The 71,802-nt window shown below is 39.5% G+C and overlaps 2 protein-coding genes and 2 long non-coding RNA genes across 11 annotated transcripts in view; 2 read left to right on the forward strand and 2 right to left on the reverse strand.

The window, feature by feature from the left end:
• Positions 1-9,635: 9,635 nt before the first annotated feature.
• Positions 9,636-13,170, reverse strand: LOC145429990 (uncharacterized). Of its 2 annotated transcripts, XR_013910359.1 has the most exons (3): positions 13,103-13,170; positions 12,680-12,789; positions 9,636-10,192 (listed from the first exon to the last, which is right to left on the reverse strand). It is a non-coding gene; the product is annotated as an uncharacterized LOC145429990 (long non-coding RNA). The 2 variants fall into 2 exon arrangements; XR_013910358.1 differs by lacking the exon at positions 13,103-13,170 and having other exon boundaries at positions 12,680-12,878.
• Positions 13,171-27,013: 13,843 nt separating this feature from the next.
• Positions 27,014-56,932, forward strand: LOC113025604 (lysosome membrane protein 2-like). 2 transcript variants are annotated; one of them, XM_026173518.2, is made up of 13 exons: positions 27,014-27,468; positions 45,882-46,039; positions 47,865-48,012; positions 48,195-48,386; positions 48,534-48,625; positions 49,131-49,250; positions 52,610-52,788; positions 54,698-54,816; positions 54,920-54,993; positions 55,087-55,138; positions 56,021-56,173; positions 56,318-56,359; positions 56,671-56,932. In XM_026173518.2, exons 1-13 carry the CDS (start codon positions 27,346-27,348, stop codon positions 56,779-56,781), a joined length of 1,563 nt encoding a protein of 520 aa, XP_026029303.2. In that variant the 5' UTR covers positions 27,014-27,345; the 3' UTR covers positions 56,782-56,932. The 2 variants fall into 2 exon arrangements, with proteins under 2 accessions (XP_026029303.2, XP_026029304.2); XM_026173519.2 differs by lacking the exon at positions 56,318-56,359.
• On the reverse strand, positions 37,939-39,244 carry LOC145429991 (uncharacterized). The gene is made up of 2 exons (XR_013910361.1): positions 39,189-39,244; positions 37,939-38,517 (listed from the first exon to the last, which is right to left on the reverse strand). It is a non-coding gene; the product is annotated as an uncharacterized LOC145429991 (long non-coding RNA).
• A 5,836-nt stretch (positions 56,933-62,768) lies between the features above and the next one.
• The window catches only part of nup54 (nucleoporin 54), a 10,285-nt gene continuing 1,251 nt past the window's right edge, over positions 62,769-71,802 (forward strand). Inside the window, exons 1-13 of one of the 6 annotated variants that reach the window (XM_080304165.1) lie at positions 62,769-62,932; positions 63,315-63,422; positions 65,231-65,314; positions 65,458-65,622; positions 65,999-66,079; positions 66,842-67,006; positions 67,322-67,539; positions 67,626-67,813; positions 67,907-68,103; positions 68,704-68,758; positions 69,357-69,450; positions 70,707-70,814; positions 71,081-71,200. In XM_080304165.1, the coding sequence (XP_080160291.1) occupies positions 62,890-62,932; positions 63,315-63,422; positions 65,231-65,314; positions 65,458-65,622; positions 65,999-66,079; positions 66,842-67,006; positions 67,322-67,539; positions 67,626-67,813; positions 67,907-68,103; positions 68,704-68,758; positions 69,357-69,450; positions 70,707-70,814; positions 71,081-71,200 (1,626 nt within the window). In that variant the 5' untranslated portion in view covers positions 62,769-62,889. The remainder of the gene's footprint in view (positions 62,933-63,314; positions 63,423-65,230; positions 65,315-65,457; positions 65,623-65,998; positions 66,080-66,841; positions 67,007-67,321; positions 67,540-67,625; positions 67,814-67,906; positions 68,104-68,703; positions 68,759-69,356; positions 69,451-70,706; positions 70,815-71,080; positions 71,201-71,802) is intronic. The other 5 variants (XM_026173523.2, XM_026173524.2, XM_080304166.1 and 2 more) reach the window with 5 other exon arrangements.

A 71,802-nucleotide genomic window follows, 5' to 3' on the forward strand; every position in this document is an offset into this window, starting at 1 on the left:
AAACATAGCCAGCTTTATTTTTTACAATTATTATAGATGTTTTAAGGCTGTAAAACCATTCACTACACACTTTATACACTTTTCTCAGACAAGCATGGACATTTTCACACTTTTCTCTCTTGTTTAAACACCCTCAAAGTTCAAACCTTAGTAGAAAAATAAGTCCAGTATTATAGAATGGTTGTATGCATGTGTTTACAAAAAAGTAAGGAAAAAGTGTAGGAAGCATAAAGCATGTTCCCCAGATGGTATTGATGACATGTATAATCTCACCCTCAGCCCCCAAATGACAGTACAGATTATTAAGAAAACACACATAAAACCATGTTATCTGCTAGTTCAGCCAGTGATATGCCAGAGAATGATGGTCAGTCTTATCTCAGAAACATGTGTCTCTTTTACCTTAAACTGCAAGGACAGCTGCTAATTCCTGCCTCTATTATATAGACTACTTGGATTTGAAGGGGAAAAGGTCTTTCTGGACTACATGACTACAGTTGGTGTCAGCAAAACCAAGACGTTCCTTCAGACTGATGCAAGGCTTAAGAGGATACGGGGACCGCAGAGTGGCTGCTCAGATGAGGTGAAAGAGGTGGTCCTGCTTCTGTTCAGCTACTTTGAAGAGAAGGAGGAGTTTTCATGTAGAAGATACATGTCTGGCAGATGAGGTGCAACTGGAGCAAGTGTCTCTGATATCCACTATTATTGTCCTTAGTAAGTCTTTTTCATAGCTCTCTCTCTTTTTTTAATTGCACTGTTTATAGAATGTCATGTACTGCAGTGCTTATTAATATAACCTGTTAAATAATTGGTTCACAGGACAGTCCTGCTATTCCTTAAGAAGATACATGCTGAGTCTTGATTGGAACCTCGTCAGCACAAACATATCCTCATTCATTTCTGCATTGTGCATCATGTTCGAGAGCTACTACAATTTTGACATCCATTATCTGAGCTGGCTTTCACTCTGGAGGTTCTTCAAAGGTGGGCAAATATGTCTTTCTTATTTCTCAGACCTGAGAATCTCGCGTTACAACAATTGTGATTGAGACTCTGGGATCTGGAGTCTGGCTCTGAGGTGGCTGGAATCCAGGTCTGGCTCTGACTCTTGGCTGGGTTTGGACCCGGATTAAGACTGTTTTTATAAAATAACAGTCTGAATCTGGGTCCAAGCCTGGCTAAGACTCGGGGCCAGACGAAGACTCAGCTGACGTCTGACTATCTATAACCTTTGCGCTGGATTTTTAAAATGCAAGTGTGATTTATCACTGCAAAAAACACTTGTTGTGAAGGGTGCCAATACTTTTGACCATGCAGTGTTCACTTCCCAAAGCATTTTCGTTATATTTTGTCTTGAATTTGGGGAAACCAATTGTTGTTGCAGTTTGGCCATGACTGTGTATGTGTACAGGGAGTGCAGAATTATTAGGCAAATGAGTATTTTGTCCACATCATCCTCTTCATGCATGTTGTCTTACTCCAAGCTGTATAGGCTCGAAAGCCTACTACCAATTAAGCATATTAGGTGATGTGCATCTCTCTAATGAGAAGGGGTGTGGTCTAATGACATCAACACCCTATATCAGGTGTGCATAATTATTAGGCAACGTCCTTTCCTTTGGCAAAATGGGTCAAAAGAAGGACTTGACAGGCTCAGAAAAGTAAAAAATTGTGAGATATCTTGCAGAGGGATGCAGCAGTGTCAAAATTGCAAAGCTTCTGAAGCGTGATCATCGAACAATCAAGCGTTTCATTCAAAATAGTCAACAGGGTCGCAAGAAGCGTGTTGTCACGGTTCTGGGTCAGTTTCGACCCAGTATTTTGAGTTTTGATTGATTAGTTTATTTTTGAATGTTTGTTGTGGTTTTGGGCACTATGAGTATTATTATTATAATGTTTATTACTATTAGAATTCTATGTTTCTGTTTATTCATGTTTAAGGATTTGTTCTCGGTTGTATCTCACGTTTAGTTTAGTTCAGGTTCCATGTGTCATTCTGTCTGTCTCTCAGTGTCAGGTCTGCGTCTTGGTGTAGTGTTCTCATTTCCTGTTTTATTGTGAAGGTCTGCGTCTCATGTGAGTGTGTTCAGTTTTACTTCTGTCTCGTCTTGTTGATTAAGTTTTCTCCTGTTTTTCATGTAGAAAGTTAGGTAAGTGAATTGTCTTTTGTTTGGTTTTCATTTTGTGTAGGACAGCATAGGGACCATTAGGGAGTTTTGTTTGTTATTTTTGGCACTGCTCACTGCTGAAGCAAATAAATGGCTGCTTAGCATTTTAGAAGATACTATTGTTTGGGTTCTTGTTTTGGTGGAGCGGGAGTGGGCCAATTTTTTGTCGCGTTCAAGACACGTCTAGAAAAAGAAAGTAACAGTGTGGAAAAACCAAGGCGCAAAATAACTGCCCATGAACTGAGAAAAGTCAAGCGTGCAGCTGCCAAGATGCCACTTGCCACCAGTTTGGCCATATTTCAGAGCTGCAACATCACTGGAGTGCCCAAAAGCACAAGGTGTGCAATACTCAGAGACATGGCCAAGGTAAGAAAGGCTGAAAGACGACCACCACTGAACAAGACACACAAGCTGAAACGTCAAGACTGGGCCAAGAAATATCTCAAGACTGGTTTTTCTAAGGTTTTATGGACTGATGAAATGAGAGTGAGTCTTGATGGGCCAGATGGATGGGCCCGTGGCTGGATTGGTAAAGGGCAGAGAGCTCCAGTCCGACTCAGACGCCAGCAAGGTGGAGGTGGAGTACTGGTTTGGGCTGGTATCATCAAAGATGAGCTTGTGGGGCCTTTTCGGGTTGAGGATGGAGTCAAGCTCAACTCCCAGTCCTACTGCCAGTTTCTGGAAGACACCTTCTTCAAGCAGTGGTACAGGAAGAAGTCTGCATCCTTCAAGAAAAACATGATTTTCATGCAGGACAATGCTCCATCACACGCGTATATATTTGTTTTTTGTTAAGTTGCCTAATAATTATGCACAGTAATAGTCACCTGCACACACAGATATCCCCCTAAAATAGCTAAAACTAAAAACAAACTAAAAACTACTTCCAAAAACATTCAGCTTTGATATTAATGAGTTTTTTGGGTTCATTGAGAACATGGTTGTTGTTCAATAATAAAATTATTCCTCAAAAACACAACTTGCCTAATAATTCTGCACTCCCTGTATGTATATGCTTGTACTTATTTTTTAACTGATCAATTAAAATGCTTAATATGCTTTTATATGATTTTATTCTACAGGTGTTTCTTCTCCATAAACCCAGAAAAAGGAACCAAAAAAGAAAACAAAAACTTGAAGCATCTTTCCAACAAGAACCCTCGAGTCCTCACCCTGTTTCAGGATCTCTCCGACCACGAGTGGCGTTAAGCCTGAATATTGACTCTTTGTGGACTGGTAGCTTTTACTTTGTTAAATCCACAATGTGTACTTGAAACTTTTTCTGGTCAAGAGTCCGCCACCTGCTTGTTTCATGAAAATGTTCTTGCTTTGAAGGAATGTTCCACAGTTTTGTTTGTTTGTTTGTTTTTCTATAGTGCTGTTACTGCAGTGTTTATAGGTTTGTTTCCCCACAGGTGGTTTCCTGATGTTTTGCTATGGTAACTACACATGTGTTTTCTATGACCAGGGCCATGGTTGTGACAGCAGAGTGCGTGTTGCGCGGGATGATGATTATGGTAATTTTCGCACTGTGGCCCTTTCTCAATATGCGTACTTGTGCGTACTTGCGTTCTCGTGTACTCGTGATACGTCATCAGTCGGAGACCAAGTACTGTTCCAATCCGAAGTACGCATCAAGCTGAGAACGCAAAAAATTCCCGGATGTGTTCTCACTCCGCCCGTTTTATTGAGCATGCATCGGTGGTGACTTGTGTGGACTTGGTACAGCTAAATATCCCAGAATGCATTTCGCAAGACCTCTGTGAAAATGGCAGAGGAGAAGACGCATAATTGTAAGTTAAATACTACTATTGTTGTAATATGCAGTGCATTTTCAATGCATTTTTATGTGAGAATATAGTTATTTAAATTTCAAATATTTAGTAAATTTAACAGCACAGACCCTAATTAAAAATTCCCTATGCTGTTTTCGAAAGGGGCCTTGCCCGCCAAATAGCGAGCACAACATTTTGTTTTGAAATTTCCGCTTTCTCTAAAGGCTCTGATTTAAATCACTTTGGCAATTTTAATAGCCAGTCGTTCACACAAATCTTGTACTATCCTGTATAATGTTTAAAAACCTTAAGTTATTTTTACGTTTGTATCAACAGTAAGTTTTAATAAAGCACCTGATTGTTTTGCTGTCATTTTTCCCTACTTTTATTTGCTTGGATTGTTAATATATTAATGCAATATTTGATATTTTAATCAAGGGACAAGCGAGGAAACACAAGCTGGCGGACGGAAAATGACAGTCTGACAGGAAAGAGAAATTCCTGCAAGACTGGATGGGAGTAAGTACTGACTGCTTTTGCTGCTCCCTGTTTTCTAGGGAAGGATTAGAGGAGCAAATCTTATGATAACCAGCTATCGAAGTGACAGTGCAACATTCTTTTCCCTCAGGGACTTTGTTAGCTCTTCAGGCCTGGCCATAACAGTTAAGCAAGCACAAAAGAAATGGAACAATCTGACTTTGCCATTTGATAATAGAGTAATTGTATCTGTGATAATATAGACATTAATACATATTTTCAGGAGCTTAGGGACCCACCCACAGGCAAGGGAGTAGAGGAAGGTAGCCCAACTGCCGCCACCTGGCAGTGGTACAAAATGATGGATGCTGTGCTCCAGGGGCAGCACTCAATAAGTCCACCCCTGGTAGTTGCAGCAAACCTCACATCCACTGCAGGTGGTGCAGTCAGCACTCCAGCCTCGGCCCCTTCTACCGAAGTGTCGAGGAAGAGCCAGAGGAAGAGGCCCAGGGACAGCCAGGCTGTACTTCAGTTTCTAAAAGACCAGGCGGAAAGAACGGAAGAGAGAGAGAGACAGGCGCTGGCTAGGGAGGAAGAGAGAGAGAGGGCAGCTACTGAAAGGGCAGACCGATCACTGCTGTTTGAAAAACTTGTCGAAAAATTTTAAATAAAGCAATTTAAATCTCAATAATGAAGTGAGGTTTTTGCTGCATGTGTAACAGAGAATCTCTTTAGTCAAAGTAAAACAGTTACAATAACTTTTAACATTGAATTCAACCTATACAACCGTGAGCACACAAGCAAATATACAAAAAAGAACACTAACTATTTACAAGCTGAACAAATAAAGATGTATTTTAACTAATTAACTTAACTAACTAACACTAATTTGAAAAAAAAAATATGATTTGAATTTACTTTTTTTTTTAACCAACAGGAGGCTTTTTCTTTTGGCCTTAGCTGCCTACATATCTGTTTGAGCATGACTACATCTTACAAATGAAACCTTTACCTAGATGTAGTCATGTTCAAACAGATATGCAGGCAGCTGTTCAGGAGCAGACAGTCGTGCAGCAAGCCTGGCTCGGATACAAGCTCCAGAAAGCTCCCTGTCCACGCCTGTGCATTCTGTTTCAGCTTCTGGTCCTGCTTGTGCCGCCTCCTCCTCGTCTCCTTCTTCTTGGCAGACGTAATCTGTTGCCACACAGATGTTGTGGAGGATGCAGCAAGCTCCCACAACTTTGGGAGCAAACAGAGGCCGGATCTCAAGGGCTTGCAAGAAAATGGATCGCCAGCGTGTTTTGAGGATGCCAAAGGTACGCTCTATGATGTTTCTGGCCTTGGCGTGGTGCCGATTGAACCTTTCTTCAACTTGAGCTTTAAAAGAAAGACAGTACACACTTTTATTCAGTGCTTAGTAGACTTTCAATTAGTGTAGGACATGGGTGTCAAACTCTGGCCCGCGGGCCAAATTTGATATTATGATATTATGATATTATACACAGCAAATGCGACCTTTTCTCTAGATTTAGGAGTACATGCATAGAAACACCAGGATATTGATTGTTTTTTTAAAATGTACCGAGTCGAGAAGGCACGCCATCAAGGCACGTCTCCTCTCCCTCATCTAGCATTTCGATTGAATTGTGTGACTGTTGTGTAAGTTGGTTTTATTGATGATGGCTGCAAAATAAATTTCCCAAAAGTGATATTTTCCTCACTAGTCTTTTCTGAAGATGTATTTTTGCATGTTAGGTGTAGGCATAGCAGTAAGAAGTTTGCAGGTTTATGATTTAAACTTACACATTGAAACATGAAAATACAGCATAGTAATAGATTTTATGTATCATATGCAGAGCAGCTCCATTTAAAATGCACATTTCACAGTTGTTTTACCAGTTCAAATTAGTTTTTTGTTTGATATTTCCCTGTTAATTTTACAAATTATGGATCCCCAATAAGCAATTATTACATGTAAAAATACAGGAAATATTCTATGAATATACAACAATTGTTGTGTGAATTTATTTATTTATTTATTTTTGTAGATTTAACAGTTGTGAGTTTCCCAGCTGTGTGGTAACCCCAGCTGCCAGCTTTTTCCTGTAAAAACAGCACTTTAAAGAAGAAAAATAATGTTTTATTTCATGTATTTTGCGTTCATTTCATGCTAACTTGTAGCAACTTGTTTTTTGTTTTGTTTTTTAAAGAGGTGATATAGTATAATCTCCACAACAGTAACTTCCATTATTTTCTTTATTGTGATGGTAATATCAGGGTTAGAAAAGCTTTTCAGTAGGCTTATATCACTGGAAATATTGTGTATTAAATGAAACTATTACTGTTAATTTTAATGAAACACTTTTTTTCCAGTAATTCACATGTTGCATGTTGCAGTTTGGCTAGAAATGTTCTTTGTTCTTAACTATGAAGGATAAAGACCCGCTTTATCCATAATGTGAAAGCTTGTTGACTCTGCCTAAATATAGCAGAACATACTGTGATTTTTCACTCTCAGAGCAAATACACAGAGAATGAAAGGTCCTTTATACAATGCAGATGGATGCAGCTGGACATGAGGTTTAGACAAGATTTATGGGGATCATTTGAAAAATGCCAATTTTTATTAAAATTCAGGGAACTGCTTTATTGCAATATCATCTGCAATATTTCTTAAAGAGAAAGCAGAGCGGGGAAGAGGAATATTCCTCAAAGGAAAATGATTTATTTGCATTCAGCAGCCATTTAATATATGATTATAGTTTGTTGCTAATTTACTACTCAAGAGTGAACATATTTATACAGTGCAAAACCTTTCACCCAATTGTGTAATATCGCATCCGCTCTTGTATTATTGCCTGGGGATGAAAAATACGACTTTCTCCAAGAAGGTGCGTCAGCAGTTAACAGAGAACAGCAATCTGCACGGTTTCTGAATAGTGTTTTCTTCTTATTCATGCAGGTGCTGTGCTGCAGCCTAAACATCTGTGATTAAAGAGAAGCAGGTCAGAACTCTTTGCAGTCGGTACTTCAGAGTGGATATGCTGCCACTGGAGAGACAGAGTGGGAGAAAAAAACATGTTTTGTTTAATAAATGTCTCCCTCTGGGGTTATCTAACCTTGTCATTGAACACCGCACCTACATTCACAATCCAACCACCTGTGTACTAATTAACAACATGCATACATAGCATTGAACCTGAATTCTGTTGTTTTCATGTCAAATAATTGAAACTTAACCTTAGAGCAGCTACACGTCTATTTACCGTACTTGTAATATTGTTATCATGTTACCTTCATTTACCACCTACATTTATTCACATTCACACAGATAAAAATCACTAATCCAAATTTATCAGCTGCATTAGTAGCTAATTACAAATTGCACTTAAGTGATCTCTTGTTGTTATGCAAAATCTCAAACTCAAGCAGGGTTATCTGCGGCACAAAAGTAAAGCTTCAAATAAGGAAAGCCAAAGAGAAATAATGTGAATAAGATCTCTGATTGAGAGTTTGTGCTGCAATCAATGAAAACAAGTCAAAATAAAGAACTTCAAGTTGATGTTGCACTGTACATTCAGGCTATTGCTGCTCCTGGAGAAAGAAACCATGTTTTGTGCAATCTGTACTTTTTGGATTATAATACTCTTTTGCATCCATAACTGAGCTGCTCATCAATGCCATTACAAACCCTAACGAGGCTTTGCAGATTTCCATTTCAGAAAGCATGAAGCACGTGAGCCTGCAGCTGCTGCGGCCATGGATACAGTAATGGAAAGAGGAACCGGCACTTCCAAATTTTGACAGGTGACTCCAACAATAAGAATAAATTATCACCATAGTGCAGTAACCAATGATTCATGTCTTAATGAAACTGGGTCTGAAAAAGACTTTTGCTTTTTCGTATGCTATGAAGGGGCCACAAACATGATTTTAATAAACAGCCTAATCTGCATTACAGGTCAGGCCAGCAGCGAGCAGAGACATGAATTCTGTTCAGTCACCGGGAGGCTTAAATTTTCAAATGTGTGTTATTTCATCCTTCACTGGGTGGAATACTTACAATGAGCTGCCTCAAGGATTTTCTGTGAATTATGGAGATATCTTGGGATATCTGCGGGGTGTTTCCACATATCATGGTTTAATTACCTCAAAAGAAACATTAAGATTGTTGAATTTGTTTGTGAGACAAATTATTGTAAGGTTCAGTAACACAAATCATCAATTTATCTAATTTTTCTGTTGATTTAAATGGAAATATTTATCGGGGAAAAATACAATCCTGAATGCTGAAGTGCCTTATTTTTGTTTTTAATGATCATGTAATAGACACACCTGGGTGCACTGTTGCCAATAGGGCCATTCTGCTAACAGCAGCTCTTTCGATTTGAAAGACTGAATAGTCTGGCTGCACTTTCTTGAGGAATGTTCATCCAATTATCGCCACAGACCCACACACCTCACACAAAGAGGTAAATAACACTCCCACAGAGCAAAATGTTGTAGATTTGAACTACAGTTCAACAGCAGCTCGGGCATCATCATTTTGTCTTTGTTGTGAACAGACGCAGCATAATAGTGACTTTTGTTCAGGGGCTGGCAAAAATTCTGTGAAAACCGGAGCAGATTTTGCAAAGAACGCCTCCCTGTCAGCCACCCTGCAAGTCAAGACGCTGGAGTTTAGATTCAGCTGATGTGATTATGTGACAGAAGAGTAAGTGATGCTGCAGAGCTCTGCCTCCCTCTGTTGGCTAGCCATTTAAAACAAGTTGTGTTGACAATGTGTTGGATTAACTGTGGAGCAAAACTGCTAATGATTTAGTGCTTTGTCCAGGGAGAAAAACTATAAGAGAATGAACTGTTTCTTGTGTGTGTGTGTGTGTGTGTGTGTGTGTGTGTGTGTGTGTGTCCCTTTACATGTGTTCATGCAGAAAATGATCTCTGCAACACCTCTAGGTGTGCAGGCGAGTTTCAAAGCTCTCTGTCAAGCAGCATGCAGGAGATTTCGAATGTTCGGATTTAATTTTGATGAAACGTTTTTTTTCCTAGAAGCATTTCTGCTAATTCAGAATTTTGATTAAAGATTAGGGAAAAATGTAACCGATATATTGTGTTTGTATCCATTGATAGTCACCAGACTTCCAATTAAGCTATAAAACCCTCCTCGGCCGTGCATTCACTTGAGGATGCAAAGAAAGTCACGTTTCACATTCAACAGCTGGCAACCATTTTTATTCAATACATATAGGAAATTGTCTTCTTTTCTTAGCATTCAAGCACAATTACTTACAGATAAGTGTCAGTAATCCAGTTAATATCTAACTAGACTAAATGGAATTACATTTGCACAATGCAGTTTCTTATTGACATGGATCACTAGAGGTGGAGGCTTGACAGCATACCCTGTTGTTTGGCTGTGTTCAGATGGATTTTAACAGTTTATAGCCAATCTACATGCCTAAAAACACCTTAAAAGCACAGTAGGTTTGAATTGCACAACTATGAAATGTACTGTAATTGATTTTTTAAATTTACAAATAATCCACAAACGATGGTTTCTGGTTCACATAGATAGACAGATAGTTCCAACATTAACATGCAGCGATGTGGCTTTTCAGTATTTGTGTTTCAGGTGTTTTTTTTGAAGTACTCCTGTGTGCACAGAGCAAAAATTATCCCACTGTCATTCTGCGGAGATGAAGGGATGACAGCATTTCTGAAAGCGCTGACACCTGCTGACAGATAGATGAGACAACAAGGAAGCGCATCAATCTGAAACAAGAAATGCAGAGAAGGAAGTTCTAATCTGTGCATGTATTTCTTTTCTTTTTTCTTTATTTAGCAGGTTTCAGTTGAGCTTCTTGTTGTTGTTGTTTAGTTATCTCTGATTTGATTATATCCCCACACGCCAATACGTGCATGGGCATAAGCATTTGGACACATGCAGAGAGAGAGGGCAGCGCAGGCCCCTTTAAAGATAGAGTATGCTCAGAGGGCTAAATGTTTTTCACGACCACGTTTGAAGACGAATGATAAGACAAACAGGATACAGAGACTTGGCAATGTGCCAAAGTGAAGATTAGGACCTAATCTTCAGATGGTTGAATGTGAGAGTAGTGGGGGGGGAAAAGCACATCAAAAAAATATATACTTGATTTATTCAATGTGTCTATTTTTTGGAGACAGTTTGAGGAATTCCTTTTCCTGTTTCATCAAGCCAGCGCCTCAGCGCTCCAGAAACAGGGTCTGTAAAGAAAAGGCTAAGCTTTGATCTCAAAGCTTGATCTTTTTTCAAACCAATACGATACCGAGACTTGGATCTGAGTACTTGCCGATACAGAGTACAAAAACCGATACTTCTACCACAAACACACAAGTGCATTGAATTGGAAGACAGATCTTATTTTATTCTCTGCCGATAAAAAATAAAATCTTAATAAAAATGACCACAAACAAACAAACAAACTCCTCGTCAATCCACTGCGCCGTTAAACTGAGGACTGACATCGCGCACACACTGCTTGTCTTTACCTCTTCAGAAAGTTTTAGCACCATTATCTCCCTGATGTATGGCCGGCTGGGAACTTTATATCGCGGCTCGAGTATGCTGAGAAGACGGTGCAATCCTATGTTTTCCACGACCGACAGTGGCTGTCATCCAGAGCAATAAAATGAGTCAGAGCCTCTGTTATTTTAACTGCCCGTGGATTTTTTGTTGCTTTTCCAAAGCCTGAGTTTAAGTTGGCTGTTCTGGTCCACACTGCTGACATTTTGTTTAGCCTAGCTACAGCAGCCTCCAGTTTCTCTTTTTTATCTGGAGCCGCCAGCCTCACTCGCCTAAGTCTGTGCGGTATGTCCCCCTAGTGGCCAATCTAAAAAATTACAACAGAAATGACCAGCCACCCTCTGATAAATGGTAAATGGTAAATGGACTAGTTCTTATATAGCGCTTTTCCACTCTTCTGAGCACTCAAAGCGCTTTACACAACTTGTGCATTCACCCATTCACACCCATTCGCACAAGCACAACTGACATTCACACACATTCATACTCCGATGAATGCATCGGAGAGCAATTTCGGGTTAGTATCTTGCCCAAGGATATTTGGCATGCAGACTAGGGGAAGCCGGGAATCGAACCACCAACCTTCCGATCAGTAGATGACCTGCTCTACCACCTGAGCTACAGCCACCCGTGTAAATGAAATAAGTTGGTATCGGTTCATGGTATCGGTTAACTTTTACGAGTATGAGTACACACACATTTTACAGTATCGACCCCGAAACCAGTATCGGTATCGGTGCATACGTATCAAGTATGTAATTTATTGGTTCTGCTGTTCCTAAAAAGTACCTGTTGTTTAAAAAAAATAGCATTAGTCTATATTTATTAATACTAGTAATAGCTTATAATATATGCATAAGTAATATATATTAAAATTGAACAAAGAACATTTTTGTTTTCCTTGTTACTTTTATATTAGCTCTTCAAATCTATACTTGCAATTAGTTATATTTCCTGTTTAGCTCTAAAAAAAACAAAAAACAAGTCTATTTCACTGGATTTGAAGTTCCTGTTTGATGTTGCTTCAAACTTAAAACCTATTCTTAGTCTATATTTTAGCTCAACAGTAGAAATCAGGGATCTGTGAGTTTGAGCATGGTGCATGACAAAAGTCGATAAAGGTAAGGATCTTTATTCGTTGCACAAACACACAAATGCAATTACTGCCGCGTGATGGTTACTGTCAACACGGACTTTGCACCGAGGAAGACTGAAGGGAGAGGGAGAGCATGTGCAATAAATCTAATAATAGCCAGCAGATGAGTCTATAGGAATGCATTTATCTTATAAGTTTAAAATGCTACGTACTTAGTCATTTTCAAGTAAGACCTCCTTATAAATGATAAGGCCTGGATTATGAAAACTTTGGTCACTTAGTGTCAATTTAAGCGGCCAGCACATAAACAAGGGTTGGAGAACAAAACGAAAGCCAAAAAAAAGCAAAGACTACTATTTTAGTGTTTGCGTGTCCGATGAGAGTTGGAATTTTGTGCTAATTTACTGTAACATGATGTCAAAAGTACTGGAAACTGGAGGTTAGAGTTAGAAATGTATTGTTTACCTGCTCTGTCTGTGGCCTGAATTAATGGTATGAAGGGCCATCGATGGACGTTTGCAATGATTTATGATCCCATTAGTTTTGTTTTACAAAATGATCATATGTGCACAAAACAATAGGTTCAGAGTTGGCTTACCTGCATGTTAAGACAGTAATATATTTTTTCCTTGCTGCCGTAAAAGAGATCGGATGCCAAGACAATTCCAGGATGTCGGTGAGTCTCTGGTTTTCTCTCTGTTTAGATTTCTGTTTGAGAGAGAGGGAGACACATCAACAAATACTAGCACGAGAGAAGGAAACCAAGGATGGACTAGTCGCGGCTCTATGTGACTTCCAGATAATTCCTCCAAAGGTCACTCTGGTTATTTGATCAGAGCTATAAACAACTTATTTATCAGTAAAGTTGTGGCCCAGTATTAACTATGTGCATTATTTGCTAATTATCTTATCTCTTTTTTAGCACTTTATGGCTGTAGTTTGTAAAATCTTTGGGGGAAATCTTGAAGAGACATACACAAGAAGCATTTACAAAATTTAATGCTCAGAGCACAAACTCAACTGTCATTCAGCGTTTTCTGTTTAACGGATACAGATGTGCACATAGCGATAAAAAGGTCCTGAAAGCACAGTGAGCAGCAAAGAAAGCTAATGATTAACATGTATAAATAAAGGGTCACTGTACTGAAATAACACCTGTACTTACTTTAAAAAAAATAAGACAGAACCTGACTTTTTGCAGGCACATCTAGTTTCAGCCATCCACAGCGAAAAACATCAACCCTAATTTAAATGTAAAATTTGTCATAAACATAGGAAATGCACTGTAACTGACAGAAGAAAAGTCACTTTTGGCTACAGCTGTGTATTAAGAAATACAGCTCACACACTGAGTCAGTTGTGTCCTGCTGTGTAAATATGAATTCACAGTGTGTTGGCATTTTAAAAAAGTGAAATAACACACATTTTTATTAATACTGCTAATATTCCTCTAGCAGAGGAGCTTCTGTCTGTGTACAGTCTGTAGACCTTCTAACCTGCATCTATGACTTGAGGCTGAATCAGTAATGTCTTTATCAAATGATGAATTTTTACTTTATCTTAAGAAACTGTTCCTGATGCCAATTCATAGAGTTGCCCGCTGTACCATAATCATTTACTTTAACTTAGTATTTAAAAAAAAAAAAAATTAAAAGCTGATATAATGTATAACATTGCTATTCACAAGAAACTGCAGTGGTAAAATATTGCCTGATTCCGTACACATTTTTGCCTTTTAGAGAAGAAACAAATACATATACTTTTACGTGAATATTACATATTTTGCACAGAGCTCTGTTCCTGTTAAGTAAATGCGCCTATCTATTGTTTTCATTTGTTTCATCATCTTTGAAGAAATCCCCTGTCTACGACCTTGGCGAAGAGCACAGGATAGGTGTCCCCATCAGTCATGCAACCATATGTTTGTAAGCACTGTCTGGACAACAACTCTCTAAAATAGACTTTTCCATTGAGACATTGTGTTCACTCATTTGGCCTTATTTGGCGGCTTCCACATATAGGCACGTATCAACATCCACAGATTTGTGATAGTTTTATTGCACTGCATTTAATGACATTTGTGTTTGTGTTGTTTTTGTGTTGTTCTTTATGATGTTATTAAAAAAAAACACTCATACTGTGTGTGCTTCCTGAACTAGTACCTGGCAGGCAAGCACAACTCAATAAAAATTTGTTTTTATAATAACAAACTTGCTGTTTAAGATGTGTGTGTGCGTGCGTGCGTGCGTGTGTGCGTGCGTGTGTGTGGGTGTGTGTGTGTGTTAGACAACCTGCCCTTCACAGAGAACATGCTAACTTTATTGCTCCTATGATTGCTATTATGTAAGCCGATGGCAGTTCAGATAAAAATCTTTTAGCTTTTAAGCTGTGAAAAAAAACAATTGGTAATAAATCATACAAAGAACATGCTGTAACACACGTTTAATTGGAAATGCAGACAGAATGTAACAATGGTTCCAGCTATTTTGGGGTTCCTCTGTATCATCTCAGCCAAATTGAGGGAAAGGTCATCTGGAGAAATTATCAGTAACTAAATGCAAAGTGATAAATTCAGAAACAAAATACAACATGTGTCAGTGAATGTCATTATTTTTAAAGGGAAACCCCCTCCAACCTTAAATCTCATTTAAAAATGTAACAGGGTATTGCATCAACCTGTTACTCCTTTGTTTGTGTTGGGTGGGGTGTTCTATAGTCCTTCAATACTTCCTACTCTGTATCCTCAAACTGCGCAGAAAAACATTGGGAAATGAGATAAACACGCATGCTATGTCCAAGGACACGATACATCCTGTGCAGTGGACAGTAAGGATCTCAAAGTTGAACGGAGGTGATGCTTGGAAAATTCCTTCGGTTCACTGGAAAAAAAAGGAAAAAATTCAAATTATAAAAGGTGTGAGGCACACGTGAAGGGCCACGAGTGAATTTTTCCAAAAAATATGAGGCTCATAAAGTTACCTTTCATATATTACTTTTTTTTTTTTAATCGAAATGGTTCACTGTTAATTTTTTTGGTCAGTACATCTTGACAGGTTCTTGGATAGTAAACTCAAACTACTTGTATGCCAAGATAAATAATGTTAAAATAAACTCTGGATCATTTCACTGACAAAACCTTATTCAGAAAGTGTTGCCTTGAATATATTTTCCTTGAGAAAGTGTCACTGTGTTGGAGTTCTGCCTTAATCAGTACAGGAAGAGCAAGGCCACCAAGTTTTTCTTTCCCCCCAAGACAGACAAAAAATTGACTTCAGATGTTTTGACTGTCCTGTTTGAGATCTTTTCCCAAAGTCGGAACACAATGAGAAGTGACAGCGATGATGTGTGAAAGAGAGAAGGCGCCTTCAGCGGAAAAGGAATTGGAAGAATGAGCATGTTTTATTCATTGTAACCGTGCCACCAAACATACAGGCTTAATCATCCAGAGTACACGGATTGTTTTTCAAACCAATGCAATTTAGATTTTACTCTGGCCTGTTTGATGAGGCTGACTTGTAGTCATAAGAAAATTAAATAACAGCAGGGAGTTTGTGGCAATGTTGTTTCCTGTAATCGTGCCATAGCCAAGATGCATATGATATGCTTTTGGCAGGCTTACATGGCAGCAAGACCTGCAATTACGCATTTGTGATGACCAGTGTTGGTCAAGTTACTTGAAAAAAGTAATCAGTAACTAATTGCTGATTACTTCCCCAAAAAAGTAATCCCGCTACTTTACTGATTACTTATTTTAAAAAGTAATTAATTACTTAGTTACTTTTTAAAAACACGATTTACAACCTGAAAAGGTGATAAAGCGATAGATCTTTCAGCCCAATTCTACTCTTTCTACATAATCCATCATAAAATATGTAATCAAATGGAAAAGTCCCTTTTTAAAACTTGTTTTATTAGTTTTAATCTTTTAACTTTATGCATCAAGCAAAAATGTAATTATATGCAACATTCTCTGACTGGAAGAAATTTGTTTAATATTTAAATCTATTTTCTGCACATTCCAGCACATAACTTTTTTGTGTGTGTGTTTACACTCACTCTTTCAAATAGATGCAAGTAAAACACAGCAGAAAATAAATAAAATCAAATACTAGCGGTTTGTAAAGACTAGCGTTACAAGTAACGCGTTACTGCCCATCTCTGGTGATGACTGGCGAAGACTCTTTCACATCTTTGTGGAAGAATTTTGGCCCATTCCTCTTTGCAGAAACATTTTAATACAGCCACGCCGGAGGGTTTCAGAGGTTGAACGGCCTGTTTAAGGTCCTGCCAAAGCATCTCAATCAGATTTAAGCCTGGACTTTGGCTAGATCACTCCAAAACCCTAACTTTTATTATTTTAGCCATTCAGAGGTGGACTTAGTGGTGTGTTTCAGATCAGTTATTTTCCACACAGATCGAGGTAGGTTTGGCTAGGCTAAAGCAATATTTAAAAAAAACAGCTACTGCCAGTGCTACTCTTCAGCCCAGCAAACGCACCTACTGTATTCATTTGTAAATCCAACGTCACTCGTTCTAAAGTTATTGAGAAGTAAAATTTGAACTTTGCAGAAACATAAGCAGTAAAAGAATGCTGTGTTAACATCTAAGCTAAAGCACAGCCTGCAATATAACAGTTGTTAGTAATAAAGTCATCAGCAACAAGAAACTCATTACCTCCCCTGACTCACCTTAACATGTAATTGTAATGACTGTATTTTCTGAGAACACGATGGATGCATCGGCATAGCACCTTGATGTTCAGCAGTTCTGTGGGTTTAAATGAACAGGTTTGGGTGCTGTGAGAACGTCAACAAATCTGAGCACACAGCTGGACCTTGAAGTGAAACAATACAAATTCTGGATCAAAGGGGGGGGGGGGGGGGGGGAGCCATGGCAACTATTTACTGTTGCCTACATTGTAGCTGGGTGACTTTACCAGGTTGCAGTGGTGCAGCGCGGGAAAGGAACATTTAGACAAAGATTTTTTTCACAGTCACAAAACTAACACTGTGCCTTTTTTTGGCTTTTTCATGCCAAAAGAGGCTTTCAGTCCAGCAACCCTATATGTCATGATGAGAGAACCAATCATTTTATCTTTGTTAATTTCTTGCATAAAATACTCTTGGAGTGACAACTGAGCTCCAATTGGTTAGGCTGAGCATTAGTAATTTATGTCCTTTCTTGGAAAGTCATTGCTCCCTTGCTCTCCAGCGGCACTACACCTCTGTGTATGATTAAACAGAATTATAAATGACAATTGCAGTGGGAATGAGTGGAGTCACGTGGGGATCCACAGGTAGGGTCAACAACTTTGCACATTGTCATTGTAAAATAATTAAAATAAAAAATAAAAAATCATGTTAGAGAGCCCAGAGTTCCCTCCTATGGAAAATAGTATGGTCTGTGTGCAAAAAAAAAAAAAACTGTACAAGAGCACAATATAAATTGCAATGAACAGCTAAAATATTGTTGCACAACTCAACTAATATGAGTAAATGAAACTACTACTTACTTACATAGTTAAAGTAATGCAAAATAGACTGAGATAGCATGTTTTTGTTAAACAACACAATCAGCAGTTCGAAGGCCAACGGGGAATCCAACTGAAATCAAAGCTTAAAAAGAAATGGTCATGTTCTTTCTTTTAAACAACCAGTCATCAGACCAGAGGACCTGGGGGGCCTCAAGGGTATAAGATGACATCTGTCTATTCAAAGCCCTCAGTCATAAATCATAGCTGCTTTTTTGAGATCGTACAATATAATAAGGTGTACTCCTACTTCTCTTAGTAAGAAGGCCTGATATAATTATCAAAACATTATCACAGAGTCTCTGATCCCCCTCACTAACGAGAGCTCTTTAGAGTTGGATATCTCTAAGATCAAAGAGCTGTGCAATGGGAGAGCTGACATCTGGTGCTGCTACCCACCCACTTTTTCAGCTGCTGGGAAAAGGGGGAAAGGTCAGGTTGAGAAGCAGGTGGGAGGAACCGCAGATATCTGGGCACCGGAGTAGAAAGAAATACAGATGTTTGAGCTCTTCTGAGCACACAGACTGTTTGTAGCTAAAGTGGCTTTTGTTCATAAGAGCATGTTAATACAAGAACTAAAAGTCAAACACAATTGAGATTGCTTAACAACTAAATGTTACTCAAGGCCACATTTCCTGCCTTCCAGAAATCCCATTCCTATAAAACTAAATTGCCTTTGCTAATTATACTGCGCTACCATTGTGATCAGAGGCAGCACTTTATTTTGAATGAAGCAGGGTTTACATTTCAAAACAAAATATCAAGAAAACTGCATGACTACAGGCCATCACAAGCTACAGTACACCTAGTAGTGGTTCCAAGGCTGGGTAAAGGGTTGGGCTGCATCAAGAAGGGCATGCGGTGTAAAATCTGTACCAAGTCTGAACACAGATGGATCCATCTGTTATGGCAACCCCATGGGAATTAAGGGAGAAGTTATGCATGTCAGAGGAGGTGGACAGTGTGCCTACAGAGCACTCAATTTTCACATGAACTTTTTAAAAAAATGTTAGCTTCTACAACAAAAAAAGGGGGGTCGCAATCAGTGATGGGAATAACGGCAATAACGACGGCATGTTCTACAAAAAAAATGTGCTTTGGTGGGTATCTGACGGACAAACACCAAACCAGTTCCACATCACTGAAGTGGCACCATTTTTACAAACCTATTCTGGTTCATCCGTTTCACTCAACGATCTGCTTTCTCCCTTCTCATTCTCCGTTACCGCCATGCTTTTTCGGCCATGTGCGTATGAAAACAAAGGCACTGTGCATGCGCCTTTTACCCATATTCTATCACGATATTTCATTTTCTTATCGTTGCCTAACATTGTACCGGTATTACCGTGAACGGCATGATATGGTCCTGCCCTAGTGTTGTGACTAGTTTCGTGTTGTGTGTCAGAACAATGAGGTAACTGCTGTCTCCAGGTAGAAAACATGAGTGATACACCTGCTGCTGTCAGACCTGCAGGCTGTGATGTTCTCCTTTATAGTGGACAGAAATTTTTGGAGTGGCACAAATATTTTGTGCGGAATCTTATTGATGCAGAACAGCTGACTGTTCTGTAAATAGTTTGAAATGGTTATTTAAAAAAGGGGTAAAAGGTAAATGGCTGCAAATAACTTTGTTGTTTGCAAAGCTTGTGCATATGATTTTAAAATTGACAATTTATATTTGCATTTAAAGTTATAAAATATGATTCATTAAACATGTTTGTGGCTGTTACAGTAAAAAAATATAACTTTTTCTACTCGGATTATATGTTTTTTGTCTGATTTAAGATCAATTGTGTTAATACAGTATGTCAAAATGAAAACATAAATGTAAATTCAGACATGTGAGGTTGTGCTGAAAAGAATGACACCAAACAAGGCAAAGTAAATAGTTTTTAAAGGTGAAATATAGAGGTTTAATCAAAAGTAGTTAAAAATGGCCAATTATACCCTGGACCCCAGAGGGTTAAACTTTTTTTTTTAAAGTAATACAATAGTTACTTTTCAAGTAATTAATTACTTTTAGAATCTTGTAACTCAGTTACTAACTCATTTGTTTTTTGAAGAAGTAACTAGTAACTATAATTAATTACTTTTTCAAAGTAACTTGCCCAACACTGGTCATGATTGAAAATGTAAATGAAAGTGATATGCAATTAATTTGAATTTATAAAAATGTATTAATTTAATACGTTCATTTATTAAAATCATATATATTCATTCAAACTAGTAAAGAGATTCTCATTTCCTTTAATTGATATGTGATCTTTTTTAAACCCTTAAAAGTATAAATCTTTTTCAAAAGTTTTGAATTCCTTTCGTAAAAGTAAATAACTTCTCGCAGGGTTTTAGCTAGGAGGCTGAGCACACAATGGACAGCTTCTGTATAGCTTCATGATTAGCGAGCTATGATTGCATTAGTACCCACACGTCCAGCTGCGGCTGTTTCAGAGAGAAAGAATCTGCTTCTTGCATCAGATGGTAACAGCTAATTAAATGAATGACTAACACAGAAATTTGCTTGTTTGAGTGGGAGGGATGTTTCTACATTTCTCCAGCCTCTCGCTGTATACATATAGGAAACATGCTGCTTTTTTCATACATTTCTGGGGGAGGTTTTCAACGTCTCCCAGAAGAGAAAAGTAAAGAAAGTCTCAAGCAAAAGTAATTGTTTTCACACTTCCTAAATGCCAATGTGACTAATAAACCGTTAAGTTTCTTCAAACATTGACATGTTTATGTAACTACTGTCTAATAAACTTGACATTGTCTTCCTGTTGTTGTTAAACTGTAAATCTATATATCCTGTTATGTCTGTCAATGTTTCTATGTACAGTGGCATTTCAAAAGGGGGAGCATGCTATTACAGCTGAGGGTTCTGCTGATGCGTTTTCCTGTTATGTGTAACATGCTTGATGTTTAAACATAGCTGGTTCTAAGACTTTCATCACGTTGTAGCCTATACAATGAAAACCACAGGAGGCCAATATAAGACAATGGATATATTTCCTAATGCCTATTTATAAAATTAGGCCAACACATGAAAAGGGCTCTGGATTTGTATTCTTCAATAGGGTTCTCCTTTGAAGTTGTATGTATATTATGACTGTGTTTGCATTTGGACCTGTTTTCCAGGCATGTTATTTGCATTCTCAAAGCGCTTATTCCTGAATGACAACACACCCTGTGGATTTACAAAGTTGCAGACGAATAATGGATAATGGCAAAGGCATGTGCCTTTCAAGGCTAAGCAAAGTGTCTCAGCACAAAAGCAAGATAGTAAGACTGCAGATTTACTTCTGTGAGAGAGAAAACCAGAGCGATGGAAAGGTCTGCAAGAGTCTGTGATAATGAGTTTTCACATTAAAGACATGCAAAGAAGAAGCCACCAGTCAATGTGATCCAGACCAATTCGGTCACCTTCTTTGGTCAAAGCCCATTTAAAATGCAGTGAGGCTAAGTGGAAAATTGTTCTGTGGGCAGACAAATCAGTTTGAATTCTTTGTGGAAAGCACAGATGTTGCAATTTCCAGCATCCTCAGCAGAGAAATCCAGACATCCCTCTTCACAGCCACCTCTTCTAGCTTATTCAGGGGAACACCGAGGTGTTCACAGGCTAGCCAAAAAATATAATCTCTCCAGCTGGTCCTGGATCTACCACAAAGCCTCCTCCTGTGTGGACATGCTCAGAACACCCCACCCAGGAGGTGCCCAGAAAGCATCCTAGACAGATCCACCTCAACTTGCTCCTTTTGATATGGAGGAGCAGCAGCTGTACTCTGAGCCCTTCTCAAACACTATTGAATGGTACAAGCACTTTATTATAACAATGCATCAAGTGATAATATGAAAATAGTTCACAAGGGCAAAAGCAAATTTCAGCTTATAGATGAGCTAAATGCAACTTTATTGTTTAAACTGCCAGGCACAATTTTCAGTATAAAAAAACTATTTCTCATTTCATAATGTGGGAGATCCAGTAAAAGAACAATTGCACAGCAACAAAACTTTTAACATTTACGTTACACCATACTAAATTACACTTACTAAGATGTCTGCAACTTTAATTTCTAGTTATTACAAATTCAAGAAACTGCTTTTATGAATCAATAAACACACAATAAACACAGCCTAAAGACTTCAGCTTAACCGCCCCACCACACACAAAAAAACCTCAAGATGATTCGCCCAGAGAGAGCCTAAAAAGGCAGGATATACATTAAGACTGTAATACTGAGAAGGCTGACTGCACTTCCTAATATAACTTGATTACAGAAGCTTCCTCTGGCACAAAAAATGCATCACATATAAAGTGGTAGGTTAGATCAGTGGAAGTATTTCCATTTTCCTCAAAAGAGCAACTTCAAAGGCTTTTATTGTTATCTACATCCTCTATATGATGTATTTGAACTTCTACACTCAGGGAGGAGATTTGGTATAGTTCCATTTTCCATTTTAAAGGTCTCAGCATGTGTCCCAGGTGAAGTCATTCAGTGAAGTGGAAGCCTCCTTCCAATATCATCAGAATGGGCACAGCATCTTTTCATGGGTTTTATCATTAATAAACCAAATGTGGATGTTCTCATGAAACTGTTATTTACACTCTGATTTACAGTTGATGGAAGTTTTCAAATCTCACAGAGAAACAGAGAGATATACAGTAATCACTGTGTTTCCTCCAGTATCTCTCACCTATGGAGCAACTAAAACAAACATCTGACTTCACATCCAAAATCCATAATCCGAGGTCCCCAGAGAAGAGCTGTTGCTGAGAAAAAGTCGTATTTATATGAATTAATGATAATTTTAGGGTGCTTCAACACATCTACTCTGTCCTGTACTTTAGTATATTTGGGGCTAAAGTCTACTGCATTTTTATGAGTATGAACTTGGAGCACTGTTGCAAAGCAGAGTATAACAATGCAGACCTGCATAAAAGCTAATATCTGGTGTAGTTAATGTTAAATGTGAAATGTACTCTAGTTCTCCAAATGCTGACTGGTTGGACAAAAACTTTCAAAATCACCAAGAAATGGGGAAAGAAATATGCAAGTGTGTTGAGTGTCACACCGTGAGGAAATAACTATGCTGCAAAAAGCTTTAGCAATCAGATTAATGTGTCTTAAAAAGTGTGTCTAATGCAGTGGTGCTGCTGTGGCCCACATCAGAAGCAAAAAGAAAAGCTATTGCCCCACATACTACAATTATTATGGAGTATAGGAGTATTATGACTCAGCAACAACCATGAAAATATCTGAATGCATCAGCATGTCACAGCACCAACCATATTACTGATATATAATGGGGATAGGAAGGCTCTAACCTTCCTTGCTATTAAGATCATGATGATCTAACAGGAAACAAGTATGTGTTAGTGTTAGTGTTAGTGGGTGAAATAGCATTTCACCCACTAACAAGTCACTCTATGTGACAAAACATTTTTAGGTTATTACATATTTTGGTATTTAGTATATTACACAGTTTGAAACCATGTCATATTATTTTTGGTTATTTTTGGGTCCTACAGAAACACTAGACACTAGAAACACTACTTCTTGTATCAAAGCGAATGAAGAAGAGAAGTCAAACGTCATCTATCTCTGGTTAACAGGTTAGCACAAGAGCGTTTGCAGGAGAGGCTGTACATGAGAAATACCTGAAGCATTTTAACCAATTTAATGAAAGTAACAGGGATCAAAGCAATACATGTATTGCCTGGAGGTCTGATTTTTTCCAAACAAGCTCTGGAATGCGATCTGGAAGGAAGCAAGTTACGACAAATACAGGCTTACAGGGTAATTACACCAATGAATTACAGATTAGGCCAAAAAAAAAAAACAACATATATGTATGTCTAAGCAACCATTAGATGTATCAGACTGAGAGGGTTACTGATTGACCTTAATATATGCACATGATCAAATCACAAAAACCAGGGAGTGATGAAAAATGACCACTCTTTATCAATATGTAAAGTTACAAGACAGCTCTCAGGACTACTTGACCTTACAATTCATAAGGGGCTGTATCATGTAAACAGACTGCAATAAAGAGCAGTTTGTATTTCAAAGCTGGTTTAATTCAGTATTTGGAAAACATTGTAATTGTGGGGCAGGACACAGAGATCCTATAACCTTAAAGAAGTGCTTAAAAGCCTAAAACTAATGCTTACAGAGGGAATATACTTTCACCCAATAACACAGTGTGTCATGCTTGAGAAATGTCACTGGCGCAAAGGGAATTCACATGATCTCAAAGCGGCAGCACCCACTGCCACCACTAATAGCTGTTACTAGTAAACTACATTCAGTTCTCCATTTGATCAGTCACTATAGTGAGTCCATGTCTAATTTTGCCACTCCAATAACCCCATGACAGGATTACTGCAGAGACTGGGAGTCGTTATGCGTCATGTGATAAATGCTCCTGATTTTAGCTGGATTTATTGTGCCTGTGAGATTTAGTATAAAACAAGTGAACAGCACGGAAATCCTGATGCGTTATCCTGACTTCCATTAGCAGATCACAGATTTCCTAAACCAAACTCAGCGCTCTTGGTGTCTTGCATTCCTACCGCTGCATATGAAAAGCAGAAGAAACCCAAAAAGATTTTGCACAGCATATGTTGTCTGAAAAATCAAAGTATACACAGCAGAGGATGCTTGCATTTGTGAAACTTCGATTTGACCTCACATGAAAACTGTGTTCTCAGGAGTTTCAGGGTCATCCTATAAAAAAACACCTGGCAGGTTTTTTTCACAGATAGATTTCAGCCACTGTGGGAGTGAATGAATACGCTCTCCAAAGGCCTTCTACGGCGGTGTACACATACGGTAATTGAAAAGCAGCAGAATCTGTGTAATATGCAGCAACGTATAGAAAACGCATTCACATACTGTGATTTCTGCATCTGGGAGAGGACACACCTTCAATTTTCAAGGGATGTTAAACAGATGCCTGTTATGGATGGATATGCACGCTGGCCTGACGTTATTCAAAGGCAGAGCACCGCAGCCAGCAAAACAAATGCCCAAAGGGATAGTGACAGATGATGGACCTCAATTTATATCAGGTGAATTTGAGCTATTGCTAACGTTGAAAGCAGTCAGACATCAATAATTCATTCCACTGCCCAGCCTCAAATGTGTTGGCAGGAAAACTGCAGTAGCAAAAAAACATCTCTAAAAAGCAAATAGACCAGCTGGTGGTTTGTGTTATTACAGCACTGTGTTTCTAATTTGTTGTTATGTACACAAACATATAGAGCACAACTACCAAGAAAAGAATAGCCGTTTCTGATAAAAGAGGCCTATGCTAGACCGTCTCTAGTAAAAGCAGAGGTATCTCAAACTGATCTCATCACTGCCGGTAAAGGAAACGGGAACATGTGATGATATGTAAAATGGGCTTTGTATACAAAAAGAAAAATCTGGGTTCATGAACACACTGGAACAAATGCTGGAACAGACTCGGATAACCATGAGATTATCATTGAGGAGCATACACCAGAGGACTGTCAGAACTCTGTGAAAGCTTTCAGGGGGAATGTGTGCCTTCTTCAGTAATCGGAATTATTGGATTAAAGTCTCACCATATGGACACAAGGCTGATAAATGGAATAACCTGAGTGTCTGAGCCAGCCTCGAGCCATTCATTGGTTTCCTTGTAATTTTTTTTCCAATATGGCATGGTGTCACTGAGTTTGCATCACTCGTCTGACTGTGAACATCCCCTTTACAGAGAATTGGATGAATGATGTGTGGCCCAAAAGACAAAAACTACTCATCCTGATTCATTGTTTCCTCATTATGCTAACTCCATAAGGTTTTTTTCATAAAATTTTAGTTTACTTTTTTTAAATAATGTATATGTATATTTATGTATATATAAATATATATTTACTGCTCAAAAAAAAAAAAGGAGGCACTTTTTAATTCGAGTGAAGCATAAGTCAGTTAAACATCAGGGATGTTGATGTAGCAGAGTGGGCTGTTAAATCACTTTCAGCTGCTTCACCAAATTAGACTGAAGGAACAGTTGGAGCAGATATGGAAGGAAATTTCAATGTGATCCCAGTGGTACAAGGAGCATTAGGACCTTTAACCCCAAAACTGGAAAAGTGGTTTCAGGAAATTCAAAGCACAACATGGTAAATGGTCTGTATTTGTATAGCGCTTTAGTCCCTAAGGACCCCAAAGCGCTTTACACATCCAGTCATCCACCCATTCACACACACACATTCACACACTGTTGATGGCAAGCTACATCACCAACATCAGAGGTCTCAGTCAAGAACAGTGCAGTGCTAATAATGGCTAAGATACTGTGCAGGACCCTCAAACTCCCAGAGCTCGAGGATCATATATATGAAGCTAAATTCCATCTTATTTTTTAACAATTATATTTTTTTGTCAATTTTAGGTTATTCACTAGAATTTGGAATCACAAATGTGTCTTTTTCTAATTTTGACGTTTCATTTGACCTTTGTCTTTTATTAGGTGTTTCTAGGAAGCACTTTGGAACACTGGCTTTGAAAAGTAACGGTTTTTTAAATGGTTTAAACCAGGAAATGTGTCTGATATCACACATATTTCCTGGTTTAAACCATTTAAAAAACATATGCAAGCATATGCATATGCAAGCTTTTATTCTTAACAACTTTTAAGAGCAACCTACTTTGCTCTGTAGGCCAGACAAGTGGAATTCCCCTTTTTGTCAGTGTAAAAAAGTTCAATTACTCATTTAATCCTTGAGATATCGTAACATAAGAAAAAGAAGTCCAAGCAAGCATTGGTTTAAAAAGTCACCTAGATAATGGGAAAAAAAAGCTATCCATTTTAGTTTAATTTTTGCCTCAGCCTGTAGTTAGGCTGTCTTCCCACAACTGTAGTGGAAAGTAAGGCATGTTTATGGAAAGTAGTCCAGCAGCCTTTAGCTCACGGTTTAATTAAATAGAAACAAATTTCTTTGGGTTAACCACTTCCAGCTCACTGCGGAAACTACTATCTTATCTGCCCTTGAGCAAGGTGAAGGGCTTTTGACATAAAGCAGTAGCCGGAAGTGTTGCGCGTGTATATGAGTGAAATGATATCCATCTGGCTCTGAGCTTTTTGAATCAGAGCACGAGAAAGTGGACGACTTATTGACTCGCCACGTTTTCTGGTGTCACAGATAGCGCTCAGATTACACATAACCACCTTCAGTCACATAGAGTGAAACCGCGTTTCAGTTTTGGAGCAGTTGCGCTAACAGTGATACGTTTAGGGTTGCTCAGCATGTGGTGGTGCGTTCACGGGGCGTACGCCCGCGCACACACCCTTGCTGGCTCGTAAACCGTATCAACCAATCGGCGCTCCCTCGTGAGGAGGGAGGGAGAGTTTTTACAGCCTGCTACAAATACTCGTGGCACATGTTTTATTTTAAGGTCGCCGCTTCAGACCGACTGAGAGGAATGGGGACCTCGTGGTAGTCAATAAATAAAACTTTCACTATCACCAGCAAGTCACAAAAAACTTCCTCGCAGCTCTCTGTAATTTTGGAAAACTAAACGCTCAGCACCTTTGAGATATAGCCGTGAAGAAACTTTTCTGCAACTTTTTTCAGTAAGCCAAAGAGGGGAAAAAATTCTGTGTCTGCAGTGGGGAAACGTGGGGACATTAAAGTGTCCATCCATCCATCCATCCATTCATCCTTCAAGAGTCCCGCTCGCATCTCTCTCTTCCTGCCACTTGCCAACATGACACGGAGATCGTGTACCATTTACGTGGTTGGGATCACCTGCGCCGTCCTGCTCGCGGTTGGGATTGGCTTGTTTGCAGGGCAAGTTTTCCGCACATTAATGAACAACCGCCTGAAAAAGGTAAAGGGAAAACACACACACCGTTATATTCTTCTACCTTTTAAAGCTCACGTGCATGCATGGCTGCTTGAATGAGTGATGACGTGCATTTTCCCCCCTGTGAATGGGCTAATTGTTTACAAGGAGAGTGTTGAGAATGATGAACACTAAAATTATGCCATTGTCTGTGTGCCTGTGTGTGAGACCCTTACTCATTTGCATACCCTCCAATTCTCTTCACACTTTCCAACATGAGCTGTTTTTTCCTGTTGGTTTTATTGCATTCATTGTTTTATTGGTCATTAAAATAAAGTAATGATTTATTTATCCACATCAGAAACCTAAGTGGATTGCGCTGAATAGAAACAAGAGTAAAATAGTTGTTCAGCGACTGTTCAAACAGACAGTGATGGGCTATGTGTCTCAGAAGGAGTGGCCGCGTGAGGTGGAGGGGGATGGGCCAAAAATGGGCTGTTATGGGTTAAGTAGCCTGTACTATGCAATCAGCACTTTCTCTTCTCTACAGTTACATAGCCTCAGTCCCAGTTCCATGAGCACACACATGACTATAAATACTTCTTCCTAGGAAATGACTGATCTAAAGAAATTCCTATTGATCTCTTATATTGTGATATGTATATCTTGTCCCAACAAGTCACTCCTCTTGTGCAAACAAGTTACTTTCTTGTCCACACAAGATAAGAAGTCAACTTAAACGTAACAACATAACTTTTCATTGACTTTAAATTAAGTGTAACAAGTTAAGATGCCGCAGCCACTCTAAACTAAAATATTAGCTGTGTAAACTCTGTTTCAACATCCCACACCAGTGCAATGGGTAAGATAGAGCAAGTTTGGATAACTTGCAATTAATATGCTAATATGGAACTGCCATGCAAAGCTAATGGACGTCATGGCGCTAATTCTTCAGAATTAGTTATGTGCTGTGGACTGGCCTACAAAGTTTTACTATCCGCCTTTGTGTGTTTGCCGAGTAAAATCAGTCCCACCTTTGGCCATCAACGACTGTTGCCAGTGATGATTAATGCCCTTAGTGGGGATATTAAAGATTAAATTAGTAATATGTGGAAAAATAATAATGAATACCTTTTGTAGTTCCCGGTATCATTTTTAGCGTTCTGTTTTTAATGTTAAATCTTCCTACTTTGTTTGTCATGGCAGTGACAAATGTGGAATTCATGGAGTTGGTTCTGATATTAGCTAATCTAACTATGCTAACTACAGTTTACGCTGGTCAAAAAAGTTAAAGGAAAATGTTTAAGTCAGAGTATAGCAATCAGTTAAGTAGCAAAGGGGGTTGTTAATCAGTTTCAGCTGCTTTGGTGTTCATGAAATTAACAACAGATGCACTAGAGGGGTAACAATGAGACAACCTCCAAAACAGGAATGGTTTCACACGTGGAGGAAACAGACATTTACCTCCTCATCTTTTCTGACAGTTTTTTCACTACTTTGGCATTTGGCTAGAGTCAGTGTCACTACTGGTAGCTTGAGGTGATATGATGACCCTACAGATGTTGCACAGCTAGTCAAACTCCTCCAGGATGGCACATCAATACGTACCATTGCCAGAAGGTTTGCTGTGTCTCCCAGCACACTCTCAAGAGCATTAGGAGTAGGAGATTCCAGGAGACAGGCTGTTACTGTAGGAGAGAGAGCTTGAATCTAGATAAGCTGGAAGGTCCTTAACCCATCAGCAGGACCAGTATCTGCTCCTTCGTGCAAGGAGGGACAGTTTCAGCACTGCCAGATTACCTACAATATGACCACCAGCAGGCCACTGGTGTGACTGTCTCTGACAAAACAATCAGCAACAGACTTTATGAAGGTGGGTCCTTTTAGTGGGTCCTGTGCTCACCACCTGGCACTGTGGTGCCTGATCATTACCAGAATTGGCAGGTCCATCACTGGTACTGTCTGATTTCCACAGTTGAGAGCAGGTTCACCTTCAGTACATGTGAGAAGGAGGAGAAGCTGCACAGAACATTCAGCATCTCTAGTTTGGTGGTGGGATAGTTATGGTCTGGGGAGACATATCCATGGGGGGAAGTGTTACATAATTAATTTACTTATTTATAGAACTTTCTATAAATGCAGTGTATGTGTTGTCAGTGCTGAGAGGACGTTTTCCACCTGTGTTTGAGGGTTCCTGTGAAGTTTAATAAACTCCTTGCTATCTAAAATATAATGGGACACTGGAGTATATTCTCGAGCATCTCACACTTCTGATAATCAGCTGTCTGCTTGACGTTTATTCAGCTGTGTAAAAAATATAACTTTGATCTCAGCCAAACCGATTTACTCAGGAACAAATAAAATACAAAAAAAAAGCCAAACAATAACATTTTTAAGTTATCTAAGTGACTTATATATGTTTAACCTGAGTAGCGAAAGACGGCGGTGGGTTTGAAAACGATTTGCACCGAGTCCGGTGTTCTCACGGGCTCTAGTGAGCCTTGCCCCCGGCTAGCTATCGAGCTAGTGGGTAACAGACGTCTCCGAAAACGTCAGAGCACTTTTGAAAATATGTGGTGTCTTGATAAACTGAGCAGATATTTGAGGCTTACACAGCTACATTCTCGCCTAAAAATATGTTAAAAGTTTATTTTGTGACCCAGAAAGAATAATAAGAGTATTATTAAAACTAACTAGCTGCCGCCATTGGCTGTATCCCAATTCAGGGTCTGCAGCCTTAAAGTACGCATTTCAAGGCCGATTACGTCACAGCAGCGCGCCGAAGGCTGTCCCAATTCAAAGGCTGCTCGAAATGCGGCCCTGAAATGCGTCCTTCATTTCCCCGAATTTTAAGGCTGTGGCAGTGTAGACTTCATGGCCCAGAATGCATAGCGCGGCGGTGGGTGTGGATAATTTTGCCGAAAAAAAACGGCGGATGAGGGGCGCCCGAAGAGTAAACTTTAAGTAAGTACTGAATATTATGTCACTTATTTATGTGCAAATGTTTAATAACGACGAACATTAAAACATTACTGTTGGCCACATGTTGGCAAAGTTATGTGACATTAGTGACGTTTGTACTAACTTGGTTTTATAGCCTTTACTTTAAAATATACACCGTTCAATAGCTGAGCTTAATCTTACAGAGAATGATCAAAGCTCATGTAGAAACAAACAAACAAATGAACAAAAGATTTTCTCCTTCATTTCTGTCAAACAAAGCTGTATGACATGTTTCCAGTTGTTAGTATCATGGTTGCTAGGCAACCTGGACAGCGCAACAGAGGCTAGACCGTCCCATTTCACAAGCCTCGCACTTCCGGCCTTAGCGGTCTTTGAGTACGCGGCCCTTGAGGATCGTTGAGGCTGCGTACTTTAAGGCTGCAGACCCTGAATTGGGATACAGCCATTGTTGGAAACTGAGCTGGGCTGCGCTATGAATTCTGGGACAGAGCTACTTCTTCTTCTTCGGGGTTTAAGGGCAGCTGGCATCCTTGTACATGCAGTGCTGCCATCTTCTGTTTCAGTTTGTTATTACACTCTTAAATCCTACTACTCATTCCTGCGTCTTTTGGGATCTTACAAAGCTTCAAACGACGCGTCGACGATTTTGATAGTCGACGTAATCGTGACTAGTCGACTAATCATGGTAGCCCTAATGCTTTTTTACTGTTGCTTATGGGAAACTCATACTTAGAGCAATGTTAACATCAAAATTGTCACCCACACAGACCCCAGTCAAGTCATCCCGTTTCAAGAGTTTTGTGGGTTTAGAGGATTCTCAGATGGATTATCTTGAGAACCAAAGGTGAAAAGGTCAGAGGGACACAACTACAAATAAACACACTGTCAGGGCGTCGTGCATTCAGTGAATTTATGCTTATTCAGTGAATTTATGCTTATTCAGCTGCCAGTCATAGTTCCTAGAAAAGAAAATCAGAATTAGCAGGTCATGCTTTTAAAAATAATCTGTATTGGCCAAGAACAGTGCCATCTGTGCATCTTCAAAAGAAAGTTTGCATTCTCAACATGTAGAATAGCTACTGTTTTCACTTCCTTTAACTCTTGTTTTTTAGCCATTGTGTTTCGTAGTACATTGAACAATGGTCTTTGATTTCTAAATGTTTTAATTAATTAAAGCTAACTGAAGCGCTTAGTCTTGCTGCATAAACTTAAAAATGGGTCAGAAACTTATCAAATTGGACGGGTGCATTGAATGCAACAGTTTTGCGATCAATGTTTGATCCAGCATCTGCCCAACATTGAAAACATTTGTAGTAATGTTCATCATATCTTTAGTCACTGAGGTCCAGACATTTCGATGATTTCCAACATTTCAGATGGTAGAAAGTAGTGGAGCTTTCCCAAAAGGTTCACTTTTCCTTAATAATAGTGCGGACATGAAAGACCCATTGGCCCACAGTCAGTATTCTCATATGGCACACCTTCATGCTTGTTTTCATATCAAGACTTCATAACAGGTATCAGATTATTCTTCGCAGACTTTAGAGGTCGACAACCATATGCAAGACTTTCTATTGATGATGTGAAAATTTTCATTTTCTTTGACCGTTAGGCTTGGTGTGGAAACAGTATGTTTGCACTGAAGCACCGCAGCAATTTCCTAATTTTGTAAACCCGCTCAACATTTGGCAATAAAACCCTTTCTGATTCTGATTCTGAAAATGGAGAAAAAAACAAAAAGGTAATGAGCTGAAGATGAGCTTCTGCAGTTAGTATATTTTGATCACAGATGTCACAGAACTGATTAATGTCATTAAATTATTTTCACACTTGAACAAGAAAGTTGTCAGAATTTTTAGTCGTCTGTAACAGAATAGTCTTTAGTCGCTAAATAACACAATTATGTGACATTTATATTAATCAGTAGCACGTCACTTACAGTGATAAATATACTTTTGACTCAAAGTCTGGAGCCTTAAGAAAATCTCTATGTAAGTGGATTGCACAGTAGCTCTTTCTAAAAGAGGTTTAGGTACTTTAATGCCCATTAGTAAAACTCAAGTACAGTCAGTTTCTAGTCCAGAACAAAACAAGAACATACAGGCCATTAAGTTATTGAGGTCAAGAGACAAGGTGGAGGGTTGGTGGTTACCGTTATTCTGAAGAGGGGGGTCTGGGGGTCCTACTACATGCCTTGTAGTTAGGGCTGCCACAAACGATTATTTTGATAGTCGACTAGTCACCGATTATTTTTGCGATTAGTCGACTAATCAGATCATGCATCCATTGGACTTACAGCATACAGCTTATTGCACCAGCAGCATCTGCTCTTATATAACTATCATTAGCTTACAGCTTTAAGTGTTTCAGGTCTGTGGTAACTAAAAATAAAGACAAGATGATAGTTTATTAAATTTTAATGGAATTTGCAGATTGTTTCAGTGAAGTTTAATAAACTCCTTGCTATCTAAAATATAACGGGACACCGGAGTAAATTCTCGAGCATCTCACACTTCTGATAATCAGCTGTCTGCTTGACGTTTATTCAGCTGTGCAAAAACTATAACTTTAATCTCAGCCAAACCAATTTACTCAGGAATAAATAAAATACTAAAAAAAGCCAAACAATAACATTTTTAAGTTATCTAAGTGACTTATATATGTTTAACCTGAGTAGCGAAAGACGGCGGTGGGTTTGAAAACGATTTGCACTGAGTCCGGTGTTCTCACGGCGCTAGTGAGCCTTGCCCCCGGCTCGCTAACGAGCTAGTGGGGTAACAGGCGTCGGAGCGATTTTGATAATATGTGGTGTCCTGATAAACTGAGCAGATATTTGAGGCTTACACAGCTACATTCTCGCCTGAAAATATGTTAAAAGTTTATTTTGTGACCCAGAAAGAATAATAAGAGTATTATTAAAACTAACTAGCTGCTGCCATTGTTGGAAACTGAGCAGGGCTGCGCTATGAATTCTGGGACACAGCTTCTTCTTCTTCTTCGGGGTTTAACGGCAGCTGGCATCCTTGTACATGCAGTGCTGCCATCTTCTGTTTCAGTCCGTTATTACACTCTTAAATCCTACTACTCATTCCTGCGTCTTTTGTGATCTTACAAAGCTTCAAACGACGCATCGACTATTAAATCAGTCGTCGACGATTTTGATAGTCGACGTAATCGTGACTAGTCGACTAATCGTGGCAGCCCTACTTGTAGTGTGTACTATAGTTTAAATATTCTTGTTTTATTGTCAGAGTACAATTTGGGTTACTCCTTTACACAGTGCACAACTCTGCTTGGATCAGCTGAGTTTTGTGATTGTGCTCTATCAAGCATGTTTTCCAAACAGAGAAGTTGCAGAGTATGCTGGTTAACAAGGTACAAGGTCAACACACATAACATAATGTTGCTACTCAGATATTAATTGATACTAAAAACAATTACTGATGCACCAGTCATTTCCAGCAATATTGATGCCAACAGTGTCATCATCACCTCCTTTATCTGACACATAACTTGACAACCACACCCAGACAAGCAGGGGCACAGCCCTCGCTTTCGCTAGCAGATAAATACATGAAGAGCAGCAAAAAAAACTTGGTGAAGCATCATAAACATTAGCTATTATTTATCATTAATATAGCAGCGAGCAGAAATGATGAAAAATAAAACCACTCTATTAAACTGGGAGAGAAGTAGGCAGCAAATGTTAATGGTCCTGTCCGTATATAATATAAATAGTTATTTGTCTTAAATGTGATATCGTTGTCTTAAAGTTCCTGATTAAAGTTAAGAAAACTCTACCAGCAGCCAGATAGAAAGGGTAGAAGTCTACCTTAAAAATATTTAATCTGCAACAAAAATGTGATGCAAATTAACCAGAAGCACATGAGGTAACAGAGGTTATTCCTACAAACATTTGCACAGATCAGTATTCGTTATCAATATCAATACTAAGCTTGAGATGATAGCATTTTGACAACCCTAGTCTTTGGTTACAATCTTTAGAGTTCAGATTAGTTTCCATTTGAAAGACCCGTTTACAACAAGCTTCATCTCTCTGGTTCATGGTTTGTAGCTTCCACTTATATACCCATATTTTAGCCTGCATAAGAAAAAAAGTATTTAGTGAAGTGTGAAGTATTTTTTTCTGTAAAGTAATGTGATATTTTTCTTGTAAACTTGTAAACTTCGCTTGGGTTGGGGTTGTGCATGACCAAACAGTTTCGTCATACCCAAGGACATTTCTCAAGAACAGGAAATCTTTATCGGGGGTATTTTTGGCAGTTTTGGAGCAGTGGCTTCTTCTTTTGGATTAGCCTTTTTGTTTATGTCTGCAATATCTGTTTGTTTGTTTGTTTGACTGTATGCTTTTCATACAAGTTTCACACAAGACAGATACAAACTTAAAGCAAGATTTATATATATATATAAAAGATGTATCGAGGTGACATAACTCAAGTGAGCTTCTTACCCTCTGGCATTACTGGACTGAAAGTGAAGTAATCTGTCTGTAAAAAGTAGTTGAAAAAATGTCTTTGTGTCTTGCATAAAGTAGATGTCCAAATCAACTATGGTTTGCTAAGATGAAATATGTGTAGAGGTTGGAGCAGTAATTTTTATAACTTATCCGGTTGTTCAGTCTGACGTCACTAGCCGTGTCTGGGCCTGAACTCCGCTGCAGGTCCATATATCAAACGATCACTGTGGCATTACTGAGAGTTGAAAAACAGTCTAAAGTCTTCCATCTTTAATAAAATGATCAGCGTTCTGCTCTACCAGGTGTAACAATTGAGTTTAACATCCAGGCATCCATGAAAACGGAATTTATGACATTTAACGGAGTTATAAGTTAACAGGAAGTTAGCTCGCTAGCTTCTATCTAAATACAATATAGCATGTCCTGACTGCGGGGTTTTGGAAACAAATTAAACAAATTAAAATTAATTAATCCGATTTTGGACCGGATTGTTTATGTAAACACATGTTCATATGTAAGTGTTCAAGCTCAAAATGAAAATGTTTGCATTTTCCCAGATGAACACTCTGGAATTTACCCAGGAGTTGCTATATATGATCATTGTTGTGGCTTTAATGGTCACATTAATTCATATCAAGTCCTGTTAAAACAAGAAATGAAAGTTTTGCAAAGTACACCATGTTTCATAAAAGAATTCTTCTTCACTTGTTCAAGCAAGTAGATAGATGTTTGTTAATAAAATGGCTGGAGAAGATATCAAGTTTCATTTTTAAGTGGAAACTGGAAAGAAGAATGTATCTGTGGGAGTGACACAAGCATTTAACTCACATGGAGACATACTCAGTTATCTGCTAGTTTGGCAATATGATATATTTCAGCTGTGTCAAGTTACTGCCTTTTCCACATTGCACCAGCATGAAGGGTCTCTTCCCATGGATACCCTCCCAGCAGTAGACTCTCTTTGTGTGCTAAGCCTCTTTCAGGTTGAAAGATTTATTGGGAAACTGGCTGGCAGTCTCTCAGCTCATATGTGAGTCAACCAGGGTCAGTATAAGTGACCCACTGGTGAAGTGATAATGAAAAATGACTGATTCCTGAAAGGAAATTTCACCATCATTACCATCTTCACTATAGTTTCTGACTACTGTCTCGTCTCTGGACTTTCTTTTGCTTAGTGGTTTTATTTTGAAAATGTTAACCTGCTTAATAAAGCTGGTGAAGGTGCACAACTTGCAAGTAAAATAAGCTTATTTGTATATTAACTTAGGGAAATGTTGTGGCCAACTTGTTAGTCATGCTCATGTAAACCTCGTCAACCTCTTTGCAGTGTGAGGGGAAAATCTTTCACTTAAGAATTTAAACATAAATATTTAATTCTGCACCACCACGATGCTTCCTTCCACAAGTTTTACATAAAATTTAGAGGTACGTGTTGCACGGTCATCAAAAATGTCTTCAGCTTTACTGGAATGAATTGTCGCCCTTTAAGCTTTACGCCTGTGATCACTGCTTTATTTTGAATTCTTAATTCGATATATTTAGTGTTGAGCCAAACAAAATTCTGTCCCGGATAGAAATATTTGTGAGTATAAAGCTATGTACGTGACACGTGAAACGAATGTAAACGGTGAATGTAACATTGAATTCGCAGTGGGATGATGAAATTAATTAATATATACAAAAATATGATTTAAATTTAATTTATGAATATAAATTTAAAATGCATGGATGTTAGTAATTGCTGTATGTGTGATGATGTCTGTGCAATAGTGATGGGTCGGTAGCGAATGAAATGGCTGTTAGAGGCTCCTTATCACCAGCCGTTTTTTTTTTGTTTTTTGTTTTTTTTCTCTCACCCGCTCGCACTTTTTTCCGCTTCACTCGTGCGAGCCTTGTGCTTTACGCTGGGAAGAGGGGGGAGGGGCGGTAGTTACACTCAGTAGCACAGGAACAGAGCAGGAGCAGTGTTGCCAACTTAGCGACTTTGTCGCTATATTTAGCGAGTTTTCAGACACCTTAGCGACTTTTTTTTTAAAAAGTCACGACTTTTTAAAAAAAAAAGTCGCTAAAAAAGACGTGAAAACGTGTATCGCTTTTACTCTCAACAAGCAGCAGGTGCTGTAACACAGTCAGTTCTTCTTTTACTCTTTTACTCATATGCTGTTTTGTGGATCACAAGGTTTAAAACTACTTATAAACACACACACACAAAGTAACTTCACCAGAGTGCTTATTTCGGGTCACTTTTGCCAGTCCAGGCCCGGGTAAAGGAGCAGGGTTGGAATTGTGACATTAAAAAAACAATAATTGCTAAAAGAAATTTAATTTGTAGTTCTAAATAAACTCTAAATGCATTTAGGACGTTTTTTACTCACTTTATGTCTCTTCCACGATGTTATTTCTCTCTCCAACAACATAGGTTACAATTAGATTAGCATGACCAATTATGCAAATTAGGCGATGACGTCATTTAGCGACTTCTAGCGACTTTTAGGACAACCAATAGCGATTTTCCTTACTGAGGAGTTGGCAACACTGAGCAGGAGGGAGCCAGGGATAACAACAGCACATTAGAAAGGTATAGTACTCATCCACAACTATTTTCAGTTGCGGATGATAAAGGATACAGAAAGTTTATTCATGCAAGCCTATATGACAGAGAATGTGCATGTTCTTTTTGTTTTCATATTTTAATTTATATTTAATTGTGTTGTGGTTTGCAGTGTTTTGTGTTGTTTCACTTTAAATTTGTAAAAGGAAAAAGCTGAAAATTTAAATAGTTAAAAGTTGAAATGTGAATAGTTGATTTTTGTATTATATGATTTATTTATTACATTTTATGTGGAGTGAATAAATAAAAGTATATTTACGGTGGCCCCTACAGACAAATCACGTACAAACCCTGAAGCACGTACAAACTCCAAAACACGTAAAAACTCCAAAACACGTTGTAGTGGCAATTCCTTTACTTTTGTATGATCAAACGTCCCACAACTTAAAGTCCACAAGCCACTGCTGCACTGAGGTAATATTTCGTACGCAGGCAAAAGAAGTCCATTGTCCAAACCTTTTAGTTGAGAGTTTTGGTTTTGGTTTATTTATCCATTTGGCAAGCAATAACAAGATCCTTCCTACTGCTTCTCCTGCTCTGGTAAAAAACCATAGGCCCACCCCAATGCATGCTGGTCCTATACCAGTCTCTTTATTTATAGAAACAAAATGGCCCTACAGCTCTTACTGACTAATTTAACAAAATAACAACAAACAAAACAAATCATTTAAAACAAAATATTAACCGACAAATAAACCCCAAAATATAAGTAAACTAACAACAAACTTTAACTAATTTCAAAAATAAGAACAAAAACAAAAATAAAGAACAAATAGCTCCAACACTCCGGCCCCTAATTGTGCATACAATCACAATTACTTTAAAGTCCCAAAAGGAGGAGCTATTCCCTTAAACAAATCCTTAATTTTCATTGAGGATTTTCTTCACGATGAGGCTTCCAGTAGCAAAATAAGTTTTGTCACTGGCCTTTCCAAAACACTGGTCCTTGTTTGTAGTCTCACAGAACGCACCAAGCCTTTTGCATCCTGGTTTACATTTAAGACTTTCGCCATCATCCATGATCCTCTTGGAGCTGTAGCGTCTGCAATTAAAACAACATCTCCAGGTATAAGACATCTTTTAGTCCTCATCCATTTTTGTCTTTCTTGCATCAAAGGTAGGTACTCAGAAAGCCATCTCTTCCAGAACAACTCTGCCATGTACTGTACCTGTTTCCACCTTTTCCTGACATGCAAATCACTTGGATGAAACAGTCCTGGTGGAAAAACTGGTTTATTTTTCAGCAACAACAAGTGATTGGGTGTCAGTGCTTCAAGATCATTTGAGTCATCTGAAACTTTAGTAATGGGTCTGTCGTTCATTATAGCTTCAACCTCACAGAAGACTGTGTGGAGTCCTTCATCATCCAGAACTTGCTCCTTAAGAACTGAGGCTAAAATATTCTTTACTGAACGAATGAGACGCTCCCACACACCGCCTTGGTGAGAAGCTGCTGGGATGTTGAAGTTCCATTTCATGCCATCCTGAACAAAAGCCTTTTGAATTTTGGCATGGTCCAGCTCAGTCAAACTTTCTTTCAACTCTCGATTCGCCCCAACAAAATTTGTAGCATTATCAGATCTGATGGTCGAAACTGGGCCTCGTCTACAGATGAACCTCCTCACAGCATTTATACAAGAGTCTGTATCAAGTGTACATGCAATCTCCAGATGTACTGCACGACTGGTGAAACAAGTAAAAAGAACTCCATACCTTTTAAGGAGACTTCGTCCTCTTTTAACACTTATAGGTCCAAAATAGTCCACTCCAACATTTGTGAATGGAGCTACAGCGGGGAAAATAAGTATTTGACACATCAGCATTTTTATCAGTAAGGGGATTTCCAAGTGGACTATTGACACAACATTTCCACCAGATGTTGCCATCAAGCCAAATATTGAAGTCATACAATCAAATCAGAACATATAAGTATACAAGTTAAACCATAATAAATAAAGTGAAATGACACAGGGAATAAGTATTGAACACACTTTATTCAATACTTTGTAGAAAAGCCTTTGTTGGTGATTACAGCTTCTAGACGCCTCTTGTATGGATAGACCAGTCGTCTGCATTGCTCAGGAGTGAATTTGGCCCATTCTTCCACACAAACGGTCTTTAAATCTTGAAGGTTCCTTGGGCCTCTTTTATGAACTTTAATCTTCAGTTCTCTCCATAGATTTTCTATGGGATTTAGGTCAGGTGATTGACTGGGCCATTCAAGCAACTTGATTTTCTTTCTTTGAAACCACTTCATTGTTTCCTTGGCCTTGTGTTTGGGATCATTGTCTTGCTGAAATGTCCACCCTCTTTTCATTTTTAGCTTCCTGGTAGATGGCAGCAGATTTTTATCCAGAATGTCCCGGTACATCTCTCCATTCATCCTGCCTTCAATAATATGAAGTCTGCCAGTACCCCTTGCTGAAAAGCAGCCCCAAACCATGATGCTTCCACCCCCAAACTTGACTGTTGGTATGGTGTTCTTGGGGTGGTGAGCAGTGCCATTTCTTCTCCAAACATGGTGTGTAGAATGACTGCCAAAAAGTTCAATTTTGCTTTCATCTGACCATACTATAGTCGTCCAATAATCCACAGGCTTCTCCAAATGCTGTTGCGCAAATTTTAACCGAGCCTTGACATGCTTTTTGTTCAGCAATGGAGTCTTGCGTGGTGAGCGTGCATGGATGCCATGGCGGTTCAGTGCATTGCTTATAGTTTTCTTTGAAACAACAGTACCTGCTGATGCAAGGTCTTCCTGAAGTTCTGTCCGAGTGGTTCTTGGCTCTTGGAGAACCCTCCTGATTATTCTTTGGACTCCTCGGACAGGGATCTTGCGTGGAGCACCTGATCGTGGCAGGTTTATGGTGAACTGATGCACTTTCCATTTCCGGATAATGGCCCCCACAGTGCTCACAGGAACATTCAGCATTCTGGAAATGCACCTATAACCATTCCCATCAAAATGCTTTTCAACGATAAGATTACGAAGATCTTGAGAGAGTTCTTTGCTTTTACCCATCATGAAGTCTTTCCTGTGTGCCTTCTGGGTAATGAGGAGCCTTTATAGGCCATCAATTAGGACTAAAGCAGCTGATATCAATTGGTACTGATAGGGGACAGGATTTCTCTATCAATACTGACAGATTTCAGGTGATCTCCTGGCTTTCTATGTCATTTTGCCCCTTGTTATCTCCATGTATTCAATACTTATTCCCTGTGTCATTTCACTTTATTTATTGTGGTTTAACTTGTATACTTATATGTTCTGATTTGTTTGTATGACGTCAATATTTGGCTTGATGGCAACATCTGGTGGAAATGTTGTGTCAATGGTCCACTTGGAAATCCCCTTACTGATAAAAATGCTGATGTGTCAAATACTTATTTTCCCCGCTGTATATGAAGAACCCCTGGGTGCCTTTGGTGACACACGTCGCAATCCAAACGACTCCTACAGTCTTTGCTTGTGTGACCAACTTTTAAACAACCAAAACAAATTCCCCTTTCCTTGATAAAAGTCAACTTATCCTGATGCGTTTTAGCTTTAAACTGCTTACAATTCTCTAGTAAATGGTTGCTGTGTGAACAAAACAAACAACTATGCAGAACGGCGGAAGTTGTTCTGCTTCCAGTTGATTGAGTTTTGATTCCTGGCACTGTACTGACATTAGTGGCAAAACTACTTCCCTTTTTTCTTTGCTTGGTAGAACTTGAAGCTTTAAAGCTGCTTCCAGATTGTGAGTCTTGTATGTTGCCAAACACTGGATCTGATGCTACTTTTACCTGTTTTATTATAAAGGTAACCAGATCAGTGAATACTGCTCTGTAACCATTTTGTTCCTGCAGTTCATAGGCAACAACTCTCCATTTTTCCCTCAATTTGTATGGAAGTTTCATAACAACCATTCTCATATTTGAGGGCAAATCCAACTCCTTCATATAAACAACTTGCTGCATTAGATTCGAACATCCTTGAAGAAAAAGAGAGAATGACTGTAGACCTTTCACATCCTCACTTTTAATAGGTACCCAACTCACAATCCTCTCCATATATGCAGAGGCAATTTTATTTTCGTTCCCAAAATGTTCTTCAAGAAGATCTTTGTCTGTGGAATAGCCCTGCTCAGGTGGTAAATGCTGACAACTATGCACCAAATCTCTAGGCTGCCCCCTAGTGAACTGCTCTAAAAAATGCAAACAGTCGCTCCAGTTATCAGTTTTAGCTTCCACTCCATTTTCAAAGGCATTCATAAATGATCTGTACTGTAAAGGGTCTCCATCAAACACAGGGATGTTTCTGGCGGGGAGGACAGAAGATAAGTTTTGTTTTACAAGCAAAGTAGTGATGTCATTTTGTTTTTGCATAATATTTACAATCTCCTTCGTGCAATTCCCAGTCAAAGTAGGAGACTGAGGCTGTGTTTGCTGCGTCACTTGAGCTGAATCATCAACCTGATGTTGGGTTTGACTTTGTCTAGGTACGATTACTTGTGATTCAGATGCAGAATTTATACCAGAGTAATCTCTTGATGTTGGAACAAATGTATCGGCACAAGGATTTAAACTAGGCGCTTCTTGTACGTGCCCTCTTTCAAAATAAGAGTTCATTCCATCAGAATGCTCAGAGCTACAAACTGAATTTATTTTTAAGACACGAAGCTTTGCATTAGTGGCTGCCAGCTCTGTTTCCAAGGATAATGTCTCCTTTTCTTTTCTCAGTTTCTCCTTTTCTTTTCTCAGTTTTTCCTCTTGCGCTTCGATAGAATGTTTTTTCTTTAATGCAGCCAGTCGCTCCATGAGCGCTGCCTTGTCAGCCGCAGCTTTAATGCATGCGGAAGATGTTGATGAAATTCGACTTTGCTGTGACAAGGTTTTTGAAGGTGGTTTTACACTTGAGATATTAGAGACACTGTCTTCAGGTTTTATTTCATCCAAACTTTCAACAGCTTTATCATTGCGAACAGTATTGTTTTGTTCAGTATACGGCTCGCCCGCCTCCTGCAACCAAACCTTTACTTTGTCCATAAAAACAGAGAATGCTGTCACCTTCGACTGAAAATGTGCAACTTGCCTTTTCACTTCATCTTCTGGCAGTGGCAAACTTAAAAAGGATTCTTGCAAAGCGTTTGCATCTTGATAGCATTTAATAAACTTCCCAAATTCAGAAGACACTTCCTTAACGTTTTCATGTGAGGTCATTAAAGCGGAAATTTTCCCCATGTACTTAGATGCTTGCTTACACATTGAACTGCGCTTTTCTTGGCATGTCTTTATATACAAATCCAAACCTTTTGGCGTAAATTTAACGCTTCTTTTCTCTGCTTGCATCTCAGTGTCATCCTCTCGTTTACTCTTAATATCCGACATTTTTATTGTCCTCTTGGATTATTTCAAACTTTATAAAGATGCACAGCACACTGAGAGTCCATAGCCTAAAGTACAAACATGACATCCATTTACCTGCCTTTTGCAGCGGACAAACATTTCCACAGAGGGCGTTGGCATGTTTCAATTAGCGATCCAATTATGCACCAATTTAGTACGTCAAAACTCAGTTCATCAGTCTTTGTAGTGAAATTATGTCTTTAAACTCCAATAGTTTCACCGTTTTCCTTTACGGCTTAAATAATATTATCACTCACCAGCTTTGACGAACGAGTGACATGTTGATCCAGGCTTCAACATCAAATCCGTCTGGATTACTCACCAGACGATCCAATAACTTTTATTCGAGTTCGACGGTGATCCTTGAAATCCTTATATCCATTAATGAAGGATTATTCCTTTGTCCACGGGAAGGTTTTTTACTTTGTGTAGTGGCAATTCCTTTACTTTTGTATGATCAAACGTCCCACAACTTAAAGTCCACAAGCCACTGCTGCACTGAGGTAATATTTCGTACGCAGGCAAAAGAAGTCCATTGTCCAAACCTTTTAGTTGAGAGTTTTGGTTTTGGTTTATTTATCCATTTGGCAAGCAATAACAAGATCCTTCCTACTGCTTCTCCTGCTCTGGTAAAAAACCATAGGCCCACCCCAATGCATGCTGGTCCTATACCAGTCTCTTTATTTATAGAAACAAAATGGCCCTACAGCTCTTACTGACTAATTTAACAAAATAACAACAAACAAAACAAATCATTTAAAACAAAATATTAACCGACAAATAAACCCCAAAATATAAGTAAACTAACAACAAACTTTAACTAATTTCAAAAATAAGAACAAAAACAAAAATAAAGAACAAATAGCTCCAACACACGTAAAAACTCAGAAGCACATAAAAACTAAAACACGTACAAAAGACAACAGAAGTGCTCCAGGATGCTAGGGCACAGTGTTGAGCGTTTGTTACCTAGTGGCTACACAAGCCAGCAAGTACCAACGACCGGATTTGGTGTGTGGTAATAACAGGTAAATGAACTTTTTTTTATTTTTATTATTTGACTATATATGAATGCTTGTGTATAAATACACAAACAATACACATATGCTTTCATGCTTTTAATTGTGTAATTTAAGTGATCTAGGTAGCTCTGTTTTGGAAGTTCAGTTCATGCTAGAAATGTGTTTTGGAGTTTGTATGTGCTTTTTGGAGTTTGTACGTGCTTTGTCTCTAGGGGCCACCGCATATATTTATATATAAACATATATAAATAAAACCACTTTCTTTTTTTACATTAGTAATTCCTTTTGTGCATAATTTTATATTATTGTTACTAATAAATTAATTAAAGCAACAAAACAACCTGAAGAGCCGGTTCAGAGCCGAAAGAGCCGGCTCTTTTTAGTGAGCCAAGCCGAAAGAGCCGGTTCTCTAAAAAGAGCTGGAAATCCCATCACTACTGTGCAAAGTTTTGCTCAGATTGGCCCACCCATTCAGAAGAAAATATATAGATATGTATACACACATATACTGAAATCATTATACTAAGATTTAAGTTGCAGGATTGTCCCAAAGTCAAACTTCCATCCTTTGGTTGTGTTTGTGCCAAACCATAATTCTTCACTTCTGCAGTTTGATTGCAAGTGGGTTTTATGGACAATAGAAAACTAAATGGACCTTGATATAGTCTCGATGGTTTAAATAATATCAGGGCTGGTCTACAGTTCTTTGTTTGGCTTTGTTGAATCTTTTAACCACTACTGAGGCAAACCCATTTAGAGCCTACAAAGCCTGTGCACCATGACTGGAGGACTTAATGAATACTGTGGCCTCTTGCTGTGCCCAGTGTTGTTCACATCTATGTATGTGAATGTCTGCACATCAAAGCACTAGCTTTAAGTGTATTTATGTAATCACCTGCTGCATGTGTTTTCATATGGGGAGTGGTGTAAGGAAAGCAGTGGTAGATACTGAGATAAGAGGGTTTTTTCTGTTCCTGTTTTCCATGTATTTTAAGTGCCATGCTGGGAGGTTTACCCTATTGATTGTTCAAAGCATGAAATAAGATCACAGAAAGACCACGCTCTCCCTTCCTCAATCTAAGGTGACAGCTTTATTGTCCTTGGCCACTCAGCTAAACCTTTGTCTCTGATCAAGTAGAGGGGACCGCAGAGGAAGAGGGGGGAGGAGTAAGAGGGGGTGAGTATTCCCCTAAAGCATCGAGCAGTTCTGGACCTATTTCTCCAGCTATTAACTTTAAGATAAATCTGACACAATTAGGCCAGAGTGAGATTTTCTCTTAATGTTCTCTTGAAAGAAATGCTAATCCTCTCAGAGCCTTCAGTTTTTTGCCTCTTTCTTTGCCAGTATCTCAAAATGTATCAAAATGTATCTCAAAATGTTCCTGTCCGCAGGCAATGACGTTTGCTGTGAGAATGAAGCAGGATAGTTGCCTGTGTTCCACCTCCAGGGCCTCATAAGGGCTCAGTACTGAGGAATGTGGCTCAGTTCATTAAGGCTGGAGTTCTGCATAAACAGTGTGTATCCAGCTTTCTGCATCACATGATCGGTTAGCGGCTCTCCCCCAACTGCCTGTTGCCACAGGCAACCGCTAACAATTGGAGCAGTGGAAGGGCCTCCCCTCATACCATTCATGTGTGCAGTCAGTGTTCTTGTTTTTGCCGCTCAGACAGCATCTCCCCTCCACGACCCCCTACGGATGATTTGTTGTTACTATTTGTTTTTACTAGGAGCACATTGTGGAAACTTCATGTTCAAAATGTGTTGGCTGTTGCAAAAGTTTCCACTTTGTGCAGGAAATCACCTGAAAACCACATAAAAAAAATGATGTCAAACTCCATATTGAATAGAAAAATGTTTTAATGCAGTATGTAAAATGTGCAGTCAGCGTTTTTATATTAATTACTCCCAAAAGATTTGCTTTTCACAACCATATTTGTGAGTTTGAATTATATATGATGATGAGTTTTCAACTAAAAAGTGTTTCTTATGTCTCAACAGGAGATTGTGTTGGTAGAGGGCAGCCGCGTGTTTGACTCATGGAAAAAACCTCCCCCTCCTGTCTACATGCAGTTTTACTTCTTCAATATGACCAATCCAAAAGAGTTTCTTGCAGGGACAAAGCCAGAAGTTAAACAGATTGGACCCTATACGTACAGGTAAGAAGCAGGAGCAGAACTTGTCAACTTCTTGTTGACATGAATGTTAGCAAACAGATGTTTATGGTGAGTGTAAAAAAAAAAAAGTCTTCTAAGAAATCACTGAAATCACACAATCTGGTAAATGTGCTCTGGGTAGAGACTGTAAATAAAAGATGGATGTAGCCACGGGGACATGACAAGTACCTTTTTGACTCAGGCTACGTCCACACGTACACGGGTATTTTTGAAAACGGAGATTTTTCGTTAACGGAGATTTTCCGTGTTGTGGCGTTAACGTCAATTCAGATTAACGCTGACAGCACTAGTGGGAACAAAATGAATATGACTGCACATTTACGCCGACATCATTCTAGTGCAAAGACAAGTGGAAGCAGACAAAAACAACAAGCACGCATGCTACAAACTTTACCCGAGTTAGACAGCTGTTAGCACGTGATTCTCCTTATGGGGACCTGATATGTTTAATATGCTGCTGAGAGTATACCCCAGAAGAAGCGTATAGTATAGCTTTTAATTTGGAAAGAGCCATTTCTCTGTAATAAACTCTCTTTTCCAAAGATGAGTGATTTCTTGATCAGATAGATTTATTTTTTTTATTACTTTGTTGTTTCAGCAACATTAAATTTAAAAACTGTACTTTTGAGTTAAAATATATATTTATAATTTTAATAAATGACAAATTAAAAAGGCGTAAACATTTTTTTTCTATATCGAAAAAATATCGAACCGTGACACCAAAGTACCTAACCTAACCGTGAATTTTGTGTATCGTTGCACCCCTAGTATTCTGTATTATTCAAAATGATTGTGTGAGTCCGTAACCTAACCATGAAAGTGTTTATAGAGGTTTGTCTTATCTGGGACTGTAAATCTTTTTGCAATTACAGCTATCGCCATCTGGAGGGCTACAGTTTGAATTCAGATTTTTAGGCACTTCTATAAAGGCTTATTTTTTCTGGCTATAAACATGGTTTATTAATGCTGTAAAATTTGGCAATTGTGATAGTATAAAACATATTAAATATATATAATACCACTACTACTGTGTTGCCATATACTGTGCATGTTGAATTTTTGCTTAGGTTTTCTAGGCTGGGCCACAGGTCATAACCCTCAGGCTGTGTCATGTGGCCTTCTGCTTTTCTGCTTCCTCTTTGCGATATATTACTTTCGTCTTGTCTTTTCCTCAGGAGGCCTTTTTTATTTTTTTGTGTGGGTTGCTAGTTTTTAATCACTAGTCATCAAAATCCTGCACTCAATTAAGCCCTAAATGATGATAACTTCTAAAGCACCGGAAACGTTGCAACAGCCAACATTGCGTATCAAGATAATCTATTCCTAGAATGTCATTTTAACAGTTTTGGGTTGGTTAATTTCAATACGATGAATGATAAAACTGTTGCTTCACAGCAAGAAGGTCCTGAGTTTGACTCCCCAAACTGTCTGGAGCCTTTCTATGTGGAGTTTGCATGTTCTCCCTGTATCTGTGTGGGTTCTCTCTGGGTCTCTCTCTCTCTCCCACTGTCTAAAGACATGCACTTAATGTACTTAGGTTAACTGGGGATTCTAAATTGCCCATAGGTGTGAATATAAGTGTTAGTCCTGCGTCGCACTGGCAACCTGTCCAGGGTGTTCCCCGCTTCTCGCCCTATGATAGCTACAATAGGCTCCAGTACCCTCCACGACCCTGATAAGTGGAAGAGAATGGATGCAGGGATGGATGAATGGTTGCAATGTTGTGCTAAAATACAAATGCAGTGCTACGTTTATGTGGTCTGCGTTTGGGGATTTTAAATGACACTCTTTTCCTGCGTTTGCACAGGGAGTACAGGTACAAGGACAACGTAAGTATGGTGGCAAATGGCAAAATGGTCTCCGCGTATAACACGAAAAGCTTTGTGTTCCTGAGGGAGAAATCTGTGGGTGATCCAGCTGAGGATAACATCACCACTGTCAACATCCCTGCCTGGGTGAGTCATGAACTGAAAAAGTAGAGGAAAGTGGAAATCCAAGTGGGTTAAAGAGGACTTTATGTTCTCTTTGTTACTGAACATTGTTTATTGTGTCCTCATTTCCATCTCATTGTCCACCTTATCCCGTATTATTAGTTCAAATTTTTTTTCCTCACAACTGCTTCCGTTCCTGTCTCCAGGCTGTCATGAACAATGTGAAAGATAGTTTCTGGAAGGCCTCCATGGTTTCAATCTGGATGAACTCTCTCAAGAGTGATCTGTTCACTACACGCACTGTGGATGAACTGCTTTGGGGCTACAAAGATCCTCTGCTGGTTCGCGTTGCTGGCACCAAACCTGAGGTGGAGACGGTGTTTGGACTCATGTACAAGGCATGTAACAGCTCTTTACAAGTAATATAAAGCTATGAAAAGAAAGTTGTCAGAGCAGATCCTCCATGAAGTCTTGAAGATTTTTTGTTTCTCCAGAAATAACATTTGAAAAACACGTTTTGAATGTTTGTTTGTTTTTTTATTTAGAAAAATGGAAGCAACGACGGTGAATTTATCTACCACACTGGAGAGCAGAACTACATGGATTATGGCCGGATCGAAACATGGAAAGGCCAAAGGTAGTGCTGATACAGTCTCACGCAAACACACTCTCCCTCTCTGTCTTCATCCAGAGTGATGAAATTTTATTGGGTAACCTTTGTATTAACAAGCCTGTGAAATCCTTTTTTTTCTACTTTTTTTGGCAGTAATAGAGATACTGTCTGCCTGCCTTCATCCTGATCTTTGCCCTTAACACAGAGCACAGAGCAGGATATCCTGATGCCTTAAAAATGGCCTTTACTGAACCTTCTTATCCAGTTTTATTGTCTTAGGTCCCCTGGAGCCTCTAATTACGCTTGTGCTCCTGGGTGTTTTTTTTTTAACTGTGACTTTCAGATAAAAACACATTTGATCATCAAAACGTACCACTGCAATTTATGGTTATTAAGATGAAAACGATAAATTTGTTTTCACTGGACGGGATTATTTTGAAAATGAGATTTGTTTTCTTTTTTCTTTTCTTTTTTTCGATTTTAAATACAAGCCTGCACATTCCAAAAGCCTTTTTTGGTTGTTTTGTAGGGAGTTGACTTTCTGGAGATCTAACTATAGCAACAGCATCGTTGGATCAGATGGAAGTGCTTTCCACCCCCTGCTTGACAAGGATGAGCGCATTCACATCTTTACTCCAGACCTGTGCAGGTACGGTTCATCACCACAGTGCACTCCAGCCCTTTTGGTGGTATGCCAACCACATTTTATCCACTGTGGTGAAGTTTTGTGCACCAGTTTTTATTTTTTCTGTACTAATGTTTAGTTTAGTTTTTAGCTACTATATACATAGCAAAACCCAGACCTTTTTAAAAAAAAATTCCATTCTGTGACCATGTTTTTTTTCCTGTAAAGTTGGTCTTTTTTTATCACAAGTCTGTGGGGAAAAGCTAATTTTTGGAGAGAACCTCAAGTGGCCATTAGAGGAACTGCAGTTTTGACTTTATTTTCCTGCTCTTGGAGCTTGGCTATAGCTAAAAATTACTGTAGCTGGCAAAGGAGGGAAAGGGCATCAGCTTTGACGTTAATTTTATTAGTCATGTGGTAAAAATAAAGTGTTATTTCAATTAAAGAGTTTTTCAGTAAAACACATGTAATGTGGTTACCATGGGGACCTGTGTGCCCCTATCTGTTTACACTTGGTGTCCCATTTAGGACATTTTACATGGGGATTGCATGTTCTATTTCTGGTACATGACAAGCAGACCAGTGTGGAGGCTTTCACATCTAGTATGGAAATAATGTCCACAGCCTGTGGATCACATGGTATGTTATTTTAACATCCTGATCACTTACTAACAGCTCAGTGGGTGACCTCTCTTTGCTGTTGACTTTTCTGCTTAAAGCACGAGGACTGTTTGAAACACTTAAGTGGCATTTTCCAGAAAACACCATGAAAAGGCTTCCTTATTAGGAGAGTTTCCGTCTGGAACATCAGGGACAGGGTGAGAGAGGGAATGCAAGGACAATTGTGGAATAACAGAAAATAAGGAGAGAGAGAGAGAAAGAAAATGCTTTTAATGCTTGATGATTGATGGTAAGTGTTACTTTGTGCTAAGCACAGGACAAGTATTTCCTCTTGGAAGTGTTTGTGAGAAATGTTCTCAACTAATGCTTTTGGGGAAATTTATTATGGTTCCTCCAGGATTTCCAGGATGTCTTTAGAGACAGTTTGACGACTGCTGAGAATTGCAACGAGTACCAAATTTAATCCCAAACCTTGTTTGTTGCAAAACAGACGTGCTGCTTCCCTAGTCTTCATAGCAAGAGTTTGTCCTTTAGAGAGCACAAGCTGTTTCGGACGTCTTCCTCATGTTGTTGAGCGTGGAAACAATCTGGAAAGTCAGAGTGGAATGGTTGCACCTTTGACTTTGATTGGACGTGTGTCAAAAACCCCTGCACCAAATATTTACAAAGCACTTTCACCTACTTGTTCTTGGCCTGGTTGTGTCATCATGGCGTCTGTGTAACTGTGACTAAAGGGAATACGCCCCCTCCCCCCTTTATTGTACTTACTACAATCATTTGAAGTGGAAGTGCTCCATTAATACATGACGACCTTTCACACAGATCCTCAGCCCTATGTATAAGTCACTCGCTTAACATAACTTTGTGTTTAAAACGCATGTTTAGTTAAAAGAGAACACCTGGGACTGCATAGCAGCAGAATTCCCATCTGTGAGCTAAACGGGTGGTGGCCTCTCGGTCCAGAAACTGGCAGCTGAGCTACAAAGAAAAAGAATTGGTAACATGTGTCATTGTTCGAATACCAGCTTCACCATCCTTTTGCTCATCATCATTACTGACTTCATTAGAGGGTTTTATTTCATTTAAAAAATGTTGAAAAAAGAAAGTCAAAAATACACGAATATTAAATGACAGAAATAATAGACTCTCTCATATCATTTTAATTTAACCAGCCCTGTGACACTTTTTCAAAGCCTTCATTCTGTATTTAGTGGTCACTCAAACAAAATTGCATCGCAAATACATTTTGGTGAAGTTACGTACGAGCAAGAACCCTACAGAGCGCTGAGTTTAAAGACACCCTAAAAATGAAAGCAAAGAAATTATGTACAGCTTATGTACAACTACGCAGCAACTCAGAGGTTTACTTAGTAGTAGCCTGACAACATCGGGGCGTGCTCCTAATGAGATGACAGATGGTGCCCTGGGGGATGTCCTCCTAGATCTGAACCTGGGCGTCACTGACCTCCTGTGCAATCTGAGGTGCGTAGGATGGAAACATAATCTCACAGAAGTTTTCTGTGGGATTTAGATCAGGTGAGCTTGGGGTCCAGTCAGTGGTAACAAATTCTTCAACCTTCAAGACCTGCCTCCATAGTCTCTGCACATGAGATCGGACATTGTCTTTCACAAGGAAGAACCCAGGAACCACTGCACCAGAGTGGTGGCTCCAAGGATTCATCCCGACACCTAATGGCATTGCCTGGTCAGTAGATGTTTGTATGTACCTCCATGGATATGCCTCCACCTGCTGTGATCTGTGAAAAGCACAGATCTCCTGTGATAGACCTGCCAATTCTGGTATGCTATGGCAAATGCTAATCAGGCTCCACAATGCTGGGCAATGAACGCAGGGCCTACTAGAGGATTTCAGGCCCTTAGACTGCCCTCATGAAGTCTGTTTCTGATGTTTGGTCAAAGACATTCAAAATCTAGGTCATTTTGTAGCAACCCGTTCCTCTGTGCACAAAGGAGCAGATACTGGTCCTGCTGATGGGTTAAGGACCTTCTACTGCCCTGTCGAGCTCTTCTATGGTAACACTGTAATAGTTCTCATTCCTAGCAGTATAAGGCCAAGGATTTTCACTTGGCTTTTCCCAGGAAGGTCAAGGGAAAGGTCTGTACAGTATTGTTGCACGATTGGTGGGCTGCACCCTCCCAACCAGCTGGCAGACACTGTATAGAGTGCTTTGTTCTCACTAAGACTGGTTGGGATTCCCTCGACAAGACAAAGCTGCAGATATGCAGGGCAAGGATGAACTGCTCTCAGTTCTCTTGGATGTTGGGAAAAAAACCACACACACATTTAAAGATTTCACAGTGTCTTTGCTCCCAGTACTAACAGAAGGTTAACACCACAATATATTATTTGTCTTCCCTGCTCCCCTTACGAGTCTAGATTTACTGATGAAGGAGCCCCAGCAGGATTTTAGCATATTGTTGAAATCAATGTCAGTCATCTGGTTTCCTCTTTGTGTCTCTGCTGAAAGTCAGTCTGCAGTGTTTTTTTTTCTTTTACTTAGTTCAAACAGTCTTTCTTAAATAACATAACAGAACATTTCTCATGATCGCATTGCTTGTTATGAAGTTCCTCACCAAAGGTACAGTCCTTAAAAATATTAGTTTGAAGTATTCAGCATTCACACTCGATCATGCTGAGAATTTCCAGCAAAGTTCCAGCAGTCATGTGTCACTATGAAATGCTGTGCTCTGAGTGAAGTTAATTGTTTTTGTGCAATGTGACTGTTCGCTTTATTCTCCAGGACCATCTACATGGAGTTTGAGAAAGACGTCGAGGTGAAAGGGATCCCAGCCTACCGCTTCACACCTCCACCCTCTGTCCTGGCCAGCAAAGAGGAGAACCCGGACAATGAGGGTTTCTGCGTCACCCCAAAGGAGTGCCTGGGAACTGGCGTCCTTAAAGTCAGCCCCTGTCGGAAAGGTAATCGACGCAGCACAGTTTCTCTCAGAAACTTTCCATGCATCGGTCATGATTCAGCACCAACATAACCCATTTTATTCTTTTCTCCAATTTCTTTAATAATGACACAAAAGCTTTGCTTAGACTCAATGTCCAATGTAGTAGCCATTAAATACTAATGGCTACTACACTGATATCAATAAAGTCCTTCTTTTGTTTGTAATGCTAATACCCCCCTAAAATACCCATGTGACACAGCTCTCCCCACACCTCAGGCGTCATCTGACATGACTGACCCAGTAGCAGAGTGGGCGGTAAGCCCTGTCACCTGATTCTGCCCTTGAATATGACCGGGCATTACCTCAGTGTTCATAGCTCAGCTGTGCCTCATCTTTCCATCCTGTAAAATCACAGTACTTGTGGTTTCAACATTTCTTTTACATATTTAAAGTAAAAAATATGGAATTTTTTACATGGTCAATGCAGTTGATGGCCCGTACTGCACCTTTCTGTCACAGCATGCAGCCATTTCTAACTAGTTTCACAGAGTTATTCCAGCAAGTGAACGTCGAGCCCTGTTTTTTCTCACGTCAAGGTTTTATTGTTGTGAAGCGATACATTTGAAAAACTCCGTGCTTTGCTTCAGAATAATGTAACTGTGCCAAAGATTAAAACAGACGTCACAGATTGGCGTTCTCAAAAGGATTTTCGTTGTCCACTAAAACAAATAGAACAACTGCAGTTCACTTCAAAGGTAAAAGTATTTTTGAATGTTGTTTAGCCATAAAGAGAAATTTGATTGCGTGTTTATGGCCCGGAGTTAAAGAACAAGCGCAGTAAATAAAGGCCTCTATAAGTATACCAGTATGTGTGTGTGTTAGCACGCCCGCATTGACCTTGCCAGTTGTCATGTGAACAGCCTCTCAGGTGACTGCGTGTGTCCAATGTTTTTGTCAAACGTCTGTTGCTAAACAGGAGAGCAGGAAAACTCTCACCTCTGCCCCACTTTATCAGCACCTCTAACTGCCCCCCTCCTCTCATAACTGTCTGGCTTTGTCGCTGCTGCTGCGGGGACACATGGTTTTTCCACCGTTGGACCATTTGTGTTTGCTTGGGCCACCCACCAAAAATGTATCACTTGACTTTAAGATTGCGAGTTTGACCGAGGTGATGTTGTAGGAACGTGAAGTCCTCCATTGACAATATAAGGAAGGAACTCAGAAAGACTAACAAGAAATTTTATCTGGATATCAGCTGCCGCCTTTAATTGCTCACACAACAGGGGTTATTGTCCATTTGTGATGATTTATTGTTTGTTTTTGTTTTTCTTGGACCCCAAGTAACATGTTGCGTCCCTGTCAGATCGTATCTCACCACCTTCTTCGCCTTTTGATCTGTTTTGTTATTGTTGTCATGCCTTGATTAGATCAGACTTCAAACATGAAGGAAATGGGGCATTAAAATGTTTTCTGTGCTGCCGCTTTAATGGCAACAGTTATGTCATCTTTGTGGCGCTTTGCTTAACGTGTGTAGATTCGCCATAGTCGTGTGAAAGAGGTTCGAAGGTTTTACATAGGAGACATAAAACATGATCTGAACAACAGCACGTGACTTTTCTACTCTGCTTGAGCACTCAAAGTGCTTTATACTACAAGCCTCGTATCTATATAGCATTGAGACAGTCACGCTCAATTCAGGGTTCAAAATTTTGCCCGAGGATGTCTTGGCATGCAGATGGGAGCTGCCAGGGCTCGAGCCACTAACCTTCCAAGCAGTGGACAACATGATCTAGATCCTGATCTCTCTTCTTTTGAAGAGAAGAGGCTTTCTCCTTTTCTAGATTGGGTCAGTTTAGTGTGAAATGATGGCCTTGCAGCAGAGGCGTGCGGGAGCTCGAGTCTTATTAAACATTTTTCATTTCTTCTCTCAGGTGCGCCAGTGGTTGCCTCCTTTCCTCATTTCTACCTGGCAGATAACAAATATGTGGCTGCCATTGAAGGACTGTCACCTGAAAGGACGCATCACCAAACTTTTCTAGACCTAAACCCGGTAAGTCTTCAGGCTTAGGGTCAAACATTAAGATGTACTGCTACGCCACCTAGTGGTGGAGTTCTGAAGTGTATCTATGTTTATATACATTATTTTCTGACAGACCACTGGAGTGATTGTACGCGCTCACAAAAGAGCGCAGGTGAACATCTTGATGCAGCGAATCCCTGGATTCCCGTGAGTAACACACACTTCTGTTGTTGTTTTAAACATATGCGTGTAGGTGCTGTTTTTGATTACCAACCATATTTTTTGCTGCACTTTTAACAGGACCACTAGATCCCTGAATGAAACAGTATTTCCTGTAATGTTCCTCAATGAGGTAAGTGATATTACACATGCTGAAACACAGGAAACTCCTAGATCCTTATTATGAGGTGCAATAAAGAAATTAAACAGTATGTCAACATTTTGAAAAAGACACGTGTTACTGAGAGTTAGATGATTATGTCGGTCCAGCTTAGCTTTACTGAGCTGAGTGTGACTTGGAGCAAAGATAGAAAACAGCTGGAAACAAGCGACCTGGCTCTGAACTAATGTAACTGGCACAAGGGTGCGATGAGCAGAGAGTCCAAGTAGTAACTGTCTCCCAGCCAGGAAATAGTCCTGCCCCATAACCTCCCTAAAGACACAGCTTTGTGTTTTTTCACATGGGCCTCACAGCAAGAATGTCCTGTTTTAGAATCCACCAGCCTGCTGGGGCTCTTCTGTGTGGAGTTTGCATGTTTGCTTGCCTGCATGGGTTCCTCCCTCGGGACTCCTCCCCTCACACTGATTGAGCAGTTAGAAAAAGACAGACAGATGGGTTTTGCATTGATTAAGCACTAAACACAGTGCTTAGTAACACAATTAAGTTGTGTTTTTCTGGTGATATTACAGCAACTAGTGCAGATTTCCAGTTAAGATAAGAAGAAGCCCAGCTGATTCAAATTAGGCATTGCCAAGCAAATTTGGTGTTTTCCACTGAACATGTATCTCTCAGCTGTGTATCCAGTCTCAAAAGGATTTCTTTTCAAGAGATTTAGACAAGGCCAACATAATCAAAAGGAGATTTGGTTCCCAAAAGTCAAAGCCTGGCTAGATTTTCCCACATTTTCAGCCTTGATGCATTAGTACTGATTGGTTTCTTCATCTTCTGTATGCTCAGCTGAATTCCCCTCTTCCTCTGATGGATCTTTTACTCTCTCTCTCTCTGAATAAACAGAGCGTGGAAATTGACGATGCGTCTTCAGAGAGATTAAAGAAGCTTCTGCTGATTAGCAATTTGGTGTCCAACTTCCCTCTCGTCATTGTGGGACTGGGTGTTATTCTGCTCATGGTCTTTGTCATCCTCCTGTGCCGGGCTCGCAAACAGAAGGTATGAGACTGCTTCTTGCTGAGTCCTAACAACTTACAATTTGCCTGCTCCTAATAAGTCATAATTTTTGCACAATTCATTGAGTTGCTTAATTGCACACTAATAACACCGAGCTTGTGTTTCTCACTGTGTGTTCCTGGGAAGAATGAAGTTAAGCGCATTGTGTTTACCAAGCCTCTTTATGCTGTAAGTGTTGCTGCTTTATTTTATCTGCTTTATTTATTCATTTGTCTTACTTTGGTTATTATTTATCACCTAAGTGCCTTTTTTCATTTAATCTTTCATTGCACAGCTAGACCAGTTTCACCTGACTTAAAATAACTCTGCTAATGTACACTTAATGCATTGCATATTAATACTGCCTGTCTTTTTAATTGTTGTGAGATGGCATGATTAAGGGGAAGCAACCACTTTCCATTACAGGTATAACTTTACAAATTGTAATAAGACCTGATTAGTTTGTAATGCTGCTTTATGTCCTTAATGTCCCTCTACAGTCGTCCGCTGAAGACGACACCGCTTACTCTCCAGTTAATGATAAAGAGAAGGAGGATCCCCAGAATGGAACCTACATTGGTCTGACACCTAAGGCTAACGTGGAAGCTTGAGGATGTGCAAGGGGTCTGTCATAGAGGGCTCAGGTGAAGAGGATATGTTTTTAGTCTCAGATGTCTTGTATTATATGCTCTTAGGTTTCCTTAGAGAGCGCTAAACTCTATTCCCAGACAAACAGTGTTTAGAACACAACAGTGGCTTCTTCTAGCTGCTGCTAATTATGTAAAAATAGTTGTAAACAGTCATCCAGTAAGCAGAGATGACGAGTGTGCTCTGTGGTGGTTCTAAAACAGGGGTCCCCAATCCCAGTCCGCGAGGGCCGGTGTCCCTGCTTTTAGATGTGTCCTTGATTGAGCACAGCTGATTTAAATGGATAAATTACCTTCTCAACATGTCCTGAAGTTCTCCAGAGGCCTGGTAATGAACTAATCATGTGATTCAGGTGTGTTGACCCTGGGTGAGATCTAAAACCTGCAGGGACACCGGCCCTCGTGGACTGGGATTGGGGACCCCTGTTCTAAAACAATCACACCCTTTAAATGACGGAGGATCAAAACTGCCAAAATTAAGAAGACATGGAAAAAAATGAGTAAATTAAGGTTAATGGAATTTATTACATTATTTACAATGCATTTGTAAATGATTGTGTTTGCTTTTGTATTATTTACCTTTGTACTATGGCTCCATAGTAGAGTTGTTGTGATTGACACCTCAGTCACACTCGGGCCAGAAACTGGTCAGCGACCCCCTGCCGACCTCCCATATTATTTACATTTGTCATAATTATTCTGTTTATCTACAATCAGATTTAATTTCATCTCTCTGTTGGCATTTTTGTGTTTTTTGAGTGGGTTGGGGTTACATGTAGATTTCCTGTTTTGGTCCCAACTAGCCAAACAACAAAGAACCACTCACTGCTTAAGGAATGGAGAGTGAAAGTGGACATTATATTCTGGTTGTTTTTGTTTTTTAACGAAACATTCATTGTTGCAGCCAAAGAGACTGCTTTTCCCAGACTGTCTTTATTAGACTGTTTTAAGTGTCCTTGTTGTCCGCTGAGTTACTGAGTGTCACTAGTTAGCTAACATAAGCTAATGTAAGTCTATTAGCAGCAACCAGTCCAGTAATGTCATATTCTGTACTGGCGCAATATAGCACTAAGCATGTTATAAAAACACATATTTTTTAAAATCCAGCTTCACACACAGTTTATAGAGGTTCATTTGGAAAAGCAAATATGTTTGGCACAACAGTGCATTTAAATCATAATTATGATTTTTTTTTTTCTTAATTTGGCAGTCTTGGTCCTCCATACATAGTTAACTTCCTTTCATTATGGCTAAACTCATTTGTCTTGCTTTAGACTTCAGATTTTTGGAATGATTACTTGTACAAGCGCACCGAAGTCATTTGGGGAGCAATGTGATGAAATCCTTAAACTAATGATTTTTTGGGGTGTTATATTTCACTCTCAGGGGGTCTCATCTTAGAAGCTGTAAAGCAGTTATTAAAGCAGGAGAAAGCACAATATACCGGATGATAAATCAGTGTTACTATGTCTCATTTGCATTTCATGTTACAAAAAAATGTCACATAATATTTTCTGCTCATCCATGGCGCATAGAGGGTTATCTAACAAAACCAGCATACCTGAGAATCTTCAGAGTATGGCATTTGTTTGTAAATACATACAGTGTAAGAAGTGACGAACTGCTTACATTCCTCTCAGCGTGTGATGGGGATGAGTATCGGACAAAACACTGTATATTTTGGAAATTTTAATTTGTAAAGTAAGACCAACCTTGCTTTATGGTTTTTTGTGTTGTTGTTTTTTAAATGTGTCATTGTAGAAATGTTTGAATTAAAGACATTTCATGTAAGAACTTTATAAATATTTATAAAGCTCTAAAGCCTTAACCACGGCAGATTTCTTTGGTTGAAACCATTGTTACGTCCCTCTGCAGCCTCGAATCTGCTCAGTGTGTTCAGCTGGTGCTAATTGGCCACACCTAATCAGGTGTGGATAAAAGCATACCTGAGGCAAGCTTCCCAGGGAGCTCACTAGTCTTTGCCTTGGTGGCACCAGCAATTTTAGCCAACCTGATAGTCCATTTTAAGATAAACCTCTTTTTACCTACACTCTGGTATTCGTCTCCTTTTTTATGTTGCGGCTTTTGAGCCGGGTCGTAACACCATGATTCAGACAGTACAGAATTTATGTGTTGACAGTATTTTGCCCTGTGTAACTGTTTATGACTAAGTGATATACTTAAATGTCTTTTAGATGCTGTAGTAGTGTCTTTAAAGTTACTGGATTTCTTGTTCCTTTTAAAGATTTTTGTTGCGTGAACATAACACTGTGCCATATCAACAAATCTACTCGTGACTTTTTTTCCTTCTTCTTCTTTCAGCTACCAAAAAATAATTAAATAAATAACAAAACCTTTTGATATTTCTAATATCAAACAGTAGGGTCAAACTGCACTTTGAAAACTCTCTGCCTGACTAGCAGGTTGTTGTGCAGGGTCACAGTTTTCTCACTCGATGCTGGTGATGAAAATGTGCCGTCATAATGTGATCTGGAAAATGCTGCAGAATTCCGGCTTTTATTACTGCTCATGTAACATTTTAATTAAAGGCTTATATGCACTGTGATAATCGTAATGACTATATCAGATATTAGTGGATTCATTTGATTTTAGTAAAGTGTTTAACACGTACACTATAATAAGGAAAAAATGATTGCATTTTAGAAACTTTGTGCACAGTGTTTTATATAAGAGTTACAAACTCACAAGGAGATGAAAGACAGGATTCATCTGAATCCCTTTGAAAAATACACAATAAACAGTATAAAAACACAGTTGTGGCTAAAGAGAATAAATTATTTTGCTGTGTCGATAAAACCAAAACACATAAAGCAATGCGTGGACTGTTCGCTGAGCTATGCAGTGCCATACTTTGATTGTAGATGTTTCCTGAAAGTATTGTTACTGCCATAAAACACATACTTGTTTTGAAAATGTTGAATGTTTTTATTCTGTATACAAAAAATAAAAAGTAGTTTCAGTACAGGTCTTGTTGACTGGTGTTTGTCTCTTTTTATTTCCTTTCTTTTTTTGTGAAGAAGTCCGATTCTGCGCCAAGCGACGGGGAGATAGTTGGCAATAAAATATTATCACAATAAGTACATCGCTGACATTCTTTGTTTAAATTACTGGATCTAGTTTTTGGCTTTTGTACAGTGAGCTGTGCCCAGATAGTGATGATATAACTCGGTCCCCAGAATAGCCAGAAAATTGTGCTGCTTCGAATTATGTTTAATTTCACCTTTTCAAATATCAGTTAGCAGATGTTTCAGCTGGCATCCCTGAAGGTAGACATGAAACATGCAGCTTAAAGTTGCAGCTATGCTAAACATATATAGATGAGTTATTGGACTGTTATTGGACGTTTTCCACAAAGAAAAGGTTTGTTTGTTTTTTATGTAAAACCCAAATTGCAGAAAGTTGGGATGTTCTTTAAATTTGAACAAAATGAAAACTAAAAGACTTTCAGATCACATGAGCCAACATTGTATTCACATCAGAGCATAAATAAATGAGCTCGTTTCAAATTTGATGTTTCCTACAGGTCTCAAAATATTTGGGACAGCAACGTGTTCACCCTGATGTAGCATCTCCTTTCCTTTTCAAAACAGTTTGAAGCACGTCTGGGCCTCGAGGTTATGAGATTCTTGAGTTTTGTTGTTGGAATTTGGTCCCATTCTTACCCGATATAGGTTTCCAGCCACTGAAGAGTTTGTGGTCATTTTTCGTTTAATGATGTGCCAAATGTTCTCTATAGGTGAAAGATCTATACTCCAGGCAGGACAATTCAGCACCCAGGCTCTTCTCCAACTAAGCCATGCTTTTGTAATCGCTGCAGTATGTGGTTTTGCATTGTCCTGCAGAAATACACAAGGCCTTCCCTGAAATAGATGTCATCTGGAGGGGAGCACACGTCGCTCTAAAACCTTTATATACAATATTGGCTCATGTGATTTGAACGTTTTTAAAAAGTAGAGATGGTCAAGATGACTTGGGAAGAAAGATGATTTAAGTGAATTTGAATGAGGCAGGATTGTTTGTGCCATGTGGGCTGGTCTAAATTTTTCAGAAACTGTTGATCTACTGGGATTTTTCCAACACAAGTATTTTTAGGGTTTACAGAAAAAGGTCTAAAAAATATCCAGTGAGCTGTAAAGGTCAGAGGAGAATGCCCAGACAGCTTTTAGGAGAAGATTATCTCTGAACCCATAACACATCAAACCTTAATGCAGATCTGCAGCAGAAGACCACACCGATGCCACCCCTTCACACAGGCTCACCAAAATTGGACAATAGAAGGTTGGAAAATGTTTGCCAGTCTCAGTTTCTGCTGAAACATTTGAATGGTGCTGTTGTAAACATCCTGACTTGTATCAGCTGGGCAGGCTGTTGGTGGTGCTGGTGTAGTGTTGCAGGGCATATCTTCTTGGTACATTTCGGCACCTCTTAATACCGATTGAGCATTGTTTAAACATGACAGGCTACCTGAGTATTGCTGCTGACCATGTCCATCCCTTCTAACAGTGTACCTATTTTATGATGGTTCCAGCAGAACAATGCATCATCTCACAAATCTCAAATGATTTCAAGCTATTTTTTTTAACATAAAGAGTTTATTGTATTCAAATGGCCTCTACAGTCTCCAGATCTCAATAAATAGAGATGCAATGCGCTAATTTCCATCATGCATGTGTAGAAAATAAATCTGCAGTGTGCCCAAAACTTGATTCCCAGGATTTAAACAGCTGTAAATGACACACTGGTTTAAAATCTGTCGAGAATTTGCCAAACGTATCTGTTCTGGTCATTCTGAGCCAGAAGGAAGATTCCTATTACAATGCAAAAAGCTAAAATAAATTTTTTTTTTTAAAAACCGATATAATTATATAACATATATTTTATAATGTTGGTACAGTATTGCACAGTAATAATCATACTTGCAAAGCAGGTCATTTCTTTATTTACATATATGGTCATGCAACACAGAGCACCTGTATAAAAAAGCCCAAAGCCGACTGTACTTCCTCAGGAGGCTGAGGTCTTTTAACATCTGCAGGAAGCTCCTGAGGATGTTTTACCAGTCAGTGGTTGCTGGAGTACTTTTCTATGCTGTGGTGTGCTGGGGGAGCAGCACAGCAAAGAAGGACTCATGCAGGCTAGAGAAACTGATCAGGAAGGCTGGCTCTGTGGTCGGCATGAAGCTGGACACTCTGGTGACAGTGGCAGAGAAAAGGACACTAAAGAAACTGCTGGACATTATGAACAATGCTGGGCATCCTCTGCACACGGCCATTAACAACCAGAAGAGTCTGTTCAGTGACAGGTTGCTTCTCCCCAAGACAAGAACTAACAGACTTAAAAACTCCTTTATCCCACACGCCATCAAACTGTTTAACTCCTCTCTGGAGGGGAGAGGGAGGGGAGACAGGAGGACAAAGGAGGGGGGAACAACTAAGCTGTAGTGCCTCTTCACCTCACTGTACAATACCTTGTGCAATACTTTTGTAAATAGTCAACAGTGCAATAGACCTCAATACTTGAAATGTGCAATTCACTTGTATTTTTATTTTTATTCCTATTTATTCTATTTATCCCCTTCATATATTTTATTTATATTTGTCTCTGTATTTATATATGTGTGTGTATGTGTGTGTGTGTGTGTGTGTATATATATATATATTATATTCTGTAACTGTAACTTCTGTCAGTGATGTGCTTTTTGGAAATCGAATTTCCCAGAGGAACCCACCCGAGGGATTAATAAAGTTCTATCTTATCTTAAAACCCCTTCATACCCCCCTCTTGATTGCAATCTATTTACCAATATAATCAAATATATTGCACATAGAAAACACACGGAAACATCTCACTTTTTGGCACAACACCGGTCATGTTCCTTTCCACAAATATTTTTCATAAAAGTAACCTACTGTTTTTGTACCGGCGGCTGTTCAATTATTATTTTGGGACAGCAGGTGGCGGTAGTGCACCACCCAGTTGGACCAGAGTCAGACGAAGAAGCAGCAGCAGCAGAAGACGAAGAAGAAGGTGTCCGTGGTGACAGCACTCAACATGGCGTTCAATTTTGGCGGTGCCACGAGCAACCCAGCAGCAAGTATGGACATTTTTAGTTAATTATGAAATACTTGTAAGAGCTGGTGATGTGTCACATATTTCGTGTCGAAGCTAAAGCTGTGTTAATGCTTGTACATGAGTAATACATAGAAATGGTCGGCTAATGGTTCACCCTCAGTTGTTACGGTGGGTTCGTCTACCGGCTAACGACAGACATCACGTGAAAACAGAGAGCGCTTTTACACTTGAGTCAGTGCAACTAATGAATTGCAGTCGGATTTGTGTTCGCGTGTTTCGGTGCTAAACTGGGCTCCAGTGAGACCTAGCTCTTGTGGCTAACTGTTTTGGATGCCCGTGTGGAAGCTAATACAAGCTTACCCAGTACTTACAGCGCTCTCTCGTTGTTTGTTTGTTTCTAAAAGGCACGTCCGGGTTTTCATTCGGTTCATTTGGAGCCAAAACTACGCCATCGACAACATTTGGCTTCGGCACCCCAGCCACCACAACCACAGCCTCATCCGGATTCGGTAGTAAGTCCAAAGCTTAGACCCAGATTCACTCCTTACGGGGTTTATCCTGTACATGGGGCATTATCATCACGTAACCGCCACCAATGTGATCAAACCCTTCTTCTCGGAGCATAACTGAGCCCACTAGGTTCCCTCAGTCTAGGGCTCAAAGCTTCTGGGTGTTTTTGTTTTGTTTTGTTAGTAAGTTTGTTTTAAATTGAGCATTTCTTCACCTCTTGATGCACTTTCAACATATCTACCAGTTGGTTTCTTGGGTTTAAATCCTTAACATGGGCAATTTGGATGACGGGGCTCAACCAGCTAACTAAGCACTCACTATATGGTGCACCTCACAGATACAGATAGCTGCTAATCAGTCCTAAATAACAAACTAATTAAATACTCAAATGTCACTCATAAACCTGAACTGCTTGGATGGGTAGTATCACACAACAAGCCATATTGTTTGTCAAAAAGTGCTCTAATAGGGTGATATGGTACTATAAGGTCATTAAGATAAGATGGGGCCTGATTATTTAAGACCTTGTATGTGAGGAGCAGGATTTTGAATTCAATTCCGGATTTACCAGGAAGCCAATACAGGAGAAATCTGCTCTCTCTTTCTAGTCCCTGTCAGCACTCTTGCTGCAGCATTTTGGATTAGCTGAAGGCTTTTCAGCAAGTTTTACGGACATCCTGATAATAATGAATTGCAGTACTCCAGCCTGGAAGTAATAAATGCATGAACTAGTTTTTCAGCTTCACTCTGAGACAGGATACTTCTAAATGCTCAAAAAGGCACCAACGCTATAAACATTGTCAGGGTGTCCAGTTCGTGATGAGCTTGATAAAGACCACCACCTGAAAGGTATTGGTCGTTAAGCAAGCATTCCTGGAGCTTCCCCAAGAGGTCTGGTTATTTGGATGGTCTTTAGTCATCCAGCAACCAAATGTGCATTTTCTCACTGTTTAGCGAGTAGTTGTTGGCTGTTGTTGCTGTGAAATTGGTGTCAAAAAAAAAGAATGCAGTGCTGCATTGAAGAGCCTCCTTGTGATTGCTAGCAGATTAGTGGTTGCCTAGTTTGCATGGAAGATACACCAGCTGCTCTCCATGCACTAGTAAAACTGTGAAAAGTGTGACACAAACTGTAAACTGAGAGTGTTCACCTTCAGAGTAAAAGTTGTATGTTTTGAAATATATTGGTTGGAATACTGAAGCATAATTTGTAATTTGATGGCTACAGAACTCCGTTTCTGGTTTGTCGCACTTTTTCCAAATTTCACTACGACTCCGCAAGTAGTTGGTGTTTGCAGACAAGTCATCATCTTCCATAAGATGCAATCATAAAGGAGGCTTTTGATGCAGCATTTTCAACCGATTTCACTCAGTGACAGCCAGCTGTCTTTTGTAACCAATCGCCAACCAGGGAATGTGTTGTTTTTTTGTTTTTTTTCCCTTGCAACCAGTGGTTGCCACTTAGTTGCCAGCTAGCCTCAAAGCCTGTATGACTGCTGTATAACTAGGACCTTACTAGTATTCAGCACAGATAGTTGCATACAGTCCAAAACTGTCTGTACTAGGCTGTTAATGTGGTATTCATAGCTAAAGTTGAGCATTTTATCATGGGAATGTGGGATTCACTCACATCTGGGAACTGCAATTGTGGGGACTTAAGTAAACGGTCCGTTTGTAAAAGAAAATTCCTTCAGGGGTTGCTACATAGAAGATAAAGACCTTCTTCTTGTGCTTGCTGTTAACGTTTTGTTTTACTAACTAATGCAAAATAAAGCCAATAATGTATTATTTTTGTGTGCTTTGCCTCCATTAGCTCTAACAGCCCCTGGTTTTGGGGCAGCCACCACCACCACTGCTGCACCAGCCACAGGCTTTAGCTTTGGCTCCACCAACACTGGTAAGACGCTCATTGTTCAGACTTTTCTTTTAAGACACTTGAAGACTGTTTTTACAATAAATGAGCCTGTGCTAAATCTGGCGTTGTGTCATTTAATTCCATGTCATTCTCTCTTTCTCGCTGCCTGCCTGCTTTGGCTGCAGGATTTGGGGGGCTGGGAGCTGGAAACACCACGGCTGGTGGGTTTAGTTTTGGGGGGTTCGGTTTAAATGCAAACCCGGCAGCAGTCAGCTTTAATGTGGGGTGCTTTGGTACAGCAACCACCACTGGCACAATTTTCAATTTTGGTAATAGCCTGGCTAGCACAGGTAGATGACCTCTGTGAATCAGTACACTCTGTCTGTAAACTTACATTTCTATCCATTGTTTGATATCTGTGTGGATCAAGGATCGTTTTCTCCTCACCTGGTGATTCATTTCATGAACACAATGCATCGCTGTGATTGCATGAAGAGATAAAATGTTGAATTTTTAGTCATTTCATTTGATTGCTGTCAAGAGTCACTACACTTTCACCTTTGTGTAGAGGTAAATCGCTATATTGTAGTGAAATTCTCATTCTCCTCTTATTAATCGTAGCAGTTGTGATTTCATTCTGTCATTCTCTCACCTGTTTTGTTTTTTGTTTTGCTTTTGGGGGGGTTTGTCACCTCATTGAGCACATTTCTTTTCTCTTCTTCTTAGGCGCATTCGGTGGCTTCGGAACAACGACGACAACTGTTGCTGCACCAGGGGCAACATTTAGCTTTGCTCCCCCCGCAACAGGTTAGTTATAGAGCTGGTTTGAACCCCCACTCTGCTTTATTACAGTTAACATTTCTGTGCAAGCCAGGAAAGGTACATGAAGATAATGCTAGGTTTTTGAAGAACATCTTGCATTTCTGGCCAAATTGCAATGCACTGGAAGAGAAAAAAATGGGCTTTAATTCATTTCACATTTATTGATATAATGCAACTAAAGACCCTACCATAATAGAGATAAAACCCCAATAATCTAAGAGCAAGCACTTGGCGACAGTGAGAAGGAAAAAAAATTAACAGCACAAAATCTCAGGCAAAAGCAGGGCCAGCCATCTGAGCCTAGGTGGTAAACATCACCTAGGCTACTTTTGTGCTTATTTTTGACTCGTGCTGTGTCGCTCTACGTAATGCTTGTTTCAGTGGATTCAAACTTCAAAGTAGGAAGTGTGTCATGAGTGGCAGTAGCTCACTGGAAAAGGATAGAAAATTTCATTCATTTACTTACACCTAAAAACGCTGCCACACTGCAGATAACAATGAAATGTTCACAATTTTATTTATTTAGATTGTTACCACAAATTTATTTGGAACTATTGTATCACTTTTAAGGCTTCCGTTGTAAAATAACAAATGCTAAAACTGCCAAAAGTCCTTTTATTTTCTGCGGTGTCTCTCCAGCAAAGCTGGAAGCATATTTCCCAAACATTGTTTTCTAAACTGGTTTTTCATGAGCACTCGTACTTCCTCAATCATACTTCCTCCCTGTGTTTGCACGTTTTGTTTTAGGAAGCCTGTTTGGTAACATGCAGAACAAAGGGTTTGGATTCCCGACTGGGCTTAGCACAGGGACTGCTGCAGGAACATCGGGATTTGGAACTGGAACTGGACTAGGAGCAACTAGCCTGGGTGGCTTTGGAGGCTTTAATATCCAGCAGACTCAGCAGCAGCAAGGTAAGAACCTCAATTTCCCTGCAAATAGGGGAAAAATACAAATAAAATGGATATCTGTTGAACAGAGTTAAAGCCAACCACAGCTATTCAGACTGATATTCTGTTAGAAACAAATCTTTTACAAAGTTCAAAGCTGGTGCCAATACCTTGTTGTTATAATTATGCAACTTTGGGTATCATGAAATTGGAGACATTTCACTAAATTCCACATGATTTTCTGGCATCTTTCTTTTCTAGTAAAATTTTTTTTGAATACATTTGAAGAATAAGATAAAATGAGCTGTGAAATGTTTTACCTCTGGTTCCCGTGGCCAGGAGGCTTGTTCGGTCAGCAGGCGGGTCAGAATCAGTCCACCCAGCTTTACCAGCAGGTCACCGCTCTGTCAGCTCCCACCTTGTTAGGAGATGAGCGTGACTCCATACTTGCCAAATGGAACCAGCTGCAGGCATACTGGGGCACAGGGAAGGGCTACTACAGCAACAACAACCCACCTGTGGAGTTCAATCAGGAGAACCCATTCTGCAGGTTCAAGGTAAAGACAGAAAGCTCAGCACAGTGTGTTTGGTTTGTTTTGCTTTGAATTTTACATTGTAGTCATGTGTATCTTGTGGTTCCTAGGCGGTGGGGTACAGCTGCATCCCGATGAGTAAGGATGAAGATGGTTTAGTAGTCTTGATTCTTAATAAAAAAGAAGCTGATGTGAGAGCTCAGCAGCAGCAACTGGTCGAGTCCCTCCACAAGATCCTAGGAAGCAACCAGACCCTCACTGTCAATGTAGAGGGTGTCAAAGCCCTGTCGAATGACCAGTAAGTCATAAATATGTGATTATTTTTCTTTTTTTGTTTTTGTTGTAGTAGTAGATCATGTAGAAACACTCTTGTATCTCCTGTCCTTTTTAGAACAGAGGTGATCATTTATTTGGTTGAGCGCTCTCCCAACGGCACCTCCAAGCGAATCCCAGCGAGTACCCTCTTCAACTACCTGGAGCAGGCTAACATAAAGGTCCAGCTCACTCAGATTGGAGTGGTCATGTCAGTGACGCGCACAGAGCTGTCCCCAGCACAGCTCAAACAGCTGCTGCAAAATGCTCCTGCAGGTAAATGTGCTTTGGTGTGTTCTTTTCTTGTGTACAGTGGCCGCTCGTTTATCGCGGGAGTTACGTTCCAAAAATAACCTGCAATAGGTGAAATCCGTGAAGTAGCCAACTTTATTTTTCACAATTATTATAGATGTTTTAAGGCTGTAAAAAGTTTAAACCTTCGTAGAAGAATACGTCCAGTATTATAGAATGAAACCAAAGGCACCCGCGGTTGCCTTTGACGGTGCAAAACGTTTCGTCGACGTTGTTGTTTGTTGGGGAGGAAACTTACAAACATACAGCACAGCACTTCAGAGTCACACTGCTAGCAATCGAAGATTTATGTAAATATGAAAAGCTGAATGCGCTCTGTACTGTACAGGGGAGATGGCACGATATTGATTGACAATGCTCTGCAGCCAATCAGGACGCAGAATATAAAGTGCTGTTTTAAAAAAAAAAAAAAAAAACATGCAAAATTGCACACACAAAAAATCCGCAAAACAGCGAGGCCATGAAAGGTGAAACACGTTATAGCGAGAGACCACTGTAATAGAAGAAAGTGTCATTCAAGTTGGTTGTTTTGAATAGTTGCCAATAATGTTTCTTCCTGAACAGGAGTGGATCCTATTATCTGGGAACAGGCCAAGGTGGACAACCCCGATCCAGAGAAGTGAGTTGGTTGTGTTGTTATAAGTTTTTATTATAATTAACGCAAAGTTACCCGAGTTTATAAAAAGCAAGACATCTGGCTAAATAATACAATTTTATTTAACTTAGTTGAACCAATATGGAAAATGACAGATAAACATGAATCGACTCCAAGTGTTCATCAGTCTATAACAAACAGTCTGAATTATTTATCTGTTATGATAAATAATTCAAAACCTAGTCTACTACATGACCCATAGAGGGCGCTAAAGCATAAGCATAAAGTCTGGGCTGACGATAAGATAACTGTTCTATATTGCAAACCATTGAGGGACCAGCAAACACTAATAAACAGCAAGTAAGCAAGCAACATACAAGAATAGAAATAGCACACTAGCATAAACATCCATGACCCATTTTCACACATTTTTAATAAATTAGTTCATATTAGGAGAAATGTTTTTCTGAAAGCCTGAGTAGGAAAAGCCGAGGCACCAATTCCCCAGATTTGATCTAGTTCCGATAATAAATAGTTTCTAAAGGTTTTTTTGTGAGTTGTTACCGTTAACTACAAGTTCAACAAAAATTCAATAAAAGCTGCTGCTTCATTTTGTGTCCAGGTTGATCCCAGTGCCCATGGTAGGATTTAAGGAGCTGCTCCGCAGGCTGCAGATCCAGGAGCAGATGACTAAACAGCACCAGACCAGAGTGGATGTGAGTGTAGTAGTCACTGTTCCTGCTGTTTGTGGTTTTAATTTTCCAGATTTTTTTTCTTCTTTTTCTTAAAGGATTCAACATGGGTGCAGTGCATGTAAGCACAGGTGTTAGTAATGACATGAAGGTTCAGCTTTAATGTGATTAGAAACACCCGTGTTTACCTGCTATTTCAGGTAGAAATGTTCTGTTAACAACAAAATCAGTTTGGAAGCAAGTATATTTATATTGTAACACTTTGTTACGCTGATCCCAGCACGAGACGCACACAGTTCTCAGTTGCACTTTCAGGGGACGTTTATTTAAACACTGTCCAGATCGCTCAGTTCTGCTTTGGATCTCTCTCCTGCTCAGCCCAGCTCTGCTCCACTGTGCACTCTGTCTGCACTGCTATCCCCAGGCCCCAGCAGCTACTGCAATGGGAGAAAGTGTGATTAGTATGGTGAAAATCAGCTGTGTCGGCCAGCCTCCCTTGGCACGGTCTGCTGATCATTGCTCCACCCCTCCCTGCAGCTGAGCCACAAACCACACCCCACCACACACATATGTATATCCTAGGACATTTCAAACTAAACTAGAACATGAGACCTGGTAGCTGTGTGGGTTCTCATCTGCTTTTTTCTACTTTTTAATATTGTCACTTGAGTCCAGTTCTAAGGCTGTTGGTCTTGAACTGTGTGTGTTTCAGCATAATGTTATAAATGTCAAAGTTCTCGTCACTCTGTTAAACGCTGCTTCAAAATGAGTCACAGTATCTGTTGTAGCGAGTGGACCTTTAAGTTGTATAGAGGTATTAGCCACACTGCTTTAATCAGGAAGAGGAAAGAGCAACAGAAACACCTGGATCTTTTTAACCTAAATTTCCTGGCAAAGGCGGTTAGTCAAAGTCACGGCCAAGCACAGGAGAGACGGCTACATAACTCTAAAGAAGTATTACATTTAAGCTACCTTGTGATTTACAGTCAGCTCTAATATCTGTGCAGATTGAGCATCCTTGCCAGATCAGGTTTGGCATTTTTCTCTGTTGTCCATGGCCCCTGCATTCAAATAATAAATTAATTTTGCTCCAGGTGAAACTTTTTCCAAGTCTTTTTGCATTCGGGCATGAAATTTTGGATGTGTGAAGACCTCTAATATCAAACATATGCTTGTTATCAGTTTTAAAAAAGCATAAAGTACTTGCAATCAAAGGAATTCTGGAAATGTCACAAAGGTTCATCCTCACTGTTTTCAACCATGCATGTGTGGACTTGCAGATTATCTCCAATGACATCAGTGAACTGCAAAAGAACCAAGCAACCACAGTGGCAAAGATCGCCCAGTACAAGAGGAAGTTGATGGATCTATCTCACCGAGTGCTGCAGGTTGCTGTCTCACTTTTTTTTTTTTTTTTTTAAATAAGCCATTCAGACATCCCTACATCTCTGTTAAACTTAGAGTAACTGTAGGAGCTCAAAATTCACTGTTTACATAAATAAAAATAATGTGTGGGAATTGAAAAGTAGAACTGTTTTGCATGAAATAAACTGTCATATCTGAATGACATCAGTCTAGAGCTTTCCCTTCACTACTTTATAAGTTTTCTTTTTCCCTTCCATATTTATCTCTCCTCCTTTGTTTCCCTTGGAAGGTGTTGATCAAACAGGAGATCCAGCGAAAAAGTGGCTACGCTATCCAAGTGGACGAGGAGCACCTCAGAGTGCAGCTGGATACCATTCAGTCTGAACTCAATGCCCCCACACAGTTCAAGGCAAGTGTGTTGAAACTGTGGCTGCACAGTGCTATGTTCTTTCAAACAATTAGAGTCGCTATGAAATATTTTTGTAATCAGGTATTCTATCAATTCTCCATTGACTAATTGAGTAATCGCATAAATACGTTTGCCTTAATGAGGAAATAGAAATTATTCAAAAGGGGGGGGGGGGGGGAGAGATGGGCACCATCAGCAGGGAAATAACCTGGTGCCTGTCCATGAAGAGCTCTCAAAGAATCTTAAATTGCACTCTGAAATAAACTGGAAGCCAGTGTAGCTGCATCAAGATTGGAGTCGCATGTGAAAACTTGGAGGATTTCGTCAGAAGCCTGGCAACAGCATTTTGAACAATTTGCAACCGTTCTAGGGAGGTTTTGCTAAGACGTGTGTGTGTGTATAGTGCATTGCTGTATTCCAATCGTGACGAAACAAAAGCATGAATAATCATTTCGAGTTTGGGACATGACACAATGGAGCTTCGTTTGTTAGCTTAGTTTCTCTTAGCTGAGTGCTACAAAGAAACAATGCGAAGACTTTTCATTGAGGATATTTTTGTAATAGTTTTTCGAGTTACTTGATGAATCATTGCAGCCCTAAAA

The sequence above is a fragment of the Astatotilapia calliptera genome, chromosome 7 (genome assembly GCF_964374335.1).
Source record: "Astatotilapia calliptera chromosome 7, fAstCal68.1, whole genome shotgun sequence".
Classification (NCBI taxonomy): Eukaryota; Metazoa; Chordata; class Actinopteri; order Cichliformes; family Cichlidae; genus Astatotilapia; species Astatotilapia calliptera.

Bases quoted from the DNA above. Each gene is read 5' to 3' on its own strand.
- LOC113025604 (XM_026173518.2), top strand. From the start codon at position 27,346: ATGACACGGAGATCGTGTACCATTTACGTGGTTGGGATCACCTGCGCC. The intron at 27,469-45,881 runs GTAAAGGGAAAA...ATGTCTCAACAG, and splicing joins TGAACAACCGCCTGAAAAAG to GAGATTGTGTTGGTAGAGGG. The intron at 55,139-56,020 runs GTAAGTGATATT...CTGAATAAACAG, and splicing joins CTGTAATGTTCCTCAATGAG to AGCGTGGAAATTGACGATGC.